Here is a 72,089-nt window from a genome sequence, read left to right on the forward strand (position 1 = left end):
ACCTGCGTGGACGATTCATCCGTTGCTGCCTCAAGCATTCCAATCTAGTTGGATGGCCAGCAAGACTGAAAGAGTTCAGGGAGAGCTCAATAGAGGCATTCTTGAAGCAAACCAAAACAGGCCTCTGAAAAGGGTAAACAGGAAAGGCACCTGCGTGGACGGTTTATCCATTGCTGCCTCAAGCATTCCAATCTAGTTGGCTGAAAAGCAAGACTGAACGAGCTCAAGGGGAGCTGAATATCTCTACATAAAAGGCCCCTCTCCCCCTTCCCAAACAACTCAAATGTGATTTCCACACCCTGCACCCCACAGCTCCTGTAACCAAACATTCCACTCTTCCAGTTTACACTCCAATGACTCCTCCACTTGCGAGAACAACTTTGAGAAACTTACTTTCGGCCTGTTATGGCTGCTGCAATTAAAATCGCTTCCATTAAACAGAAAAAGGGGATCATTGAGTATGGTTCAACTCGTGTTTAAACCCGTGATGATCGTGACATCTGCAGTAGGCTCCACCTGGCCACTTACCCCTCTTCCTTAGAGTTCCCTCTCATTTTTACAGTTTTGGGCACCCCTTATGGAGGCTGCAGAGACAAAGGTGAGGCAAAATTACAAGAAGCCCTTGCATCATATCACATGCTTCTTGCATAAAATTTAACAGACGTAAAATAAGCAAAGCCCAGGCTTTATGGAGCCACACCAGCTAGTGGTATAATCGAACAAACCAAATGCTAAGAACTTCTTCAGGTCCCAAATGACACTATGATACAGTCCGCCCGTAACAAACAGATGCAATATAGAGATTTCTGGACCACTTTTCCTGTGAAAACCAGAAAAATACTGCATCAGGAACAGTGAGAAGCTGGGCAAATTTAAAGCATGTTTCAAGAGCTACAATCATAATCAACCTTGACATGTGTGCTTGGAAATGCTGAGGTTCGCAAAGTTTCCTGAGTTTCATCGGTCAATTTCTTTCGTGGTACACTAAGCACAAAGGCAGCCTGGTCTGACGTAGCAGCAGTAGCAGTGATGCGGTAGCCAGTATCCCAACGGCGATGTATGCCCTCACTTGGATACAAAAAATCAAGTTCCACAACCTTGGCAGGGCAATGTCACAAAACACATCAATACACATGGATTTGAGAGAGATTTTAAGACAATTTTCGATATTTTGATCAGACGAGACCACCTTTTTTAAGAACATAGAACTAACCTGATCTGTAAAGCCTGCATTACGGGACATCACAACACCCCACCGGCTTCCAGCCGTAGCCATTGACGTAACATGGAATCCTTCCCGCCATTTCTTGCTTATCCATTTAAAAGGAAAAGAGTCGCTCACTTTATAGGATTGTTGGGTGAATGGTGTCCCTACAATACATGCCACAAAGATTATGTCCTAAATCCGCTTGTGTGAAAACCACTCTCTTAACAACAGGCCATGCATTTGATTCTCTGTTTCAAGTAGATGTCACAGTCGCTGGTCGGAAACATTCCAGTCAAAATTCACTGGGACTACATTCTGACGCATACTGACATGTTGAGAACTGAACCACCGCCTCCAACAGAGCTATTCCAGCCTTGCTGATGCGGAAGCCTCCCCACACCTATTACATTAGAAAATCGACATGCAACAATCCCCCCATTCCTGCCAGCATTCTGCTGGCTATGCCAGTCAACAGCACGGACAGTGATTGGCGTCCCAGCATGCCCATTCTCTTCCTCATTATGATAACTTAAGCTAACATTTAGAACAAGAAATCAAACCTTTTGACATGACCACCAAAGCACTCCCATTGTCAGAACCAGCAACAGCACTGATATAGTACTTCTGCTCCCATTGTTCCATGATCCATTCCTGCGGTTGTATATATCATCAGTTACTACTTGCATTCGGTAAGAAAACGTCATTTCTTTCGAACTGATAAGAAACTCGACAGTGTAAGCCGTACCAACCTTATGAAGAAACAAGTGAGATAATTCAAATACTTGTCCTGAAAACCCCGTCCCAGCATCCATGATAAGAGCCCAAAGATTTGCACTGGAAGCCACACTGCTGATATAAAGACCATCTTCATAACCCTTGTGGACATACTGATATATGCGTGCATCTGCAACATTGAAATGGTACCTGCTCAATGACAACAAGCACCACACAGAGCTTAGGACTCCATCAGTAACTGCATCAAATATAGCGCATACATTTTAGGTTAATTCATGGACATTCTACACAGGAAACATTTTACATATTTAGACCACTCCTGTAAACACTAAATGGAGAATCTCCCTTAGTAAAAGAAAGTCTTCAATTAATATGACACATCTTGCATACACTGCATGGCAAAAGAGGTAAAGAGTACTGAAGCAAGATCCTGCCAGGTCAGACCGAACAATACAAGATGCAGCAACAAAGGCACCTGTTGGGCCAAGAGAGTGTAGGAAATGAGCTTTAAAAAAACCATTGGCTAAACATGGTGTACATGGACTCGAAAAAAATCTTTGTATAAAGTAAATGGCTGGGTCAAGATCTAAGAGCTCAAACAAGGGGATCTAGGAATCTCTTTATTAGTAAGTACTACTACCAATAAACCACACCTAATAAAAGAGGATTTCCTTCTGCAGTTTTTCATTTGGGCACTCCTAATAGCAGCAAGGAGCAAAAAGCTTGTGCAATGTCCAGCTAGGTTCTAGAGTCCAAACTGCTGGTGCTGTGAACTCCTTACTCAAGCCAATCCAATTTCCAGCTTGAGCAGGCGAGGTTGTACTCATTCTATTGAAGGAATTAACAAACTAAGTTGGGTGTTTACCCCAAACCTGTTTACTCTGGACACTGTTTGGGGCACGTGAGGTGTAGGTGTGTCACATTCTCCCGAACCTGTTTACTCTGGACACATGAGTGTCACATTCTCCCTGCACTTGCGCTCAGCTGCATTGCTTCCAAAGGTGCACTCAAAAAAAGAATGACAAACTCAAATCGGCTCTTATATAAGGTACTGGATTAGAGTACAAATGCTCTGACTCCCTCTTAGTAGCTTACATTGTACCCTCATCTTGTCAACATGAGTACCTATAACTCTTATCTCCTCACAAAGCATCTGATCAAGGCTCAAGCACCTCCTAAAGAAGTCCCTTCCACTGATGCCAAATCTCTTGTACAAGTTGGGAGACCTCTTGCAAAAAAGAACTCTACTGATAGACTCTATTCCAAAGTCACTAAAGCATACCCATCCACCACTGCGCCTACACAGATGGATCTCCAACTCTCTATGAAAATCCAAAGCAGTAAGACGGATGAAGATGCCACAAATAAAGAGGCTGCAAAGCAGAAACTTTGACAAGAACCTGTATCCACCTATACTCACTTGTCTATGCATGCTCAGACCAACATCCGGCAACTTCGTATTTATATTACGCAACCAGCCCTTGCTATGGACACACTCCTGAGGAACATACTCAAGGGAGGGAACACTGATTTACGTAAGAAAAATTGGAGCTATTGCCTTGACAGATTCTGCAATGAACTCTGCTTTCGTATGTGGTGAAGGTACGTGTCCTACTGTCCCTGCATTGAAAATTCCTTCAAACATACATGACTGAAAACCTTCTCGCCCTACTACTGCTTTCTAGGGTTTCCCCAATCGAGAAACTCCCAAAGCTCTGCCCACCCATGCATAAACTCTATGTCTAGCATGTGCTTCAATTGTGGATTGTTTACCTGGCTGTTGAACTCTCACATGAATCTCAAGAAACACACGTCAGCATGATGTAATCCTGCAATCTTTCGATCTGCATTAACCCCAGAAGTAAAGAGAGCCGAGACAGAGGCATCTCCTCTATGACCATCCTCTTCCTGCCCTGCATCACCCTCCTCTGCCTCTTCTATTACAACCCCATGGATCTCCTAGCTCACCTCCCAACTGTACGTTCTATGCTTCGAACCACCCAATACGTGCTTTGCCAGATGCGTAGCCAAAGACTTGGTCGAACTCTGACCAATAGTGAGGTTATGACATTAATAACCCATGTTTCACTTATATAGTGACCACTACTGCTATAAATAACGATCGTGTTACAAATAGCCAGTACACATGGATTTATTAATAATAACCTTAGCCGCCTGTATTATCCTACTTTCTCCTAATCCCAAAGCTCCCCTAACCCTCCCGGATTAGGCCACTAACCCCTAAGATTAGTACTAGGTACATAACATACTTCCCCTCCTTGAACATTTCCACTCTTGGAAAAAAAATGTCTAAGAAAGAAAACTGGGAAACCTATGCTATAAACTAGCCACTGTCTCTCAAGTCAAAGACATTTCAAGCCTTGGAAATAAACAAGAGAAACTTAAACTACATCTAACAACTAACTCCATAATCTGGTTCACCATTCATGCATTTTCCGCTCACAACTCTGCTATAAGAACCCACTAAATATATGGCCATTGTTCCTACAACTATCTCAATGGAACTAAGAACAGGCCAACTAGAACCACAGTCATGAGGAACACAACAATCCCTTACATACGCCAAGATCCATCAGAACCGTCTCTAAGAAGCTGGAAAAGATTCACCTCACATCTGGCAAAGCATAATTGCTCTAACCAAAACATATAGACCCAAACATAGTTGCAAATACCAAACAACAACATAACACTCTTCGAGCATTTGCAATCCACAGACTCATTTTTCCTTCCTTCCTATAATTGATTTCTCAAATTTGCCACTCTCTCAGTCCAAAAATCCACATATAGATGTATCCAAAAACCCTAGATGTAGTGGATCCTAGCACCCCATACCACCAAGATACACTCCATACAAGACCCCCTTTAGACATAAGATTAAGTCGAGAGTGATCAATTCCTTCCCGATCCGGCCTTGACACAACCAAACTCCCACCTAAAGGACACTAACTTTCAAGTTAGCCCACCTAATATGTTATGTACCTGGTACTAACCCTCGAGATTAGTAGCCTAATCCGACAAGGTTAGGAAAGCCCTCGGATTAGAAGAAAGAAGGCTAATACAAGCGGCTAAGATTATTATTGATAAATCCATGTGTACTGGCTATTTATAACAAGATGGTTATTTAAAGCAGCAATGGACACTACATACGTGAAACATGGGTTATTGTTGTCATAACCTCACTATTGGTCAGAGTTCGAGCAAGACTCCGACTACGCATGTGGCAGAGCATAGATCGGCAGGCCGAAAGATTGGCATCGGTCTATGGGGGTCAAACCTTAGTGGCTAGCCCCTAGCTCGATCCAAAACTTCTAAAAACAATCATCCCACTTGAATCCTTTCTTTTAGACTCGTGCACCTCGAGATATAAGTCTTGATCATCTACTCCAATCTCTCAAGTCTTTTACTTGTCCTAGAAAAAGTCTCGAAATCTCCTTTTATGCCTTCCATGAAGAAAAAAGTAAACTTGTCGACTACTACTAGACCTAGACTTGCCTAGACTCTCCCTAGCAGTTATGGTTCACAACCTAAGCTACATGCATGCATGACTCCCTCTAGAAAAGAGCTATGCCCTGATACTAAAACGATTCCCTAGAAAAGAGTTATGCCCTGAAACCAATTGCTAAGCGGAAGCGTGGTTGATTATGTCCTAATTATACCTTGTTAAAGGCTAATTAATGCTAATCACATCATGCTACCAATCAATAAGAATACCATAAAATGGACCGATCGACTATATATTGCCAAAACATGAATGATGGCTTCATTCAAAAGCCTAGCTATCTATACCAACACATATCACATGCTACACAAATAGCAATCAGAGAGATCATGCTAGCTATTGTTGATCTAAGATCTACACATTGGGGCTATTTCTTGTTGCACATGACTTTGACTTTGCGAAATTGGCACTAAATACTCTCATATGTCCCTTACCCACCTCTTATATATTAGAAAACGTAGTCAATGGAAGAGAAGAGGAGAGAGAGAGACATACACTTGATTACATGAACACACACTCTTGCACAAGAGAGACAGAGAGAGAACAAGGGAACTTGCTTCGGGTTGATTGCAATTGTCAATAATGTTACATGAGGGTCCTTTATATAGGCATTGGACCTAGCCTCAAAGTGCGTGCAGTGTGCACTAAAGTGTATTCATACTAACATTACACTTAATCAAGAGACTATTCACATGCCCATAAATATAACACTATACGTATGCACTCCAATGTCCCCTCAAGGAGGCTCCCAAGTGGAGATGCACCGTAAACCCTACATCCAACTCTCCCTCTCATCTCCGCGCCCAATGATGCCGTATAAGTGAAAAACTTTTCCCTCTACTCCAGAGTTCATACCTCATTGCACATCATCTCCCAGATGAGCTATCCAAATCTGACCTGCTGCCTTAGATCATGATAAACAACTCCAATCCTCCAAAGAAGACAATGACCGGTCCTTTGGGAGCGGCCCATGACCAATCCAGGTGTTGCGACCCTAGATCTCCTCAGCACCAGTGTGCACGCTGATGTTGCCGATGAAGACCCCATCCACATAACATGGGAGAATCAATCTCCATCTTCCTTCCACATCTCCCTCTGGATCCAAAGAGATGTAAAAGGCCAACTCAAGACTAGAGAGACCAATCAACATCGACACATGTCATTGCATCCGTCGAAGCCAACACGATAGCTGCTACCGCATTAGCAACCACCTCTAAGGCCTTGTTGTCATCATCTCATGAAGAACTAGATGCTACCGCATTAGCAACCACCTCTAAGGCCTTGTTGTCATCATCTCATGAAGAACTAGATGCTGCCTTCGTTGCTTTACGTTGGGTCTTGTCCTTTTTCTTCACCTCACAGACCTTCATGGTGTGGCCCTTGTAACAGGCCTTCGTAAGAGCTATGCAACGGGTACTTAGCTTATCTTTAAGAAAACAACAAATTCACGCATAAAACCTTGAGAAAATCTGAAAATAAACAAAAGAGGGAGTAGAGAGAGAAGACACCACACTAGGGGTGGTAATAGCCTTGGGCTGACCCCCCCCTCCCCCCCTTCCAAGTCATATTAGATAAAACCTGTTGGAGGACTCTTGAGTATGAGAGCTAGGAGCTCTCTTTAAACAATGATAGAATAGCTGAATTTATAGTTCTTGCCCAAAAGCACTTGAGAAAAGCACTTTATAACTCACTTATAGATTAATAATAAAAGCTCCTTTTTTTAGTATTTGAAAATCTTTTAATATTTTGCTTTCCAAAAGCTGGTCGCATCATTCCAAACCTAAGGTTGCCATGTGCTACTATCCTGCCACGTAGCAGTGCCACATCATCAACAACACGTTACTTTTTTCCCAAAAAAAAATTTTGGGTGGAGACGTTGTGTTGCGTTTTTGCATGTCAACAACCTGTATTGTGATGCTTTTGTGATATCCCCCAACTTATTAAAGAGTTATCCTTGACTGATCAATCTAGCTTTGTCTTAGCTTTTCCTTGCTTTTCTCTTGTTGTGGACCTAGCTCTTCTCTCTCTCGCTCTTGAAACATTGTTCTTCATGTGGAATGTCCTCTTCTCTTGTGATTGGCTTCAAGGAGCATCTTGCCCTCACAGTTTTTACCCTTCACACAATGTGACCTTGGGGTTGACCTCTCTGACAAATACTCTCACCCCTTGCACCTCTAGATTTGTCTTCAAGAGAGAGTTTCCCAGCATGATTCTCTTCCTGTCAAGATCAACATGCACCCATTATGTGTCGGAAGACACAAACACCTGCACACATGCTAGTCCTTGGATTTAACGGAGTGTCCCCAACCCTTGACACGGCACATACACATATGCTCACAAGCATGAATCAAATGAACAATTCCTTGGTTTTGACACCAATTTCTTGGTTTTTACACCAGTTACTACTATAGTCCAACTACCCATGTCAGTGTCTGACTATGTTGGACTTCATATCCATGTACTCAATTCCAATTTCCTTCATTGATAAACAGTGCCTCCATGAGATGGCTAGTCCCACGACTCTTATACAAAAGATTTAGTGTTGTTCAATCTCAAAGTTGCTCCTTTGGGATATAACTTGGACAACAACCCTCCAGTTTTGGAATACTCAATTCCTTGCAACAATGGAATATAAACCTTTAGCGTTCTCCTTTGTTCATGGTTCCTTGGATGTCAAAATACAAAGGCCGGTGACACCCTCCTTATCACAATACCAACACTTCACCTTTGACTTTGACTTATCCTTCTCTCCTTTCTTTGTGCAAAATGGTGCAACAAAAGCTTGCTCCTCACCTTTACCTCCCTACTCAAACCTTTAGTTCCTCATCTCTGCTTCAAGTACCAGTACTGAGACGTCCTCAAAATCAAGAGGCTTTATCCCTATGCCCAATTGCCAAAGAAGCGACAAAACTATAATAAGGAAGAGGCAACTTGCTCAAGAGCGTACGTGCCAATCAACTTTGGAGTCAAAGGCCACCAACTTGTCCCGAAAGTCCTTCACCTCAGTAATGTAAGAAACGACAAACTACAGTCACCTTCATTAAGAGACAAACCATGTAGCTGACTTTCCAAGTTGATAACATTGGTGAGGCTCTTCATCTCAAACTATCCTTGCAAAATTCTCCACGCCTCTGCATATGACTCTTGCATTTGAATGAGTGGAATCAGGGAATCCGACATGGTCATGATAATCAAGGCAAAGACTTGAGCATCACACTCCTCCCAATCTGCAATCAACTGTGGGCCAACTACTTCTCCTTCATCAATAGCATCTTTGTCGTCCTCAATGATAAGTCTACTTCTCGACCTAGATGTGAGACTCTTCTCTGGCCCTCCTTCCACAGCTTGCGAGCAACAACTCCAGATCTTTACTTTTCACAATGGATGTGCGTTTGCAGTGGCACGAGATGAATAGAAGTCGATTCTTCGTGTTAAAGAGCAACAACACACACCAAGACAGCTCAAAGCCAAAGCTCTGACACCATATTAGAAAATGCACACTAAAGAGAGAAAAGAAGAGAGAGAAACACTTGATTACATGAACACACACTCTTGCACGAGAGAGAGAGAGAGAGAGAGAGAGAGAGAGAGCTCAAGGGAACTTGCTTTAGCTTGACAACACTTGTAAATAATGTTACATGAGGGTCCTTTATATAGGCTCTGGACCTAGCCTAAAAGTACGTGCACTAGAGTGTATTCACACTAACCTTACACTTAATTAAGAGACTGTTCACATGCCCATAAATATAACACTCTACAAATGTCCCCTCAAGGAGGCTCACAAGTGGAGATGCACCCTAAACCCTACATCCAACGTTATATGCACCTGTAGGGTTGGTAGGTGGTCTAGGACTTGTTGGTTGAGTGTCTTGTTCTGTCGGCCATCCAGCACAGCCCCATAAAGATACTTTTCAACTGGCCACCTACCAATTGTGTGCCAACTGTGTCAAGTGGCTCCACACTTAGACACCCACCTTGTGCACCTTTTTGGCTGCCTGATCTCCCCCAAACTCACCCTTAATCCGGTTGATTGTTGGGACCATGTCCACATGGCATGCACATAGGTGATGCATGTGACATCTTTGGTCCTAAGCGACAGCTTCCTAAAAAAGCAAAGTGGTAGGTCATCAGCTTGCCCATGACAAGGTTCCCAAACATAGCCAAACGAGACTTGTGCGTGTCAATGTTGTCTAGACAATATAAAACTAGAATGTCTCCAAACCACCTGCTACAATGAGGGCGGCTGACATCTCCCTAGCCAATCAGTGGTTATCTCACCATCCATCTTCCCATTGAAATCGGGCAGCTTCAACATTTTCAACATCTAGGCCTACTCCCTTTTGAACATAGATTTCAAATGTTCATGCCCATGAGACGGGCTAGATAATTGAGAGTTGGGAATAGAACCATATGATCTATAAGAGGAATATGGAACCTGAGAATGGGGAAGGTATCCATGTTTCCCATGGAAACTCCATGGGTGACGTTCACAACAGCCAGAGCATCATTGCTCATGTTGGCTCGAATGAGGACACTCTAAGTGACTCACAAGACCATGAACAAGTTACAATGCTCAAAGTTCCACTCATCCTCTTCACCACAAAACTGCAGCCTGTGATAGTCCTAATCCCGATCCTGGAAGCCAATTAGTCAACCAGCCAAGTAGACTGATCCTCCACACATACACATGCTCTTAAATATCTTTTGCTGAAGCAACAAAGTGGTGCTCCACAGCAGGAATAAATAAACTAGGCTGAAAAAGAAACCTTTTTAAAATAGTACTCCCTTGACGTTAAAGGCTAACACTAATCAGGTAACCATAACTAAAGTAGTAGCTAGAAAAGAAAAAAAATTAGAGAAACTAAGCTCTAATGGTGAATGTGAGGCTGATGTGTTGAAGTGCAAATGATTAGCACATAGAAAAGATGCAATGGAAGAATTTTATTGATTCAAAAGCACTCATAGACATTCAAACTATTGTATGCTCTATTACTACTGTGAGCAAATGCTCCGAGCACAAGCATGCTAGAGAATGGCTGTGGGCCACTAACAAAGGTTCCTCTTATGCCTTGATGACACACCTCACCTGTAGGTACACGTAGCTGGCCTGTAGGAGTCGGGCAACAGGTGCATGAGCAAGTGGGCCGGCACAGCCATCGCAGATGCCATGCAGCAGTCAGTCAGTGGACAAAAGGTCGGCCAGGTGGAAACAAGTCGTGGGCAGTCCTCAGAACAGGCTGCCCAGCATTAACAGGTGCTATTTATACATGCATGGGAGAATCATCATTATCATGTGCTTTCTCTTACCGTTAAAGCCTACAAAGAAACTCTTTCATGCAAGGGCTGGCCAAGGGAAAGGCAGGCACAGCCACCACAGATGCCATGCGGCAGTCAGTCAGTGGACAAAAGGTCAGCCAGGTGTAAACAAGTCGTGCGCAGTCCTCAGAACAGGCCGCCCAGCACTAGCGGGTCATGCATGGGAAAATCATCATTATCATGTGCATTCTCTCAGAGTTAAAGCCTACAAAGAAACTCTTTGGTGCAACGGCTGGCCAAGCGCTAGACTGTGAATTGTTGTCAACATTCACAATCTTCTCTTGTACTTGAAATTCAGATGTAATACCTTTTCTTCTACGTAATACAATTCAGTAGTTTCGGACTATTGGCTGCTTTAGGACAAGCTTTTTTGCTCAAAATTTCCCAAACACTAAGGCTGAGCATTAGTGCGTAGCGCCCCACCCCCGGGGTTCATGTCTGATGCCGAGCCCCCCCCCCCTCCCCGCGGGAACTGTCCAACCTGCCTACTACGCCAGCACTGTCCGACCTGACTTGCCCGCCCCTGCACCTGTCAACAGCTTGCTCCTTGTGCAGCCCGTCCTGGAAGGAAGCTGCCCGCCTCTGAAACTTGCCTTTCTCTGAACACTCTGTGGGGCAAGGTGTGTCACAAGGTGCTTCTTCCTTTTGTGCAAATAGCTTTACATGAGATATCATAGCCAGAAACTGCCTATAACCAAACTTTCAATCACCGATTGCTACACGTAGCTTGAAGTCCTTAAGCAATGCTAGACCAGAAGTTCACAATATCTTGATACTGAGAACCACCCTCAATCTGAGTTAGTTAGCAGCAGCCTCCTTTCCGATAAGCACGAAAATTGATCAAAACATAAAATACAACTGCAACAGCACTTCATAAAATCATACATATAGAACCATTAAAATATGAAAATGTAAACAGACGAGTGGATTAAAACCTCAGCTTCAAGAGCAGTTGGAGCTCCCCCGTTAAGCAGCAACATGCCACTCCCCTTGTGTCCTCTTCCTCCACACACCACCCCTCCCCCCACTTCCAGCATGCTCCCTCTCCTCTCCCTTCCTGCCTTGCACAGCACCCCCACCCCTGGGCATCCGTTTCGTGTATGCCATCCTCTTCCCCACCTAAGCCCTCTTCCTTGCTGCCTTAACCTCTCATGTCCACTCCTAGTTCCAGTGGGGGAATGAGTCATGAAGACTCCATGGCAATCGTCAACCTACCTCGACCGAGCCTGCCCTCAAATACCAATTTTTGGATGCGGACTGCCATCTGGTCATCTTCGGTAACATCCTTGGAGGTCACCATGCTCGCCGGAAGCAAGCCTGGGATCTCCTGAAGCTGTTCTAATTGGCAAAAAGGGCTGGATCACCATATCCAGTTATAATCACATCTGGATAGAGTTGAATGCATCGCCTTGGCAAAGAGAGTTTCACAAAAAGGACTGGATCACCATATCCAGTTATAATTACATCTGGATAGAGTTGAATGCAGTCGCCTTGGCAAAGAGAGTTTCACAAAGAAGCCCCGCCGCGGTGCACACGTACTTTCCTCAATAAAAACTATTATTCTTGCCATGTCCTGATTTGTTAGCTGCTGTGACCGGCTTCCAAGAACTTGTTTCACATAACTTCCCAAGGAATACCATGGGCTTTTGCCGGTGATTGGGTGAGGTGCTTGAGACCCCTCAGACAGCAGCAGCAACTGTAGCCCAAGCAACTGGTCTCCTGTCCCTTCATGTGCTCATCTCCCCCCGCAGAGCCATACGTTACACCTCTTGATCTCTCGTTTGGATGGTTCACTTTTTGTGCACAGGGTCGAGTTCTCACACATCCTGTTAACATGCAAAAGAACTGCCTGTCTTAAGAACTGTGCACAACGCAAAGATGATCAGAGAGAAGAGAGAGAGATGTTGTTAAAACAGTGTTTTCTGTATATATGTATCAAGATGTACATAGATCCTAGCCAACATGGCCTCCAAAAGAAAAACACCTAAGCCTAAGACCACTCCCACCTACCACGATCAAATGGATACAATAAGAACTAAACTTGCCTATTTATAGGCTCCTAAATACCCCATATGCTGCAGTCAACCAAGTCCTTTGACAAATAAATACCAAAAAACCAGTAAAATGCCAAACTACCAGCTTGTTCTTACTGCCTTGGGTAAAATACCTACCTTTAACCCTAGTTGGGTACTGCCCCAAAAAAGGTGCCTAAAAACAGCCTAGAACTGGGGATTAAGCATGTCCACATGTTGTGCATGTGGCATCCCCTCGTACTAAGCTTGATGACGGGAATCCAATTGACAGCCGGCGTCCAATTAATGTTGGCCCAATTAGAATGCAAAGAATAAATCGCAAACTGGCTAGCAGCCCCCTCGCTCGCAGCCATCCGCTCGACAGATTGCAACCGTTGGAAATAAGCAACAGTTGGAAATTCAAAAGTTTAATAATATCCTTAGTAATTCTAAGGTTTTCTTATTATGCCTCACAGAAAATTAATGAACAAACATTTTTCACTCGTTATCCGCCCCTATTGTTCAAGGAAGATTGCCTTCATCATCTTACCCATCAACGCCTCGCCTTTTGAGGACTTACATCATCCCTTTATTGCATGTGGGCTCCATCCTTGGCATCCTATTTCCAAAACTCGAGGCACTCTTGACCACTTGGATATTGTCTTGGAAACCTTCTACTGCAACCTTGGATTGCTCCAATCTCTAATGCTATGTTCCGCATTGAGAAATCTGCACCTCTTCTTCGTGTCCCCTCCTTGGGCTGAAAACTTGTACCTTTCTTGGGCAAAGCTTGGAAACCTACAATCCCTTGTTCCTCTCCACACCATGGATGACAAGCTAAGCATCTAGGGGATTCATATATGTATCAAGATGTACATAGATCCTAGCCAACATGGCCTCCAAAAGAAAAGCAGGGATCAGATGAATACAACAAGAACTGAACTTGCCTACTTACAGGCTCTTAAATACCCCTATGCTATAGTCGGCTAGATGGACTGATGTCAACCAGGTCCTTGGACAAATAAATGCCAAGATACCAGTAAAATGCCAAACTGCTAGCTTGTGTTCTCAAGCTTCTTCTAACTACCTTGGGTAAAATACCTACCTTTAACCCTAGCTGTTTACTGCCCCAAAAAGGTGCCTAATCACGACCTAAAACTAGGGACTAAGCATGTCCACATGATCATCCCCTACTGCTAAGCTTGATGACAAGAATTCAACTGACCTTGGATGTCTTGAAAACCTTATGCTACAACCTTGGATTGCTCCAACCTCTAATGCTCTGTTCCGCATTGAGAAAATGTGCACCTGTTCTATTGTCCCCTCCTTGGGCTGAAAACTTGTACCTTTCTTGGGCTGAGAGCTAGATCCCTTCTTGGAAACCTACAACCCCTTGTTCCTCCCCTCATCCTTGTACCATGGTGGATGCCAAGCTAAGCATCTAGGGGCTTCATACCCCATGATACCCACCTAGGGGCTGTATACCGCATGGCTGCCCTCATTCTGGCACCATCGAGATACATGATGTTGGAGAACCAATTGGGTGCGTTTTTCCATCCAGACCAAAAACAACCACCTTTGTACTGTGTGTTTTCCAAATCTGCACTAAATCAGCACCTCTAGGACTTCGATCAGGCTCTGATACCAATGTAACATGTGGAAAACCTGCCTGTCTTAAGAACTGTGCAAAACGCAAAGATGATCAGAGAAGAGAGAGAGATGCTGCTGAAACAGTGTTTTCTCTATGCATGTATCAAGATGTACATACTATCATCACTATAAAATGCAGGCATGAGTGGTTGCACATGGCTGAATTTGCATGCAATAGTACTCACCATGTGTTTCTCGGAGTATTTTTGGTGGACTCTTTGCAACTGTCGAGCCCCTTTCTCTCAATTTTGAGAGGGGGCTGTTTGATACTCGTGCCTTGTTCTGTTGGAGAAGTGCTGGCGATTGGTGGAGTGCTGAGATCATCGATGGCACAAAGGCTTGCTTGCGGAGGTTTGCTATTGTCATGGATATGGATCCCCTCTTGGAGGAGGAATCTGTCCTTGTTTCTCCGGGGAAGATAATGTTCCCTCCTAGTAGACAAGATCAGGCACTTGTTACAGTGCAAAAGACAAGACGGAGTCGTAGCTACTCTTGTGGAAAGAAGGGTCACTTGGCCAAGGATTGCAAGACCAAAGGTAAACCAAGGCTAGTGCCAAGTTTTCAAAGAAGGGCAATGATCATATACAAGATGATGACTCACATAATTCTAGTGATACTTCTAGTGCCCCCAAGGCTACAAAAGCCAGGGATGACTTGGATGGTCAGCTTCTATAATTATAGAGATAGTTTCCCCCCGTGTGCTTCCAACCAAAGGAGGCTTGTGGGCAGGAGAGGGGACTGCATAGGACTAGTCTGTCGGAATTCCAAGCAGGTAAAATACCTGATCAGACAAGTTCATTTCAACAACCGGAGCTATGGACTGGGTGCATTCCAAGTCTATTGCTTGGTGTGACAGAGATTGTGGAGTGGATGAGTTCCAAGTTCATTGTTCAAAGTCTTTTGAGACGTGATGTGTTCACCTTCTACTATTGGGGGATGATGGGAGAGGTGTTTTCTACAGACTCATAATTCTATACCTGGAGCCAAGGGGATTTCTTTGTTGTTCACGGTAGCATTTTTTGTTTCGAGAAGTCAGGTTGGCCCACGGACATAGTTACCGCGGAACGGCGTTCCGCCTTCCTGGAACGCCGGAACGCCGCTCCGAAGCGCAAGGCGTGCCTGGAACGTGGAAACGGGAGCCGAAACGGCGCACTTGCCGGGGAACGTGGCGGAACGCGTGTCGGAACGCCGGAACGCTAGGGCGGAACGCACGTTCCAGGCGTTCCGGAAAAAGTGCACTTTCGCTAAGTCGCCGGCGGCTGTTTTTATCCAGCGTACGGCTCTTTTTCACTGCTGCGCCTGTTTCGTTAGCTGAGCCTGCTGCTTGAGTGCTCTCCCTACCACTCCACCCTTCCTCTTGGCTGCCCCACACTCTCCATTCCACCTACTACCTACCTTGAGCCTTGGCTGCCCCACAGTGCACACACTCCCTACCTCCGCTTGGCCCCTCCTCTAGGCTCTTGGGCCTTGGCAAGTTGGCCCCTTCTTTTGCTCGGGTGGCACTCGAGTCTTGCGCAGGTAAGATTTAAAATTTACGCAATGAACATTGGATTTTGGAGATTCTAGTTTGCTGCGTTTTTTTCCACTTTGTGGACACTTTACTTATGTCTCATGCAAGGGCATTTTGCATGTTTTTTTAATTTTCAGCCATTTATCAATTTCAATGGCACCTCCTCATGGCATAGATGCAAAAAACAGATCCCCTTGGTGGAATGAGGTGGATCTTGTGTCCAGATATGATAGTGCAAGAGGAGGAGGGTCACGCAAGTGGAAGTGCCACTTTTGTGGATCCATTAAGACTGGAGGCACGGATCATGTGCGAGCCCATTTGTTGGGGGTTAGAGGCAAAGGCATTTCTGTTTGCCCTACAGTGTCAGGAGCAGATATCATACGATTGCAGGCACTTGCAGATAGACTAGATGCAGCAGGGAGTCGGCCCTCTGTTCTTGATCCTCGAGGTACATCATCATCAGCTACACCTGCAGGCGTGGCATCTTCAGCGAGTGCAGGCACTTGCAGATAGACTTGATGCAGCAGGGAGTCGGCCCTCTGTTCTTGATCCTCAAGGTACATCATCATCAGCTACACCTGCAGGCGTGGCATCTTCAGCGAGTGCATCTACCCCATTATTTGGGGCTGCTCCACAGCCATCCGCACATGGAACAAATGCTTCCCAAACCCAAGCTTCACGAGGTCCAGTGCAGGCTAGTCTTGTGGCATCATGGCACCCTGGGAGGAGGGCACAAGTAGATGCATCAGTGGCACGGTTTTTTTATGCTGCAGATGTTCCTTTGGTAAAGTCCCGCAACCCAGACTTTGCAGATATGGTGAAGGAGATTGCTTCTTTCGGACCTGGCTATGCTCCACCCTCATCCGAGGCATTGCGCACTACACTTCTAGCCACAGAGAGGACGGCCATAGAGGATGCCTTGGGACCCATTCAGGATGTATGGGGTAGATGTGGCGTCACTATCATGGGTGATGGTTGGAGTGACACTAGGAGCCGCTCCATTCAAGGTATCCTTGCGTACTCCAGAGGATGTAGCTTTTTTATTAAAGCTATTGACAATTCAGAGGCGGGCAAAACTGCAGAGAGATTAGCAAATATTTGGAGTGAAGCCATTGATTACGTGGGTCCCAATAATGTCATCCAGTTTGTTTCTGATGGAGAGAACTCAAACAGGGCAGCAGGGAGGATCATTGAGGATAGGTACCCACATATTTGCTTCACTCCTTGCATGTCACATGGGCTCAACAATCTCCTCAAAGATATTGGTAAGATGCAGTGGGTGGAGCCTTCTATTGAAATGGGCAATCACATTGTTTCATTTATCACTCGCCACCACTACATTTTGGCTGTATTTCGACAGAGATCCCCAAAGGATCTCTTAAAGTATTCAGATACACGCTTTGCATATAATTTCCTTATGCTAAAGCGTCTTTTTGAAGTGAAGAATCATTTGAGGCAGCTTGTAGTTTGTGAGGAGTGGGATGCATGGCGAGAGCGTACCTCAGTGGCAGGTATTCGATGCAGGTCCATTGTTCTTGATGACACTTTTTGGGACACTGTTGAGGTATTGTTGCAGGTTGTGCGGCCAATCATTCTTATGTTGAGGCTTCTTGATGGAGATGAGCCTTGCATTAGCAAGGTGTATGAGGAGATGGACAGGATGATTGAGAGAATCCTATCTCTACAGACTTTGGATGGGGGTAGGAGACAGGAGCTATCTCGTCTTGCGACAGGCAGGTGGACAGAGTATCACTCTGCATTAGAGGCTGCTGCATTTGTGGTGGATCCAGAATTTCAAGGAAAAGGACAAGAGACAGATGCAGAGGTTGTGCAGGGTTGGGAGGATATCTTGAGGAAGCTTGTACCCAGTGCAGATGATAGGAGGAGGGTTCGTGAAGACCTTTCCTTCTATCGACAAAAGAGAGGCCTCTTCGCTTTGCAGGATGCATAGAATGATAGGTTTAAGATATCCAGTGCACGGTGGTGGGAGGATTATGGGGCAGATATACCATTGCTGCAAAGATTGGCCATTCGAGTGCTTAGCCAGGGTGCTAGCTCCTCGCCATGTGAGCGCTTATGGAGCAGTTTTGGGAACATTGCAAGCAAGAAGAGGAACAGGCTTGGTGTCCAGAAGGCAAATGACCTTGTATTTGTTAATGCAAACTTGCGTTTGCTTAACAAGTTTAGGGCTGAGTGTACTCCAGAGCCATTTATTGGATTTTGCCTTGATCTTGATGACAATGATGGAGAGGATCAGCCAGAGGGAGAGGATGATGTGGAGCAGCATGAGGATGAGCAGATTGAGGGACAGCCTGGACAGGAGGATGAGATCCCACTTGCTGATGACTAGTCTTTGACTCGCCAGTTACCTTGGCCCTTGAGGCTAGTTTTGTACTTGTCATGCGATGTACTTTCTTTTTCAGTTTCTATATATCCACATGCGATGTACTTTCTTTTCAGTTTCTATTTGGATATCGCTGGATGCTTCTCCATCGTTTTGAACATTGACAGTCGGTTGTATTCGCAGGTACTGCCACGTGCTACTGATTCTCCTCCACGCCGCCCCGAGGGTGCAACCTACCTTTAATGTTTAAGACTTTAAAGTTTAATCTTGGATATTTTAAATGTTTTGTCATTTTATGTCATATGCTGACATGTCATATGACGTGGCGTTCCGCGACGTTCCCGATCCGCTCCCGTTCCCGTTCCTGCTCCTGTTCCAACATCCGATGTTCCCGGAATGTTCCCGTTCCGTGGTAACTATGCCCACGGACCCTTTCCAACCTGTATCTGGTATCTGCAATACTGGAGTGTCCATGGTTACATGTCATGTGCACGCCCATGCCATGGCTAATCTTCAACATGAACTAGCTTAATCCTTGATTAGTTGGCAGTCAAGTAGCATCAAATAAGCATTCTCATCAACATGAGTAGCATCAACAGCATTACCATCAGCAGCATAAGCATCAAGACCATCACCTTGGTCTATAGCATCATCAACATAGACAGCACATCATCAAAAGAATCATCTACATCGTCATGACAGCCCATGAAGGAGGTTATGGGGCCTGTCGACTGGCAGCAGGGGCGTCATACAGGCTTACAGCAGTCGGCTGAGTGGCCAGCAGGTGTGGACAGGGCAGAAGGTACAAACGCAGCATGTATGACGTGTGTGTCCAACAGAAGTGGCCAACGGCATTATATGCTGGCCAACTGCAGCCTCAGTAGAATATATAAGCATTGCATCAGTTTCAGCATTCCACAAGCCATAGTTTCATCATCATTCATTCATGGCAGTAGTAGAGCATAAGTAGAAGGGCTAAGGGCCAGCCCATAGGCTGACCACAAGCCTGATTCATGTACAAGCATCAGTTACCTTTTTGTACCATATGAATAAAGAAAACCTGACACCTAATCTCTCTCTCCTCTGTGCCTTAATCTCATGTTAATTAGCATCAATGTTCTTAAGTATGCTTAGGGATGTGGATCAGTACAACAAGGCTTCCACTCTGATACCAATGTTGCATGCGCGGAAGCCTTGCTGTCCTGACCCACAGTCCTAAGCATACTTAAGAACATTGATGCTAGTTAACATGAGATTAAGACACAGAGGAGAGAGAAGAAGAGAGAGATTAGGTGTCAGGTTTTCTTTATTCATATGGTACAAAAAGGTAACTGATGCTTGTACATGAATCAAGCTTGTGGTCAGCCTATGGGCTGACCCTTAGCCCTTCTACTTATGCCCTACTACTGCCATGAATGAATGATGATGAAACTATTACTTGTGGAATGTTGAAACTGATGCAATGCTTATATATTCTGTTGAGGCTGCAGTCGGCCAGCATATAATGATGTCGGACACGTCATAAATGTTGTGTTGTACCTTCTGCCTGTCCACACCTGCTGGCCACTCAGCCGACTGCTATATGGAGCCCCTGCTGCCAGCCGGCAGTCCCCATAACCTCCTTCATAGGCTGTCATGCTGATGATGATGTAGATGATTCTTCTGATGATGTGCTGCCTATGCTGATGATGCTATAGACCAAGGTGATGGTCCTAATGCTTATGCTACTTGACCAAGGTGATGGTCCTGCAGATGGTAATGCGTCTGATGCTACTTGACTGCTAACTAATTAGGGATTAAGCTAGTTCATGCTGAAGATTAGCCATGGTATGGGCGTGCATGTGACATTACATCTTCATCAACTTATCTTCTTCAAACTTTTGCACACTATGAGCTGCAAAGGGTGTGTTCAAATATGTGCATCTCATGTGTTGAATGGGAACTTGACCTTGTATTGAGTTGGACATTTATCTCATGTTTTATATTGATTTATGCTAGTCGTGGGGCAGTCAGCCAGCTTCATGATGCTAGTCAGCCAGCTACATAGCTCCTTTATAAATGCCTCCACTCCTCACTTGTAATCATCCAATTCACAAGCACTTGTTCTTTACCCATCTGCCGGCTGGTATTGCCACTCTCTCTCTCTCTCTCTCTCTCTCTCTCTCTCTCTCTCTACCACTCTCCCCCTCTGCTATGTTTTTCTTCCGCATTGTGCAACTTTATCAAGCTCATCCTCTGTTCCCTCCAGCCAAGATAGGGCCCACAACACCCCACCCCACAAAAAAAGAATAAGACTTTGTAAGTGAGCCAATGCTGCTTGCTTTGGGGCGGTAGACCCCGATTCCAAGTGATGCAACCCTGAATGTGCTACCCATACTCACTATTTAGGTGATTTATCATCATTTCTCCCTATTTCTAAGATTCAAAAACTACAACTTTATCTCACAACGAGACATTTTGGCATAACTGCTTACGACTATGGATGTTGGAAATCAATGCTCCACCCTCGTCATGACTGACTACACATGTAGTAACTAGATCCACATTGTAAGGCCCCCATTTATGAGAAGCCGCTTTGTTGTAGAGTAGCACGGACGCCCGACTGAACACGTTGGGACACCCAAGGGAGGTCTTGTAGAAGCCTCTTGCTACATAATAAAGATGTTAACTTTCTGATCTCTCTCTCTTATGTGGCCGGATGGTTAAGAGACAGCTTAGTTAGGTTTGGGTTCATGCCAGACACATTACGGGATGATATGCATGTATTGGACCACACTAAGGGTAGAGGCAAATCTTCCTGGGACATGCCACCCTTGGGTTGCACACCCCAAACAAGCACCCCAAATAACCTTGGATGGGTTTGGGAGCTGCGCCTAGACTGTAGGTGTATTATTAGTCCCTAGTTGGATCCTGTGGAAAGGTGCTTGAGAAAGCACGTGGATTGCTTAGCTACAGAGGTTGTTTGAGACATAGCTTCTTTGAGGCAGACATGGGTCCCCCCCCCTGCACGAACAAGGAGGACAAGCTCAATGGTACAAACTATGATCACTGGAAGCTACAGATGAAGGTCTGGTTCACACACGAGGGTCTCTGGGAGATTGTTCAGGGCCACGAACGAAAGCCCGAACGCCCTACCAGCTCTAAGAAGTGGACTCAAGACCAGGAGGATGCCTCTCTCACCGAACTTGCAGCTTGGGAGAATCAAGACTCAAAAGCTCACTCTACACTTGTACGAGCCATCTCACCAGAGATCTCCCCTGCCGTGCAAACATTGGATTGTGCTCCTTCTGTTTGGAGAAAGCTCACAGACCTATATGCACGGGACTCTACAATGGGGTCTGTCAACCTATTGGGTCAGCTCTTTTCTCTGGAGTTTACAGCAGGGACTTCCATGCGGTCATTTGTGATAAAGGTTAAGGTAATTCATGACCAATTAGTGGCAATGGATACTGCCCTGACCTCTTCTCACTTAGTTGCTCTCCTCCTCATCGAGCTTCTTGCAGATTATGACATGGTTTCCCGAGCTTTGCGGGTTCAAATCACAACACGTTCCCTCGAGTTTGATGATCTGTGTACTCTCCTCTTGGAAGAGGAATCCATCCTAGTTTCTCAACGGAAATTGAAAGTTTCATTGCCTATTGGACCTGATCAGGCACTCTCGACAACGTAGAAGAAAGTTCGGAGTCGGTGGGCAAGTCTTCCAAGAAGGGCAAAGACAAGTCACATGACACTGACACTGACTCATCTAGTGATAACCCCAGCTCTCCCAAGGCCTTACAGTCTAGAGAGAACATGACTGGTGTCCTGCTCTGATCCTAAGGGCATCCCCCGCGTGTTGTCTTCCAGAAACAGCTTGTGGGCGCGTGAGGGAGCTTTTAAAAGCTCTCTTATAAATCTGGAGCATGGGACCCGTGTCAGAGTTCCAAGTATAAAGACAAGCAAGTTCACTTGATGGTCCGAATGAGTTCCAGGATCAACCAAGTTTCCTTCATGGTTCGGATGAGTTCCATAACTATTGGTTAGCAAAGACTATGGACAGGATGTGTTCCATGTTCATTTGTTCAAGGTTATTAGATGTGATGTGGTTCACAGTTCTACTTTGAGTTTGGAGCCAAGCTGATTTTCTTTTGCTCTTTACAGTGGCATTATGTTTTCTAAAGACAACAAGCTGACATGTGCATTTTCCAAGGTGTACTCAGTACTAGCCATGCTAAGGTGTCCATGGTCGCACCTTCGTCATCAGCTTTCTTCTGACTTTTTTGCACACTTCAAGATGCAGAGGGGGTGTTAAAATATTACATCTTTTCTGGTGTCGTGGAGCTGTCAGCCTGTTTTCCTACAGCCGACTGCTTCCTTCACTAGTATATAAGAGTTGCTCCCTTATTCATTCCAACGTATCATTTCTGCCCTATTTACTGGCTCTTGTACTCTGTAACCTCAAGCTAATAAAGCTCAGTTCTTGCTTGCAATCTTTCTCTCTCTCTCTCATGTTCATTGTTTCCGCTTGTGCACATTCTTTCATTTTCCATGCGCGTTTTCCAGGGGCAGTTCCCTGCATGTTTCTCGACGGTATAAGTACCAGTTGGCCAGTGATAGTGCGCCTGTGAAATCCCCGTGTGCTCTTTGGTGTCCTTGGGCCCTGTGGAGGTCTTCGAGGGGTAATTTTCTTTTGTACTTTATGTACGTTTTCTCTGTAGAGCTCACAAAGAAGCACACTTTTTACTCTGTGCTCAATATTTCTTGCATATCTTCCTCCCCTTGCTCTATTGAGTGGAACGGTTTTTACAAGGGCAGCTTGATTGGGTAAGCCATGTATTTTCAGTTGCATCTAACATGGTGAACTTTGTGTGGTCGCTTATAAGTTATGTCATAGGGCTAAATATATTTTTTTTGGTATATTCCAAGTTAAAAATATACATATTTTTTCTATCTCCTTGACTTTCACAATCGTATGAGAGAGTCCTTATCCTTTTTACGACCCTTACTAGTACATACTAGAATAGCATGGACACATTGACAAAGTGTGGGACACGTTGGGAAAGCATGGAACAAACCGGTAGTGCATGGGACCCAATGGCGGTACCAATATACGATTGCACATCGAGATAAACTGTGAACATGCAACGTTCATGGGTGACGGTTGTAGGCCAGTGGTGTGCACTACGGGGTGCCAACAAAGACACACGTGAGTATGGTGTATGCGGTAAAGATTCAAATCGGATCCCCGGGGTCACCGGTATACATAATGGTTGGGTAGTTAAACTAAGCATGCCATGCTAGGGTCTTCATCTTTTCGGAGAGGTCCCTTTATCTTCTTCCTCTTCATCACATTTTTGGGTCTTCATCTTTTCGGAGAGGTCCCTTTATCTTCTTCCTCTTCATCACATTTTTGCATGAATGCTGATTTCTAGTGTTAGGGTTTTGTCTCAAGAGGTCCTTACATTGGTATCAGAGCTTCCGGATTCTTTCTTTGGTGAGGAAGAGCTTTGGCCATAGTTCCTACTTAGGCCGGCCATGTTGAAAGTACACTCACTGGAGGAGAAACAGCTTTGCGTTGTAGAGCCATGCATGCTTTTCATGGAGATATTTAGAGCAAAGGGATCTCCCACACAGCAGGTATACAGAGCACTAGGGTTGCCTATGTCACCAGCCTCAACAATTCCCTAGATTTCATGTGGTCCTGCCGTGCAGAACACCAAGACACCCAGGACAATGAAAGATCTACAAGCTTGGGAATGGGGGATTATCCACAACAAAGAGCCAAGCACCCAGAGCTTGGTCTAGGTGCCTGAGACAGTTCCCTGGACACAAAGATGGCCACTTGAGCTTAGGTGTCACAGCGTCGGAAGCACGCCTAGCAGACACCTGAAGATCTAGGAAGGCTTTAGCGCAGGACTTTCTTCCCCCCAACTCTAGATGAGGGAATGAGCCTCCCTTCTTGCTTCTAAAAGGAGTATGCCTCATTGATGCCAAGTGCATCTGGGATAATAGGGAGTCTCTAGGGTTGAGCCACATGGCATGTGGAGGTGAATTTTGTGGTTTTCCTTTGGCTCAGGGGCTGGCGGGAAAGTCAGCCTCCGTATGCAGCCCTGCAGTTCACAAAGCTTAGCAGGCCCTTCACACCAATTTCTTGCCTTTGCCTTGAACATGCTGAGGTCTTCACATCCCCAATCACATGTCAGCATTTGGGCTCCACACCAGTGAAATAAATACTCTGCAAAGGGGGGTGATGCCCCCAGCTGACTTGTCACAATGTAGCATCCAAAAGTACATGCAGACAATCAACTATGCCGATGATCTCACTGGGGACCACATCAGAAAGTCAAGATACCGTTGCTTCATTGTCTTGCGGAAGTTGTAAACAGTAATCCACTGAGTTGCTGGCATTCCAAGGCGAATCTTCTTTCTTGGTTGGTCATCCTCAGTTGCATCCACAGACATCCTGGACCGCTTTTGACCAGCCTGGAAATAAAAGCTTGCTTATGTTAAAAGCGCGCAAAAAATCACAGCCAGATATGACATAGCCTAGTCAACACTACACACCTTCTGGGCACCATCAGTAAGTATGGGTCTGACAGCAGGGTTTGGGCTAAGAACCGCATCAAAGATACTGATCAATTTCGCGTAATCAGGTTCCTCATCGAACTTCATGTTGACCACAGTGTCTAGGAACTGCTTAAAAGGAGCAGGACACAGGCAACAGAGAGCATCTGAAGATGTGCCCATCTTCTTCTTGCAGACCTGAAACCCCTTGTTCTCTCCCTGAAACAAGGAAATGTTCAGCTAAGTCCTGACTGTTTAAAGCTCTTTGACTCGGGCAAAGCTGTACATCAAAGAGAGATGCCACTCAGAGCAGAAAATTTCAAACCTGAAACCCCTGCCAGGGAAGGCGCCCACGAAGCAAAAAAACCAGTGTGTAGGCCAGAGATTCTAGGTCGTCTCTCCTGCTTCCAGTGCGGCCAAGATGGGCATGGACGCTCGCATATCTCACAGTTCCCCTGCAATGACAAAGGGGTATCACATACAAACTTGTGGCTTAGAAATACAAAATCCAATCAGAACACATGTTGCTGCTGTAAACTTTTTGCCATCACATACAAATAGGAACTCAAAGCTACCTGAAAACATCCGGTCTCTGATCATATTCGATGTGTCGTCCAGTGGCAACATCCCTCCATTTTGAAGCTGTCAAAAAAAATCAGTAGACACAGTTAAAAAAAAGTAAAATACTATACAGAGCAGGGCTTGAGGGGGTACTGTATGCAATTAGAACTAGCAGAAGATTAAAAAAAGCATCCTTACCAAGACCAAGGTCTACAAGAAACAGCTTCTTTTCATCTACTGAGCCAGGGTGCCCAAGCAAAAAATTCTCAGGCTTCACGTCTCCATGTACATATCTGCAAGAGACGTGCTTTTTAGACTGCTGATCATGCTTTTGGAATGCTAATCAAAAATTTGAAACAAAATTACAGCATTACCCCTTTGCATGCATTTTCTCCAAAATAGAGAGGGCTTCAACCGCAATGCACGCCACCATCTCTGTAGACATCCTGCTCAGAGCGAACCCCATGCCATGTCAGACTGCAAACCTGAAAATGTAAGAAAACTTTGGGAATGCCCAGGCACTTACGACTGGTTTGAGGAATTCCACACGTCCCACAAACTGGGTCCTAGCATATCCATGACCTGCACATGAATCCAACGGATATTCTCTTACTCATACAATGCAATGCCAGCAGTGTCCACAAGTTACTAATAAACTTCGACCTTACCATTATATAGAAGTCACCTTGACGGCCTTTGAAATGCACATGAGGGACACCATAGCAGCCATTAAGTGCACTGCATTAGAACACAGATTTAAACGGGATTACACACAGCACAAATTTTGCTAAACTATACAGAACAATGATGCAAAAGAAGGGATTCAAAAGGTAAATACTTGTAAACTTGCCACTCGTACGGCGGACCGCTGTTACAGCCTTTGCTGTTACGGTGCTCAAATTTCAGAGCAACCTGGCACAAGTTCGATATTCAATAAATGCCAATGAAGCATAAGAGTGCACACCTGTCTTCATGGCATGTACTCACATAGAGCACAAGATACATGCCACAACATAGCACAGATGCATGCCACAACATACATCAACAGAGAGAACACATTATGGGATACAACATCCCTATTCATATGTGTGTGTGTGTGTGTGTGTGTGGTGTGTGTGTGTGTGTGTGTGTGTGTGTATCCACATGCCTATGGAGAGATGCAGGCAAGGCCTCCATGGCATGCCAAAAGTCACAACCACAATGAAAGGCATGGAGCATAAGAAACCAAAGAAAAAAATGTTTGTGTTGAGCATTCTCACCTCCGCTGCATGAGGACCAGACCGCTCCGTTACATTGCGTATTCGACGGCCTACATAAACTTGACCAAAACCCCCTTTTCCGAGCTTCCGATCGATTCTGTACACAGGCGAGTTACCTACTTGAACCTGAAAAGGATAGCCAAACATGAGGGTCAAGGGCAACACAAAAAAGGGGGTACATGGCATGGCATGCGGATGTGCTTTCCATGCCATGGCTACCATGCTATTTTTGAGAAAGAAGCGTGATCAAAGAAAGGAAGTGGGATGTTAAAGTTACCCTTTCTGGGATGGGGGCAGAACTGCCTTCGTCTTCCCCTGCAGGTCTCCTATCAGCATTATTGTTTCCTGCACTCTCTTCTTCCATGTTGCTGTGTCCAACTGATGATGATGATGCTGAGAAACTCTAGCCTCAAAAAAGGATGTATTTTGAGGGAGAAGTGGCCTTCTTTATTTCTGCACAAACCCTAGCAGGGCATAGCAGGGAGGCAAATCCTAGCAGAGGGCAAATCCTGGTAGAGTAGGGCAAGACGCTATGGTTGCAATCATGGATGGCATATAATATAAGGTGGGTGAGAGTAAAAGGTTATGTATCAGAACACAATGCAACGGCAAAGGACAGCAGCAATGGCAGCAGTGCAGAAACAGCTATGGAGGGGATACCTAATCTGATCACAAGCAGGGTTAGGGTTTTGATCAGGAGCGGTTTGATCTTGCAGAAAAACAGAGCAGAAGGCGATCTGGGAGGGCAGGAAAAGGGATCTTAACAAGGTGGAGATGGCGCTGAAGGGTTTGTACCTGACAGAGAAGGCGATGGCGATGGCGATGTTGTTGATGATGATGATGATGATGTTGATGATGGAGGTTCTCCTTAACAAACCTGTGTGCCACCATAGCCAGGGTCGAATCCAAGCTCTGCAGAGAATCGGCAATGGCGGGGATGTAATGCGGAATCGTAGAGGGTTACTGCATTTTACCAACACCCAAAGCAGATTGAAGAGGTGAAGATGTAGAACAGTATATATGTGAGCAAAGCAACACACACATACACACCCATACAACGCACATTTTCCTTTTCACCATCTTTCTTTTTTTCCCCCATTATTTATTTATTTATTTTCACCCTTTTTCTCCATTAATTACTTATTTTCTCTTTTTCACCCTCTTTCTAATTTCCAATTATTTAATTATTACCCTCTTTTGCATTTTTTTATTCCAAATATCACACTTCTATTTATTTATTTCAATTATCACCCTCTTTTTTGCATTATTTCCCAACTATAGAAGAGTACATATTTTCTTAACACCATCTAAATATTAACCTCAAAAAGAAAGAGGGTAAGAATAAATAAACAATCATTGATAAATAAATAAATAAAAAGGGTAAGAGTATATAATAATTGAGAAGGGGGTGAAAAGGTAGTCAAACATATTATGCTAGAGAAATACTAAATGAGAAAGACTCTTCAAATATTTGAAAAATAAATATTATAAAATTGAAAGCGGGTGAAGAGAAAAAGAGGTTGTAGTAGGAAAAAAAACAGAGAAAATGAAGAATCAACACACAAAAGAAAAGAACTAAAAATAAAACAAATATGGTGAAAAGAGAAGAAAACAATAATAATAAGAATGAAAAGATAAATAATAGATATTGTGAAAACTATAAAAAAATAATGCAAACATGGAATAGTATGGAAATTTAAATAAATTAGATGTTCAAAAATGAAATAGTGTGAAAGGAAAAGAAAAGAAGTCATCAAAAAAATAGTGCCCAAAAAAGTGTGAAAAAATGAAATACATAAATAATGCGATAAAAGAAAAGGATTGAAAAGAGAATTTAAAAAATATTGCTAAAACAAGAAAGAGGGTGTGCTAACAAGTAAGAAAAAACTCATTTTACAAAAAAGACATAATTTAGTGATCAAAAAAAGAGGGTGAAATAAATAATCTTGCAAATTGGAGAAATTGATTCAATCAATAATACAAAAAAGGAGGTAAATTTTGAAATAAATACTTTTCATTGCATGTGTTTGGTTTCACTTCGACCTTTTTTTGGCAGTATGTTGAAACTCTGACAAGAAGAGAATAAACCACCGAAACTCCTATGATTTGAAGACACGCCTCCATTCAAGGCCCCGCCCATCCACAAAGGTTTGTAAACACCTAAATTTTAAAATGCCTTTTCTTGTTTTTTCCTTAATTTGCATCATGGTTAAATTTAACATACCAATATTATTGTTGCTATTAATTTAACATACCAAGATTATTGTTGCTATTATTTTGTCTTTTCTCGAATTTACTATTCCCCTATTCTATTTTGCGCATGAAAGTATGTTTGTAGTTTAGGACTAATTTCAGCCTCTCCCACACAACACTTGAAAATCTTCTCTCATAGAATGGATAAATCTAAATTTACCCTATCCTATTTTGTGCATGGAAATCTTTTTGTGGTTTAGGACTTATTTCAATCTCTCCCACACAACACTTGAAATTCTTCTCATAAAATGGATAAATTTAAAATCATAACCTAGAACCTCAACCTTCCAGAATTGATAATATGAGATAATAAATTAAAAAAAGAGGGCTTATATATATGGTTTATGTTTTGAAGTAATAAGTAAAAATAGTCATCACATCATTAGTGTGTTATTATTTGGACTCCCTTTAGTTTTGAAGCAAGAAGTAAAATGGTCATCACATTATTTGGACTTTCCCTATTTTTGGGACACTACAAACTAGCCTAATTATTTTATCGTAAGCATCCCTCATCTTTTCTCTTGTAGTTTGTTGATATAGCAAAACATTTACTTCAAATCAAATCAAACATTATTAACACAATTCACCATTATTTTAGTTTCAATAGATAAGCTTTGTCAACAAAGCCATCTAATATGATGAGATCATTTGATTTGATCTAAACTCCAATAGTTTTTACTTCACATTATTAGAAGCTTCTAGTTAGTATACCATCACTTATGTCATAGCTCCCTAATACAATCATCAAAACTCCAAAAAAATAGAGATAAATCAATCTATCACCTCACATGGCAAAACATCAAGTTCTCAGTAAAAAATATTTGTGGGTTACTCGATAAAACTTTGAGCAAGCAAAAATGAAAGGCACACTCACACCAAATAAGATTTGTATGCTTGAGAAAACATGAAGGTAGCATAATTCATGCTTTCCAAATCAATATAACTAATGAAATGAACTTAATGTCCTTCCTCTTACCAACCCATAAAAAGAAACAAGAAGAAATAAAATAGTAAACTCAAGATGGCCATATCATATACACTTTTTTTAAACCTTCTGCTACCTACATCTACTCTTACATCTTCCACCTACAACTTATGGCATAGACAACTCCTAAAGTTTACAAGTGAAACCTCCATGTGAAGCTTTATGCAAACTCTCTATTTGCATGTTTTATTCACAAATGAACCCATGGTAAGATCTCAACAAAAAGCATATGTCGTTGTTTTGAAGCAGGCAACAAAAAGAATAAACACACTTCAAACTACATCTATTATTATGACATGTACTTGACATACCTAATGGGTTAACATGACAAATTTTACCATCTTGTTTATGATAGTAAAAGTTGAATTTGTGCATCGAGGCAATACTGATGCTCATATGCACACATGTCCAAGTCCTCTCCTTCACTGCATGCTTGCATAATGATGATTATCCTTTATAGATTGTGTTTAGTAGTTCATACATTATAGGATTCCAAAAAATGAATTGAGATAGCATCAAAATTCACTTCCATAATTAACCCGTGCCTTTAATTTCTGGAAAAAATTGCCCAAGAATGCCATGCATTAAACTAATGAAATGAAAATGGCAAGTAACTCATTATACTATTGTCATGCATTAAACTAATGAAATGAAAATGGCAAGTAACTCATTATACTATTGTCATGCAATGACCTCTCTCTCTCTCTCTCTCTCTCTCTCTCTCTCTCTCTCTCTCTCTCTCTCTCTCTCTCTCTCTCTCTCTCTCTCTAAATCATGTAACCACACCTCATTATCTACGTATGCATTGCCACCATTTAATCAAAAGAATCTTTGGAAGCCCCCTCTTTATTTTTTTTTCATTTTATGTGTGTCTATTTCTAATTCAATAAGCTTTTGTTTTGACAAAGGCTTGGAAGATCTAATAACACTATCTTTTAGGATAAGTCCACATGTTTATTGTATATATGATCACAAGTTTTACTTACTCATTTGCTTTCGTGCCTTCTAAAAACTTCAAGTTTATATAATCGTAATTTTTATGGCAAGACTTGTGAATTTGCTCATAGGTAAGTCTTTTCAATTATTTGACCTATGCTCTAGATTTTTCTTTCATGATCTCTTTATTTCAATAGACCATAAAATGCACAGGCTTCCTTTTACTTAATGGCATTGAGATAATGGCACACTCTAAACACTCCAATGTTTCTTCTTATAATTTTTCTCTCATATAAGGGATGCTTTTGCTAAGTATCATGTGATTTGTAGAGGGCATTGATGCTCCAATTCTCAAAAAAAAAAACTTAGTTATAAAGATTGAAACTATACAATGTTGTGCTTGAAGTTCTAGTAGATCTCAAAAAGACTCAAGTTAGGTATGTTTATCTTTCTTGATTATGGAAAGGTGTAGTGCACTCACACTCGTGGTAAATTATCAAGGTCACTCTTCAAACATTTTGAGTGATATAACATGTTAGAACTTAAAAAGTATTGTGGATGTGTACCTCCAAAAGTCTTGTAGCATGTTGATGGCTTTGAAAACACAAACACTAATGATAGGTGTAGCCAACTCTATCTCAACCCAAAAAAAACTCAATTTACGGTCTTTGATACAACCTCAATGCTTGAATAACTTGGTGCCAAGGTGAAGGCTTGATGCCTAGTGTGGGAGTGAGGTAGAGGGGCACATGCACATAGTTCACAAAGGAAAGGCTTGTGGAAATAAAGATAAATTGCATGCCCCTAAATTGGAGAACAATTGATGTTTATGAAAAGTATTAAGGAGCTTTAGCTTACTTCTGCCAGTTTGATAACCTTTCACTCATGTTCCCACTTTTGCACTCTAAAGAGAACAAGCACAACAAAAGAGTTTCTCATAGGAGCTCACCCTTGCCAAGACTCCAAGTCTAAGCCTAGTTACATAGTCCAATTGCTTTAGATTCATCTAATGAATGCCTTTCTACCCTCTGTGCTTATTTCCTATGTGGCATCTTGCACCTTTTAAGTTCCTACCCAGTAAAGTATTATAAACTTTAATTTGAAGAAAAATCATAGCTTCCAAGAAAAGCACAGTCCAAGTTTTTCAAATTTGTAATCACTTTGATCCCATATCCATAGATTAATCCTTGAAGTCAATCTCATTCTTTGATCCCATATCCATAGATTAAAGCCATAGATTAGAGAATCCTTAAAGTCAATCTCATTCTTTGATCCCATATCCATAGATTAAAGCCATAGATTAGAGAGTCCTTAAAGTCAATCTCATTCTTGCTTGAACCTATAAATTTGCAATCACTTTGATCCCATTCCATAGATTAGAGAATCCTTGGAGTCAATTTCATTCTTGCTTGAACTCATTTTTTAGGCGAGAAAATTTTTGGTGAGTGAATTTCAAAAGCAAAATTTCAAACCAACTCCTCTCTCTCTCTCTCTCTCTCTCTCTCTCTCTCTCTCTCTCTCTCTCTCTCTCTCTCTCTCTCTCTCTCTCTCTCTCTCTCTTGTCATTAATACGCATGGGAATACATGTTGATCAAAGCACAACCAGAGATACTTACCTTATAATGAATCCTATTTGACTCAACAACTCAAAAAGATTAAGCTCTTAAAAATTAAAGTGTGGTGTATAGATGTAGTCTTGCAATTTGATTACATTGCCTTGGCCCACAAACCCATATAAATGTAGTCTTACATTGACTTAAGCATTCAAACTATGGCATATAGATGTTGTGTTGCAATTTTCTTGCATTGCCTTGGCCTGCTATTTACCACTTTATAGGTTAACATGGTTTCACTTGCCTGACGTACCATAAGGTGCTTTACCATCTTACCTGCTCGAACAGGCACTTATTTTTTGCAAGGTGGCACTAGCACATATAAAGCAGCCTTACCTTGAGCCTTGATGTCAAATGGGAAAATTCTAAGGACATCGCGTGTATATATTTACTCAAGACTAGTAATAAAGGCCGGATCAATGTTAAGTTTTTCTGGCCTAGTGTGAAAACTAGTAAGTTTGGTCATAGCATTTTAAAGTTTGGTCGGCCTAGTGTGAAGACTAGTCACTTGTATTTGGTCGTTTTTTTCACTAAGCAGTACATAATTATACCCTTGTAATATAATACTAGTGAGCTCTCCTTCTTTTCTATTCTTACTTGCTTTGTGAACCACTCCATACATTAACATGGTTTCACCTTCCTAATTTACTAGTAAGGCATGTTGCCAGCTGCATGGCCACACCGAGGCTTGCCACAATGTTTTGTTTTAGTATATATGGACCTCGTTAGGTCACCTTCCCCTCACGCCATTTGTATCAACCGTTATCACGGTAAATAATTCCCAATCCATGACTTGTTGATTGTTTTGAAGTGCATAAGAAAGGAATCTAGGGAGAGAGAATGAGAGCTACACTCATTGACTGGAGTACACGTAGCTTGCACTTATAAGTATAGAGTATGCACATGTGCATGGGATTAGCCACCATGAAAGCATGGGCCATGAGCTCCAAGAAAGTAATGTGTATTACATGTAAAATGATAAAAACCGTATCAAAAGGTATATGAAAGTACATAGGCCATGTGCCTTTTATAGTGCTAAGGCCACATGTTTCCAAAACCCAAGATACCCTAAGCTCCATGTACACATGCACCCTAAAATTCCTTCATTATAAACCATCCCCTCCTATAATGATTTCATCCATGCACAAACAAACATATACAAGAGGCTATATATAAAAGCCAAAATCGACCCATAACTAGGTATAAATGCCGAGGGCAAATAGAAGACCAAATGCCAGAATATGAGTCACACTAAAGTTGGAATCAAAGGAAAAGGATAATGGAATGCCATCAATCATGAAGCTAACCATGCTCCCACTTGGATCAAAGGGAAATCCAAACAAGCCATACAAATGCATAGGTAATGGCTCAGCTCTCCAACCACCTAGATCAAATAGTAGAAATAGGGCGCCAATGTTGACAAAGCTAGCTATATATCCACCAAGACCAAATGGATAGCCATGGTAGGGAACCAACGTCGATGATGAAGTTAATTGTATATCCACCAAGGTAATGAATGGCCTCCAACCACCTAGATCAAATGGTAGATGTAGGGAACCAATGTTGATGATGAAGTTAGCCATATATCCACCAAGATCAAATGGATAGCCATGGTATACATCAAAGACCCCTGAAATCGATATAATAATAGCTACTAGGCCAAAGGGAAAGCTTGCAAGCCCATCCATGTGACTATAGTGTGAATCCAACATCCAAGGTATCCCATAACTTATGGTTTAAATGTTAGATAGTCATGGCATAAAAGAATCACCATCGTATAGGCCCAAACCAAGATGTGCATCCACGAGATATGACATATAATCAAGTACCATACGTCCCAAGTGGCATATAATGCATCTAAAAACAAATGTCTCGACCCGAAGAATATAGGATCATGTCGACATCCATGGGAGCCAAAAGAACACAACTCATAGTAGGCATCATGTTAAATCCAATGTGAATCAATGTTATTAATCCATGTAACATCACTTTCACCATCCAAGACATGGTCCACTGTAACAATACATGTATAGGCATGATCCATACCATCCAACATATCCTCACATGCAAAATCATCTACATGTATGTGATCCCTCAAAACGAAAGCATGATCAATAGGATCATCGTAATCATCATTGAATATTGAGAATGAATCCACACATGAGAGATAAGTGGTATCATCTAAGTCACCATCCATGGCATCCTCAGGGTCTCTAAGGTTGTCCCCATAGGCATAGTTTATCTCCATCAATGGTGCCCCTATATGACCTATATCCCATGATAAATTAATCTCAATCAAAATAGAATCTCAGAAGATGCCTAGCTTAAATACAAATCTCTCAAGATCAAAATTATACGATCTAATAAGAATGTGTTTATGTACATAATCTTGCCTCTCCTACGAGGAATCAAATACTCTCAATCCTATGATAGACTCTCATAAACATGTCTAATGCATCTAAATGAAAACCCTCATGATACTCTAATGCAACCAAACTCGCATGATTGTCTAATGTATCCCAATCGAATGGTACAAACGTTGAAAATGTGTAAATCTAAGCTTTTAAACAAAAGAACGATTATCTAGAGTAGGCCTATGAATGGTGCAAACGTAGTAAATTTTAGCAAGTGTAACTCTAAGCTCAGACAAAAGAATAACTATCGGGAGTAGGCCTACGAATGGTGCATTGTGAGTTCCTCTCTTACATGTAAATTAGCACATTAGTGTTTCACAATCAACAGTAGGGTTTCCGAGCCAAATGAATGCATCATAGCCATCATAGGGCTTGTGAAGCTCTAAGCTCATTAGCACTTAAAAAAAAAGGCAGTACCCCTGCAAGTGAAGGAAGTGACCTACTTGATTGCTTAGAATAAGCACCACCCACCAACATGAGCAAGATAAACGCTTCATCGTTTAGGGCAGGAGGAGGAGAGAAAAAAATTTTGCTTGAGAATAAAAATAAGGGGCACCTATTTCCATTAAATATTAGGGTTTGCTTTGCTCTTCTCACACTTCTCTACCCTTTGTTCATTTACACACTTACCCATACACCCATTTCTTTGGTTTGCCCACACTTTAGGCTATTGTTCACACGCTTTGGATGTTTTATGAGGTGTGTTCCCACAGTTTGTGTTTTGTGGTGATTTCGGTTTGGATTTGGTATGCTCTTGTACATGGTGGCCATGCATGTGGACATGGAGGCTTTTTTGACATCAATTTCTGTCATTATGAATTTTGTTAGTGTGTTGAGAGATTTGACAAAGACCCAAGATTTTGTGCATCATGGAGTTGTTCTAGGATGTGGGTGATTTTTCCACATGCATTCACCCCCACAAGCATGAACTATTAGGAGTTTCAAGATAGTTGGATGATGCATGGTCATCATTTTGGTGTTGATGATACAAATGGCTACACGGCAGATGATGATCATGATGGTCATTTGTTGGGAGCATTCCACGAGTCATGGTGTGATATGATTAGATCCTTAGAGGGAGCATGCTTACACACATGCTGCTATCACAAAGGTGTGTTTGCATGAATCTCGATAGCCTCGTCTACAATATCTACTAGTCATCATCCTAGTGATTCCCATTAACCTATACCAATTTATTCATTGTATTATGATGCACATGATGATGATGTATTACACACACATGCACATGATGATATTGATGATACACATGCACATGATGATAGTGATACATGTGCATATGATGATATTGCTACACATGTACATGGTGATGATACACATATGCACATGATACACATGATGATGATGTATGTGATATGATGTGTGTGAGCTAGATCATGTGGACATGATCTCAAAGGCAAGCATGGCATTGAGCATCATTGTGGGTGATGATTTGTTGGCGTCGAACATTATGCCTACCTACCTTCCTAGGGAATGATTGGGATGAATTAGACAATTATGAGAGTTTGGATGCTTTAGAATATCACAAGGGTTTTCATTTGGATGCATTAGAATATCATGAGGGTTTTCATTCGGGATGCATTAGACACGTTTGTGAGAGTCTATTAGAGGATTGAGAGTATTTGATTCCTCGTAGGAGAGGCAAGATTATGCACATGGATCACATTCTTATTATATCATATAATGTTGATCTTGAGAGATTTGTATTTAAGTTAGGCATCTTCTGAGATTCTGTTTTGATCACATCAACATTATATCATATAATGTTGATCTTGAGAGATTTGTATTTAAGTTAGGCATCTTCTAAGATTCTGTTTTGATGGAGATTAATTTATCATTGGATATAGGTCATATAGGGGAACCATTGATTGAGATAGACTATGCCTATGGGGACCACTTATCTCTCATGTGTGGATTCATTCTCAGTATTCAATGATGGTTACGATGATCCTATTGATCATGCTTTCATTTTGAAGGATTACATACATGTAGATGATTTTGCATGTGAGGATATGTTGGATGGTATGGATCATGCCTATTCATGTATTGTTATAGTGGACCATGTCTTGGATGGTGCAAGTGATGTTACGTGGGTTAACAACATTGGTTCACATTGGCTTTGACATGATGCCTACTATGAGTTGTGTTCTTTTGGCTCCCATGGATGTTGACATGATCCTACGTTCTTCGGGTCGAGACATTTGTTTTTAGATGCATTATATGCCACTTGGGACGTATGGTACTTGATTATATGTCATATCTTGTGGGTGCACATCTTGGTTTGGTCCTATATGATGGTGATTCTTTTGTGCCAAGACTACCTAACATTCCGGCCATGCATTATGGGATACCTTGGACGTTGGATTCACAATATAGTTACATGGATGGGCTTGCGAGCTTTCCCTTTGACCTAGGAGCTATTATTACATTGATTTCAGGGGTCTTTGATGTATACCATGGCTATCCATTTGATCTTGGTGGATATATGGCTAACTTCATCAGCATTCGTTCCCTACATCTACCATTTGATACAGGTGGTTGGAGGCCATTACCTTGGTGGATATATAACTAACTTCATCATCAATGTTGGTTCCCTACCATGGCTATCCATTTGGTCTTGGTGGATATATAGCTAGCTTCATCGTCAACATTGGTGCCCTATTTCTACCATTTGATCTAGGTGGTTGGAGAGCCAAGCCATTACCTATGTATTTACATGGCTTGGATTTCCCTTTGATCCAAGTGGGAGCATGATTAGCTTCATGATCAATGGCATTCCATTATCCTTTCCCTTTGATTCTAGCTCTGGTGCGACTCATATTTTGGCAGGGGTACTACCCCAAAAAATAAAATAATAATGTGCTGATGAGCTTAGAGCTTCACAAGCTCTATGGTGGCTATGATGCATTCACTTGGCTCGAAAACCCCAGCTTTGATTGTGAAACACTAATGTGCTGATTCGCCTGTAAGAGAGGAACTCACAATGCACCATTCGTAGGCCTACTCCCAATAGTTGTTCTTTTGTATGAGCTTAGAGTTACACTTGCTAACATTCACTACGTTTACACCATTCATAGGCCTACTCTAGATAATCGTTCTTTTGTTGTTGAGCTTAGATTTACACTTGCTAACATTTTCTACGTTTGTACCATATTCGTATGCTACACCTAAAGTGATTTGAAATGTAAATCGTTTGCTGCACTTACAAATCTAGAGGTTGGGTTGCAAGCCTTTTTGCCTCTGTGGATCCTCTCACCCGCCTTCTCTATATGGGTAGGCACATACATTAGTCATCAATTTCACTCAAGCGCTCATGCAAACCTCTAGTGCAACAAAGCTCTATGCAGTTTGTTTCTCATCGTGTGATAGTAGCTAAGTTTAGGTCCATCATTATGAGAAAAGTGCATGAATCACTTGTAAAGTTAGGGTCTCGCAAAATTAGACACATATATGCACCAAGATGTATAGAATTGACAGTAGAAGCATGATGATTATTTAAAAAATATAGGCAAGGAAGTTCGTGAATGGCATGGCTTTGCAGTCTTATAGTCCTTCTGCTGGCTGCAATGCAAGGGGGTTGACTCAAATTCTTCTGAGAAGTAGAAATGGCTTGGTCAATGTGAAGTAACCAGGGTTTATATCACGATTATTGTACCAACATTGGCTTGTTAATGTAAATACCCATTTCATGTCCACCCTTTAGGTGGACATGAAATGTAACTACCCATTTCATGTCCACCCTTTAGGTGGACATGAAATGTAGCTACCCATTTCATGTCCACCCTTTAGGTGGTCCTTATCCCATGATCTCACCAATACTTGGAATTTGTGTTGAACCCTTTTGTGCAGAATCAGATTGAGACCCTGTTAAGATTTCCTTGAAATTATCATGACTGCCTATGTGATGTTTTAACAATGTATAATGTAGTGTGTACATGAACTGCTATATGAGACGAAGCTACAATTGGAAAGCTAGCATTGGCCCTTGTTAGGAGGTTTATCTGTTGCTAATTTTTGGCCTCTAGGCTACATTATTCAACTCCTTGTTGAAGACTAAGACCTACCATTTAGAGCCTCCCTCGAGGTAACGTTCTCCTTTTTTGTAACTTTAGGCTTATCTACTACTAGATTTTTGGCCTCAAGGCTACATTATTCATCTCCTTGTTGAAGACCAAGACCTGCCATTTAGAGCCCCCTCAAGGTGACTTTCTCCTTTGTCAACCTTTGTAGCTACCCTAAGAGCTCATGCGTAGTCTAGTCCAAGTAAGCGGCCTACTCTTTCCACCACCATCACTTGATTTTAGTAAGGCTTTACTCTTTTCCAACCATTCTCATAGAAGAGGTAGCTATCAACAGTCATGCTATTGGAGCAGTGCCAAATGTTGCTACACTTCAAATCCATGTAACTCCATTAATCCATTCTAATATATGCCTTAGACAATCTACACTATTTCTTCAATGTTTTTTGAAGAAATTTCAAGATCCAAGTATTTTTGTTAATTTCCACATGTTTGTGCCTCTATCCCAGTCTTTCTTGGCAATCTTTCTTTTACAAGAATGACTTCTTTGCAAGAAAATGGAAAAGAATTACCAAGAGATGAAAGATTAAGCACTTACACCATGTTTGCAATCTAAATCTTTTGTAAACTTTATTTAAACAACTACTCCCCCAAGATTTGCACAGCATCCATTTTCTTGATTTTTCACTGCCAAGATTTGTTATAAAACATAAAATGTTGATAGATCTCTTAGTGAATAGAAAATCTCTTAAGATTTTGCAATGAAACGATGAATCTAGGGTGGCTGTGGTACTATGCAAAAATTAGGGTTTCTATGGATTGATCATAATAAACTCAAATCAAAGTGATATAATCATGAAACTTTTATAAATGACATTGAAAAATCTATCAAAACCTTAATTTAAAAATGATCAATTTCTAATCACTCCCTAAACGAGGAATCTAAACAAATCTCTAATACCACTAGAATCTAGGGAGAGAGAATGAGAGTTGCACTCATTACTAAACTACACATAACTTGCACACATTAGTATCGAGTACACACGTGCTGCTCATGGGAGTAGCTACCACTATGAAAACTTGGGCCATAAGCTCTAAGAAAGTAATGTGTATTACATGTAAAATGATAAAAAGGTATATGAAAGTACATAGGCCATATGCCTTTTATAGTTCCAAGGCCATGTGTGCCCAAATCCCACAGGTATAAAGATACCCTAAGCCCCATGTGCCTAGCTAGAGGCCCATGCCCCATGTGCATGTGTACCTTAAAATTCCTTCATTTACAAAGCGGAGTTTTGTATTGGATCCAAACGTATGTTCTATAAGTTTTATGTGAACCCTATGTAGGTACAATGAGAGAGAGCGCCATGCTTAGAAGTTGGTGAAGAAGGACCGCAATGCTCAAACCTATGTTCTGTAAGTTTTATGTGAACCCTCTCCCCCTGTGTAGGTACAATGAGAGAGAGCACCATGCTTAGAAGTTGGTGAAGAAGGACCACAATGCTTAAGCTCCCCTACGAAATGGTTATCGTACCCTTGGTGGATGAGAGCACCCCAAACCAATTAACATCCCAAGCCTCATCCTTCACTTACAAGCCATCACCTCATGTAACCTCTAACACTACACAACACTCTTGCCTCGCCATGGTCGGTGACCCCTTCACAACATCAACTAGCCAACTAGAAGGCCAAAGTTCCCATGACAGCCTCATGTGTCATGCCACAACATCAACTAACCAACTGGAAGGCCAAAGTTCACATAAGTGCACCAACAAAGCCAATGGCATTGGCATTCCAAGCTTTTGTAGAGTGGATGGGCAAGCGATTCTCTGCCCTTGCACACAGTCGCATCACTGAGTGTGTGCACAGTAAGCCTTAAACCCTAAGCCATGTTGTATATATGTTATGTAGAATGTTGCTTAAGTGTACAGTTACTAGCTTAATCGTGAATGATCAAAAACATAAAAACCCCAAAACATATCTAGAAATGTAAAAGAATAACATGTATGTGCACACACATTTACATGCACGTGCACACACTCTTACACATACATGTGCACCCACACATCTTCATTGTGCACACATTCACACACAAATGTGTGCACACATTCACATTTGTACCTTGTGCATGCACATGCACATGCACATGCACATTCACATTCACATTCACGTGTACATGTACACACATTCGCACATGCATTGTGTTCACACATTCATGCATTTACACCTCATGTACTTACACTTACACATGCACACCCATTTACACCTCGTACACACATATTGTGCATGCACACTTGCACATGCACACACGTTTGCACACGCACATGCATACGCACACATATTTATACCTCATGTACCCCACACCCTTGCACATTCTCTTGCAAAACATGCACAAAGACACCTCTCTATAAAAAACCCACCCCTTTCCCTCTCTTTTTGTTTAATACCCCTTTTTAACCAACCCCTCATAATTAATAATTAATTAATTAATATTAAGAGATTATTATTAAAAATCATGGCCTTCCCACTTTGGCCAGTGTGCCCCCATGCCTCCTCCTTGGCCTTTGTGCTATCGTGATGCCTCGTCCTCTTCAACACAGCATTGAACCTTGGCCCCCCTCCACTCTCATCTCTATTGCCTACACTTCCCTCTCCAGTTGCATGCCCATTGGCTACCACGACCCTAACCCCACCACCTTCTTCATGTTGATCTACCCACCCTCAAGATCCTAACCCCACCACCTTCTTCGTGTTGATCTACCTACCCTTAAGATCCTCTGCACACAAGCTGCCCATCTGCCGTGCCGCCATCTGCCATTTAAAGAGGCTGAGGAGAAGCTAGCCATCAAGAACATAGATGTTGATGATTCAAATGCCGATCTCAAAAGTGATTCCAAAGAAATTCATGATGATGAGGACTACACATTAGCACACCTTGGGCCCCTCCACTCTCATCTATGTTACCTACACTTCCCTCTCCACCCAGTTGCATGCCCATTGGCCACCCACGACCCTAACCCCACCACCTTCTTCATGTTGATCTACCCACCCTCAAGATCTTAGCCCCACCACCTTCTTCATGTTGATCTACCCGCCCTTAAGATCCTCTGCACACAAGCTACCCATATGTCTCGCCGCTATCTGCAATTTAAAGAGGCTGAGGAGAAGCTAGCCATCAAAGAACGTAGATGTTGATGATTCAAATATCGATCTCAAGAGTGATTCCAAAGAAAGTGATGTTGATGAGTACTACACATTTTCTTTGCTTATTGAGTTGGAGCAGATAAACAAGGAGAGAGATGTAGAAAATTTGAGAAAGGAGAGGCAAAAGTAAGAATAGGAGCTCAAGGCCAAAGAAGTTGAGCTTGTTTTAGGGAAAACCCCTTGCTAAATCCAAATGATGTGGTGTTCAAAAACCAAAAATGGGGAGAGCCCAAGGTGACAAAGTGATTCCCCATTTTGGGACACCATCATGAATGACTTCCATTCCAAGTTTTTGAGTAAGTACATGAAATGAGAGGTCATTATAGCTTGCCATGAGAAGTGTAGTGTTACTTTCATGGAACATAAAAGTATGACTATTGTAGGTTTCCTTTTGCTTTTCAAGCTATGAGAAGTAGTCAACCCTATTGTGTAATCAAGAGACTATTGCTTAAGTAAGAAACATATTATTTGGTAGTCTAGCCCTCTTGTGTAGACCAAACATGTTAGTGCTTTGAGCAGGTTCTCCAACAAGCCCTAGGAGAATCATTGGAAAGTAGGTATACAGGTGTTATAATACAGCCAAGATGTATTATAACAAGCCCCAAGATAATCATTGGAAAGTAGGTATACGGGTGTTATAATATATTTAAGATGCTCGCATTACTGATATGTGTATGTGATAGCCTTCCTTTATGGGATATGTAGTGTGATACTGTTAACTTGGTGAGATGTGATGAATCCATGTGTATAATACTCGAGTGGAGGTACAATCTTTCTATATGGGTAAAAGAGAGTAAAAGAACTTGCATATATTGAGTTGCCTTGTAACAAAACATTTGAAGATATCTTGCATTTGCTACCTCTGTAAACAAGAGTTGCCAAATGCTGAAAAAAGCATCCTCTGGAAAGGTCGGTATCACAAGATTCTTCTCTTGGTTCACAATACATTTATTAGATCAGTAAGAAATAACACAATTGTACTCTCATTAATAGAGACTGAGTATAAGGCTACATACTTTGTATCATGTGAGGCATTGTGGTGGCTGAGGAGGATTCTACACGATATGGGAGTGGTGTAGAAGTAGTCTACAAGACTACATTGTGATGAAACTAGAGTTGCATGGCCATTTAGAATCATGTGTTTCATGCTTGCACAAAACACATTGAGATAGAGCACAAAGGTAGTTCACCTTCGGCGGGTGGACATCAAGGGGGTGTGTGGATATCAATGCTCCACCCTCATATTGTATTATCTAGGCACTAGCTAGCTAATGTTTGTACATGTCCCGTTATTAGGAGTATCCATGGTTAATCAGCTCGATTACTCGACATCCTTGTGTTCACACGAGGAGGTAGCCTATGAGGCCAGATGGTTTAGATATAGTTTGGATTAGATTTGGCACACTGCCAAATAGGCTACATGCTATACTAGACTGTTGTCTCATAACGGTCTACACATGGAGTAGGTAGACTTTACTCTTGTGGACACTTACTCTTGTGGACACTCTATGTATTGACATTGCGAGGCCCAATGAACATGGCTCAAGATGAGCCTGAATGGCCATGGGAGGTGGGTAGCTACTATGTAGTTTTACTAGCATATCTTTATGGGGGTTGAGTCTACATCACAGTGGCACTGACTATGACCACAAACCTACGCGGTTATGTTAGGATTGCTCTACATATATAGGCCTATATAGATACATGACCAACCCCTTCTCCACATATATAAGATCACTCTACGTGGTTATGTTAGGATTGCTCTACATATATAGGCCTATATAGATACATGACCAACCCCTTCTCCACATATATAAGATCGCTCTACATATATAGGCCTTTATAGATACATGGCCAACCCCTTCTCCACACAATTCATACGCCATCACTTTGAGTATACTCCCTAGCCTCTAACCTCCAGTTTAGTAGATTGCTCTACATATATAGGCCTTTATAGATACATGGCCAACCCCTTCTCCACACAATTCATATGTCATCACTATGAGTATACTCCCTAGCTTCTAACCTCCATTTAGTAGTTCCATATCAACCACCACCATCAAAGATCCCTTCACAAGAGCACATGGGTGTGGGGACTTGCCATTTATTGTATCACTTTAGTAACACATTATTCTTCTCTATATGTGTTATTATGCAATTTAAGTTTTTAAAGTTTTATGTTCTGAAAGATCCTACTTCTTGTGAGTTTTCTCTTGTATACACCACACGTTGTATTTTCTTACAGTGATGTAACAAATGCCCAACCCATAAGAATATGTCTTCCTTCTAGAGCAAGCGCACTCCAAAAGTGCGGGTGGACACTTTGCAGACATTACCGCTGAACTCCTAGAGTACTGGTATATGGATACCCAATGATGAATTCAGGCTTCATAGCTCCTAGGGCACCAACCTATGGTTACGCGCAGGACTATCATATATCCAGATACCTCCCATAGTTAAACCTAGGAACATGGCTGCAATGGCTCACGACCCAACAATAGAACTAATTAAAACAAGAGCCAAATCTCATGTATCCCATAAAATAAGGAGAATTGAAGATATCATTCCAGTAGTTGTTAGACCCATAAGGGGGATGAGAGAGAAAATGGAGTATAGACATCCTAGGATAAGACCCTCTCTCATAGCCAAGCTAATTTCTAGTTTTGATGGAATGGGATATCCCTATAGCCATTTTCTTCTTTTAAGCAAGTTTATTGATCCTTAAACAAAGATAGATGCTTTTGGTTTAAACTTGGAAAGCAACGCTTTGCTCTGGTTTTAAATGCCAAAAGATTCTCAAAGAGAAACCATGAAAGAATTGGAGCTAGTGTTTATAATAGGATTCTCCAAGACATATGTCAAGCATAACTATATAATATGATTATATCAATTCAAATAGCTTGAACATGAAACCATGAGAGACTACATCAATCACCTCAAGAACTTGAACATTTAATAGCCCATGGAACCCCCTTGAGTATACTTGAATAACATGATTCATTCTAATGTATACCTAGGTGCTTCTATACTACATAGACACATGCATTAAGCACCTTGAAATTGTTGTTGGGATCCAGGCACTGACACCTTATCTAAGGCCAAAAAAAACCAAAAATAAAAAGAGAAAACTAGTTTTGCCATGTTTTGATTCATCGATCCGAATCCACACCAACGATCCGATTTTCAGATTATCGTCGCCAATCCTAAGTCTTGAATTGTTAGCTTTTTGGATCACTGATTTACTTTAAAAAAAATAGAGAAAATCAAATTTGCAATGTTTCAGATCATTGATCCAAAATCTTGATTGCCAATCTAAATCCATGCCAATGATTTAATTTTTAAATTGTCATCATTTATGGATCATCAATCCCAAGTCTCAAGTCGTTACACTCGTTGATCACCAATCCCAATTTCATATCATCACCACTATTTTGATTGCTAATCCAAAAATTATCACTTCAGATCGTCCAATTTTTGGATCACCCAAGTGTCATTGTCACCACATTATCGGATTGTCGATCCGAACCACTTGTCATGTCAACATCGATGCTTCAACTAGGATTTTCATAAAGACCAAAAAGTAGTTTGTGGGACTCATTTTGTCGACGATTTGAAGTGGAGATGTGCATTTGTGCTGCCAAATTCACTCTAGAGCATCCAGATCACCCTTAGCTTGTGAAAGCACATTTAGCATCATGCCCTCATCGATTTGTCACCAACAGTTTTGCACCGATATGCATCACCATTGAGATCATTTAAGGTATTCGGCCTTGCCTCTATTTGGTCGTCCAAAAAGTTAGCATGGTGGAAGAATGTGCCATGCATGCCTATGTCTTTGCAGCATGTGCCATGCATGCCTATGTCTTTGCAGCACAGGTGATATATGCTTGAAGGGAGGTTGCCAGAATGAAGCATCAGCCTCACAACCGAAACTCATCAAAATTTGTGAAAAAGGCTTGCAGGTATATAACTTCAGAATTGTTGCTTGCCAATTACATTGCCTGGTATATAGAAGGGTTGCCTGAAAGGAAATTAGGGTTTGAAACAAGAAGTTAAGATTTTCAGATAACCAAGCACCAACATTACATCCATATTGCATCGCAGCCATGTGTGCAGTAAGGCAGCATAGCCGAGTCTTGAAAGACCATCCTGAAAGATTGATAAATCCAAGCCCCTAATAACTAGGGAGCTAGTACCCCCTATATCCGTTGACAAGGTGGTACTTCTACACTAAAGAGTTGGAGCACATGGGGGACTACATGCACAAGTTTTATGTCAAAGGTGGCCACACATATAAACACTACTATGCAATGGTCCCATCTGCCAAGATAATGTAGAAGCCAATTGGCTACTCCAGTGGTGGATAAACACTACTATGCAATGGTCCCAACTATGCTGTGTCGAGTGGTGCTAGATGATGCAAAAGATAGTCAGCTACTCCAAAAAGTGAATTTTCAAGCTATAGCCATGGGGTGTGGAATACCTTCAATGTTTCCAAGCCTCATTTGATGATCAACACATATGATAAGACAATCAAATCCTTCTAGGTTGATCTAGGGATGGTAAAGAGTTGTCCTCAATATCAAATTTAGAAACCATGACTAAGTGGATTCCCTTGAGCACCGACTTTTGCTTTCGACTTTTGGCTCCAATGGGCCTTTCTGTGGTGGTTTTTGCAGGGTCTCTTCCTCTCTTGGTTTCTTCGAGGGTGGTGGAGTTGGCCTTGGTGAGTCTACATCTTTTTTGTTGGGCTTCTTAGGAGTTTGAGTGGACCCTTGGTCTTCGGCTACCTCTCTGTAAGCTCTAAAAGCTGTGGGATAGCTTTGAGACTAGAATAGATTATTCTTATAAGAAGTAGTCTTACACTAAGTTATTAGCCTTTGCATGTTAAGAGATTTTCTATTTCTTTGTATACATGATCTGTAAAGTTTTGCACTATTGCCTCGTTTTGCACTATTGCCTCCACATCTGACTCTCTATATGCCTTATAAAGCTTCACTAGCTCTCTAGAGTCCAATTCTGTGAATCTATTGGTCTTGTGAAAAGAGAAGAATGTACATCTTACTTTGCTAGGCTTAATTAGGTATTGAAGACACATATGTCTAGTATGGCTTTGTGATCTTTGCTTATCCAAGAATGTGGCTGCCCTTTCTACCTCCAAGATATTATGCTTCATCTAGGCATGGCCGACTCTTGGTAATTGGAGAGCATCTAGAATTTCTTCGATACTGACTTAGGCAAAACACCCTCACAAGAGCCACCACAATTGGGGAAGCACAAGGAGAAAGAATAAGTTGAGCATGTAGTTAAGCCTCACAGGAGTAGTAGCCAGCATGAAAAAGAGGCCAATGCTAAAGAGAAATAAATGCCAAGGTGCAAAGAGCCTATAAGTTTTGGCCCACTGCACCCCATGCCTCTAGTTACATATGTGGTGGCTCCATTTTCCCCAAATGCTAAGGAAACTTCCGAATGGATGGTCAAGGATGCATGTGCCAATAAAGTGGCTTATGAGAGCTAGCGCTTAATTTCCCGAGGATAACTAGACATCCATGTAGGGTGCATCAACTTGATCTAGCATTATGCTATACAACTATCCCATATGCATGTAATACAAGTCCAAATGGGTACATAGAATGCCCATCAAAGTGCCAATTCTATAAGAAATATTCAGGGAACTGAAGCCACATAATGTGAGCTTATGGGCTTGAGAGATGATTATATGCAATAATCAAGGAGATGGAAATAGCTCAGTCTCTGATATGAATCTCCACCATGCGGTCGATCTTGACATGCTGTCCTCCCAGCTCTTAGAAAACTAGTCCCTACTCATAAAGATAGATAAGGCCATAGGTACTTTATAAAGGGATAGGGATTCAACCTTCGGTTCTTTGTCTGAGCAACAAAAAAGGAGGTTGATAGACTTACACTAGTGGCCAAAGAAACCAATTCCTTGCATGTAGTCAAGTGTTATGGCTCACCCAAACCCCCGACAGCAAAACACATCCAATAAGAAGATTACCTGGCGAACCTTAACTGTCATGGGGATCTTTCCATTGGTCGAGCTCGTAATCCTTAAGGCCTCCAAGCTCCACAACTCCTTGAGAAGCAATTCCACCGACCTCCCGCGAGCGTTTGTCACACCACCACATTGCACTACATGTACTCGTCCCTCCTCTCACCTCACCCACTTCACTCACACACTCACTAGCATGGATTAGAGAGAGATTAGCAAGGGCAAGATTCTATTGCACAATATGAGAGTTTTTTATATTATGAGAGATTTTCACTTATATACATGGCCATAAGTATTCACACTCACTTAAACTGTGGCCGACCAGGCACTTTAGGCTTATAAGAGGCCTAATGCTATTACAATGACTACTCTCATAATATGTCCATGAAGTACATCACTTGAGACTTCATCCTAACTTGTTACCACACTCTCTTGAAGTAGAAATCGCCATAAGTATTTTGTCGGACCATTACAGGTGCCTGTCCAAGTTGTAGATTTGGACACTGTTGCTTCATATGACCTTTTGGTGTATCTACCTTGACTCCTTGATGTAAGATAGTGGCAGTAGCTCTTGTTAACCCTAGAAATGGGTTAACTTTCCCCCTTTCCTAATGCCAATCACGTCCTCATGATCGGGTTGAAGACCTTTGTGCGGGGAGAATTGACAAGCTTTGTTGATGGCTTTTGATGTTGAGTGACGTTCAATGATGGATTTTGATATTGAGTGATGTTCAATGTTCCTTTGGAAGGAATTACAAAGGCTAGTTATTAAATGAAAAGGTTAGAGATTACTGGGAATTCCTAATAGGATGGGGGTTTTTGCGAGTGATTGCATTTTTATATTTTTGTGAACATTTCTTTTTGTGGGGGTATATTTTTGCTCACTTTGTTTTTGGCAATCATAGGCAGAGTTACATGTTATTGGTGTTAATGGGTAATCTAAGAGATGTTAATAATGAGGGAGAAGAGAAGGAAGCATCTTGAGCAATGTAGACAAAATCATTAGAATGAGATTGTGATTCTCAGTTCCTCATCTGATTCATTGAATCGACATTCATCAGTTGAAGAATTTGGCCTTTGATGATGTCCCTTTTTGTGGTAGGATTCTTGTCAAATGTTGTTGAGTAGGATTTGTTCCTATATGCTCCTTCCCATGTGCTTTTTATGCTTTTATGTATATTTAAGCATTCTATGAAGCATATAAACATGAAGTACATTAAATGAGTCAAATAGACTCTTATTGAGCTGATATGTGTTAAAGTAACTACTTATTAGTGAGGCATGAAAGAATTACGTTGACTTGCGAGGCTAATATAGACATCTTCACTAAGGATTAAAGATCAATGTGTTGTGAAGACTTAAGTTTTCATTTGGAGAGAGGTTTGCAATTCGAAAGAAAATTCTAGGAGATGGTTTGTACCATTGACCAGGCTTTCGCCCACCATGGCCCCCCCATCCAGAGATGTACCTTGAAAGTTATCAATGATGAGGTTTTGGTGCAAATGTCCTCCACTGCATGAGTATGGATATGTACTCATGGACCATCTGCTACATTAATGTAGCCAAAGCAATAGTAAGCTATAAGCTTAACAAAAATGTATTGGCTATTGAAGATCGATGAGAGTTTCTTTTGTGATATTCTACCACTTTTAAGTAGTCCATCTGTGTGACTCCCTTGTGTTTTTGTCTTGTTTTTTGTTTTTTTGTTTTGTTACCACCTTGCAAGCGCAACAAGTTCTTGTGGCTACTCTCCTTTTTGAGAGAATAGGTTCTTATGTCTGCCATGTAGCTTTTGCACTTTTTGAGAGAATAGATTCTTATGTCTGCCATGTAGCTTCTGCACTTTTTGAGAGAATAGGTTCTTATGTCTGCCATGTAGCTTCTGCACTTATGCTTCTCATCCCTCCAGAGGGGTGAAAAGAGCATTGTGAGCTTGTCATTGATGTGCTCATAAGTCTCCGTTCAGACATGGGGATTGATTCTTAAATTTGTGGCTCAAGTTTTGTCAAGGTGGTAGGTATAGCTTCTAGCTGGTTGCCATTGGTGTTGACTGAACACACAAGCTCTTGTGTATGCATTGTATGCATGAGAGGGGCTGAGTGGCTTGCTTGGTGTTGCTTGGGCTTCTATTCTTATCAAACTTTAGGTGAAGTTCTTGGAATTAAAATTGGTGGGGTGAGGCTTTCTTCACTTTGTTCGACCTTAGAAACCATATGATGGGATTTCCATCATAATATCCTTATTCTTGAAGCACATGCACATGCACCTATAGTTTCATATTCCTATTCACTTTCACCTCTTCTTGGCTCTCAATTTTTTCAAGAGTGCCCAATGTGTACAATGGTACTATGGATCCACTGACCACTGTAACTGAGGTCTGTTTAGAAACTTGCGAATCCTTATAGTCGTATTCTATGTAGCTCTTGATATCTTTGTATAACTCATGGTTAGCCTTTAAAGGTGCAAGGGCTGAAGCTATGCTAGCTTTACCAAACGAGAGAAGAGCACTCTTCCAAATGAGGATTTAAGAGACTATTTTAATTTCTTAAGGGATTCATAGATTTCCTCATGTGCTTTTTCAACTGTATCATTTGTGCAATCTCCCTCTGATGGCTCTTCTTGGCTTGATGAGTTTATTTTGGTAGAGAGTATGTCTTCCTCTTGAAAGGGGAAGCGACATGCCTCTGGTTTTTGTATTTTGGTTACCTTTTTAGATTTGACATTATGAGATTCAATCACAAACAACCGGGGATTTTGTATGACACTCAACAATGCTAAGCATGCTCTCTTGAGCTTGCTTTTTGCGTTCTGCATATGTCACGGTTGGGCGGGTTCTAGTTTCTTGATTGGAATATGAGGTGCACTCAGTGACAAGTTAGAACTTTTTTCATCCTCCACTAAGTGACGTACTAGAACTTGTTTCATCTTTTGACTTTCCTTGGATTGATCAAGTTTTCATTATATTTGCTCATGCGACAAGAACAAACTTTCTTTCGGGATTTTGTATCATGTGTTGCACATGTGGGTTTTGTGGTTTGAGGGGTAGCCTTTCGCGATTTTGTATCATGTGTTGCACATGTGGGTTTTGTGGTTTGAGGGGTAGCCTTTGAGGTGTATGCATTCGCCTCATCTGTAGCTTTTGGCTCTTTTGGGGTTGGGTGTTTCACAGGCTTCATTTCCCCTATCTTGTATTTCAACTTTGGTTTCGATAGTTTATTGGCCCTTGTTCTTCTTGGGTTTAGAAGGCTTTGTTTCATCTTTTGGTTTCTGTTTGAAAACATGCTCCTCTACCTATTTCAAGGTGTGATCTTTTGCATTCTTTTTAACTATTTCTCGTGCCTTGGCTTGCAAGTGTATTAGCGCATTCAAAGGTACCGTGGACAATTTCCCGTTTTTCACACTTGTTAAGAGTTGTATTTTGTGAGACAGGTTGCATATTGAAGCAACTCGCCTTGGGCAATCTTGGAATATGTGATTGATGCCACATTGTTTACATATGGGGTGCAAAGTGTCAGTGATTGTGGGCATGGAAGTATTCCAAATTGTGCAGTCTGCCACTTTGTACGGTTAACGACCATAGAAACACTCAAGTGTTTACTTAACTACTTCTTGAGCAGTTTCTACCGTTTGGACTGTTTTTGTTTGGGGCATAGGAGGTTGAGGTTTTGAGGTAAATGTAGGTAAATAGGAACATTGGGATGTGTCATCATGACCCAAGGTTTTGCAATGTATGTAGTACAGAAAGATAGGCCTAGGATACGCACAGTGGGGATTGGGATGGACGTAGTGATGGCAACAATGAACACAAGGCATTTCGCCCATATCTTTGAGAGGCATTAATGATGTTTGGTTTCGAGGGAGCTCATCCTCTCTTCCTTGAAGATTCTGGTTTAAAGCTTTTAAGCAAGGCTATGTAGAATTCAAGGAATGTCAATTCTGAAATCAATTTTTCTTTAGCCCGTTGCTTCATATCTTGACGTTGCTAATTGCTCTTTAAACTGAGCAAGCGCACGCACATTTTTTATTTATTTTTTAACTTTTTAGGTTTTCTTATAGCCCGTTTACAGCCTCAGAAGGCATGGCATACCTTTCTTTGGGTCAAACGAGCGTCTATTTACCTTAATTTGCTCAGGTGCTAAGTGCACATGAACGACCTCTTAGAGATATTTTTCCGAAAAAAGTGTGTGCTAGTGGTGTCCTAGATAGAAGCCAAGAACTCAAAAGTGCATGTGAATGTCCTTAGGATAAACTTTTTAGAAAAAAGTGCATGCTATTAGCATCCCAGATGAAAGAGGAGGTCTCAAAACCTATTTTTCATCACTGTCTCGAGATGAAACTGCCAGCCTCAAGAAGCCTGGCACACCTTTCTCTAGGTCAAACGACTTAATTTGCTTAGGTGCTAAGCGCACATGAACGACCTCTTAGAGATATTTTTTTGAAAAAAGTGTGTGCTAGTGGTATCCTAGATGGAAGCCAAGGTCTCAAAAGTGCACGTGAATGTCCTTAGGATAAACTTTTTAGAAAAAAGTGCATGCGATTAGCATCCTAGATGGAAGAGGAGTCTCAAAACCTATTTTTCATCACTCTCAAGATGGGAAAAAATTTCAAAAAGATTTTTCATGTTTCGCAACCCGTTTTTGAATGTGTTCCAAAAGGAATTTGAAAAAATGTTGTATGGAAGAGTTATAGTATTTTTGGAGTACTACAACTTTCTGTCTCTAATTTTTTCGTGATTTTGTCCTTTAGACACTCAAAAAGTATCCCGAATATGTCTTTTTTCGAGCTATTTTGGGCGATTTTTAGTGTTACTAGGCCTGTTTTTTGCCTCAATTTTTTGAGGCTACTAGTCGGAGGCCAAAACGATGGATTTTTCCCTCGGACACCATGACCAATTTTGAAGAACTCGATGCAGGCTTTCCGATGAGCACTAGAACACGTTCATCAGACTCACATTTTAGAAGATACGGGCCTCCAAACAATGCTATTTTTTATACTCTCTTTTTTTTTCCACAGACCTTTTTCACGCCGTGAAAGTCAAGGACCTTTCACGCCGCCATGAAATGCATCTCAAACGTGAAAGGTTTTTCATAGATTTTTATTTATTTATTTATTTATTTTTTTCACGCGGACTGTTTCACGACGTGAAAGTGTAGAGGGTCTCATACCATGACATAAGTATTTCACGGAAATTTTTTTTGGGAGTCGACAGAAATACCTGTTTTTCGCATGAGATGATTTTCCCAAAATGCATCTCACGTGTGAAAGATATTTCACGGATTTTTTTTTCACAAGGACCCTTTCATAACATGTAAGTGCAGAGGGTCTCACGTCGTGAAACAAGTATTGCACAGATTTTTGTCTTTTTTTTTTCACCGAACCTTTTCATGACGTAAAAGTACAGAGGGTCTCACACTGTGAAACAGGTATTTCATGGATTTTTTAAAATGGAATCTAGAGAGAAATTTGAGTTTTCTTGTGTGGTGGGAATATTTTTTTGAATTTTAAATTAAAGAGATATAGGCGTTTTTCCAAAAAGGTAAGTGGGAATTAAAAAAAGTCAACACTTTTATGACACCCCCTTACACCCTTCATAAATGACTCCCAAAAGTGGCCATTTGCCAACTAAGTAGCATCTTTTCATTAATGCTAATTAGCCACTAATAAGTTATGTAAAAATATGATTAAGAATTAATCAAAGATTAACTCTTTTACTAATCTTTACTCCTTTTGAATTAATCAAGAGTTTTTAATTAACCCTTAATCATCAATTCATCCACACCATTAAGCACATCATTAGATACATCCTTGGATTGGTAAGCTTTATGCTTAATCTAAAGTGTAAATTAACTCATTATTAGAGATTAATTAAGTCCTTAATTTTGGCTCTTTTCTTTATGCAAATTAGGCTAAAGAGAGCAAAAGTTCTCTAATTGGTGAAGAAATTGATGCAATTATATGTTTTGATGCATCTAGATATTTCCAAAACATGCAAAAACATTAATTTTGACACCCTACATGACCGATTTTGATCCTAAAATATATATATTTTCTAGTTTTTTTTGCCTCTTGAACTAGGTTAATCACCCCTTAATGACAAAAACCAATCAATTAAGAAAGATTAGTCAATTTCAAGAGTTTTTAAAAGTTTTTGTGAAAATTTTCAAATGATTAAGCTACCCCTAATACTTGCTAACACTCTAATGCATACAAATTAAACAAAAAAACACATAAATCAAATAAAAATTAATGATTTTATCTCTATGTTTAACCTAAAGAGAGCTATAAATCACAAAATTGCAATCCATTGCATTGTTTGATGCAATGGATATAAAAAACTGAACCTAACACACTCTATGTGCACACTTAACAAACACTAAACTAGATTAAAACTAACAAAACAACACATTTAAGCTAAAAAAACATTCTTTCAAAAGGCTAAAAAGATAGCTATTTCTCACAAAATCACACACAAATCTCTATCAAAACCACATCTTTTTCATGGGAAACCACTAATCAAGACAATGGGCAATGGGTAAGCATAGATTAGACAGCAAAGAGTAGAAAAAGCCAAGGGATGGCTCCCCACCAGCAAAACGGCGCCAAAAATGTTATGGCTCACCCAAACCCCCGTAAACACATCCAACGAGAAGACTACCTAGTGAATTGCAACTATCATGGGGATCTTTCCACTGGCTGAGCTCATAACCCTTGAGGTCTCCGAGCTCCACAACTCCTTGAGAAGCAATTCCACCATGCCTCCGTGAGCGTTGTCACACCACAGCGTTGCACTACGTCCCTCCTCTCACCTCACTTCACTCACTAGCATGGATTAGAGAGAAATTAGCAAGAGGATTAGCAAGACTCTATTGCACAATGGGAGAGTTTTTATATAGCCATAAGTGTTCAACTCACTTAAACTATGGCTGACCAGGCACTTTAGGCTCATAAGAGGCCTAATGCTATTAAAATACATCACTTGAGACTTCATCCTAACTTGCTACCACACACTCTTAAAGAGGAAATCACCATAAGTATTCCGTCGGACCATTACGCCCACTCATCCAAGTTATAGATTTGGACACCATTGCTTCATATCTTAAATGTATGATTTGGTGTATCTACCTTGACTCCTTGATGTAAGATAATGGTAGTAGCTCTTGTTAACCCTAGAAATGGGTTAACATCGATCTTAGAAGAAAGGATGGAGCAATAATTAAAGAGCTATGGCAAGAGCAAGAGGAGGAAAGGGCTCAATAGTAGCTAGTTAGTCCAGACTCTACATTGACAAGGGCAAATGCAAAAAAAGGAGCAGCTAATCTTAAAAAGTGGTGGTGAATTCGCTTACCTACTTCGGTGTTGAAGCACCACAATATAAACCCAGTATCTCCATTTAACACTCTAGGCAATACCACTAATGTTTATCTATCATTGATCTGCCTTGGACCAGCTTCTCACTCTACATCTATTTATTGAGTTATGTAGATAAGTAACCATATAGCACATGCCCATGGTGAACATTATGATTTTTAAAGGGGACACCAACTAATAGACATATACGTTCAAAAAGTGCATCTGATTGTATGAAACTTGGTACTCACTACTATTGTGAGCAACCCATGTGCAAAGGTAGACATTGAACATACAGTGTTGAATGCTGAGCCATTTGTAGAGCCAGTTGCTTTGGCAATAAGGTCATGGACCATGAAAAATAATGGATTAATGGAGACTTCCTTGCACTTATGCGGGCTACTTAAAGCAATGCAAGCTGGTCCCTTGGTTGCCACATATAACCCAATCAACGTAGTAGTTCTCTATCACACCAAATTGTGGCCCAACTTGAAGTGCGAAAGGTAGCCAATGCCTTATGTTTTACCACTCGACCATGTGTCATATCCCACTTTTGATATAATGGAAGGTGATGAAGCTATGGACTTTGTTGAGATGACTTAAACAAGAAAGGTGACTTTGAGAAGTTCCGCAAGTTGGGCGGCTAAGACCCCAAGGGCTTGGGCAAAGATGTTAAAAAGGGGTAGAGAAAGATACAAAAGAAGGGGATAGGAAGCCACCACCAAGAGATGCGAAATCATCCCAAAGGCCGGTATGAGATAAGCAAAGGGGCCCCATGATGTTGAATTCCTCAACCTTAACATTTATCCCTTTGTTGATGAGACACCACAACCACAAGAAGCTCAAAAGCTACTGGAAGAGGGTGAGGTCCCACTAACACCATATTAGAGAACCATGCCTCAGTGGGCGAAGGACCCCTTCCTAGGAACTTTTAGCCCACCTAACCCCTTTTTTGAAGCCAAATAAATACTGCCAAAGGAACTCCAATAGGAGCTTTCACATATGACCTCTTCTTTGAAGCTAAATAATAGGGGAATTTTGCTAGTGGTTATCTATGTTAATGACTTGATTGTTATAGGAGATAGTTATGATGACTCTCATGAGGTGAAAAATGATTAAGGAATGTTTGAAATGAGTTACCATATTTTCTAGATATAGATATTATTAGTTCACATGATGGGATTTTGATTTTAAGGAATGTTTGAAATGAGTTACCATATTTTCTAGATATAGATATTATTAGTTCACATGATGGATATATTGTCTAGGTATGGGGGATGGATAGGGTTTAAGCCAATCTTAGTACCATTGTCTACAAACAAAGGTGACCTCTTGGAGGACCCTACTATGTATAGGTGCATGGTAGGTAGTTTTATTTACGTGGTCCTATCACTAAGCCAGGCTTAAGCTATTCGATTGGATTGCTGAGTCAATTTATTCAGCCCTCAAGGAGGCCTCATTTACATCTGATTATGAAGATACTCGTGCACATAAAGTGCACAATACATTATGGAGGACCCTACTATGTACAGGTGCATAGTAGGTAGTTTGATTTACATAACTATCACCAAGCCATACTTGGGTTATTTGGTTGGATTGGTGAGTTAGCCACATTTAGATATGTTTATGAAGATACTCATTTATATAAAGTCCACGATACATTATGAAGACCCTACTATATGTACAAAAATATAGTAGGTAGTTTGAATTACATGACTATCACTAAGCCAGACTTGAGCTATTCGGTTGGATTGGTGAGTAAATTTATGTAGCCCTCGAGGAAGCCACATTTAGATGCATCTATGAGGATACACATGTACGAAAAGCCCATAATAATATATCATAGAGGACCTTACTATGTACACGTGAATACTAGGTGGATAAACTATCACCAAGCCAAACTTGAGCTATTGGGTTGAATTGCTAAGTCAATTTATGTAGCCCTTAAGGAAGTCACATTTAGATGTGGCTATGAGGATACTCATGTATATAAAGTCCATAATTCCTTATGGAAATCTCTATGAGGCTAGGATACATGTACAATACATGGGTACACAAATGTAGATTAGGTTGGTATTGTCTTTGACAAGAGATCTACTACTAATGGCTTTATGTTCTCTTTTGAGAGTATTGTTGTTCACTAGAGTAGCTTTGTCAAGTACATAGGTTGAGTATAGGGGTGCTATTATGGGTGACATGTGAGGTAGCTTGGTTGTGGAAGATATTTGTAGATATGGGTAAGCCTATGGGGAGCAGTTGTCATTTATTGGAACAACTGTTAGTATACACTCAATGCTTGTCTCTCAGCATATATCTCACATTGATGTTTCGTGCATAAAGGCCCCCATTATGAGGAGAAGCCATTAGTGCACATGTCTTTGGTGGGAACCCTAACTTAGATGATGATGGGGTCATTTTATAGCCGTTGATGGTTAAGAGATGGTGAAGGGTTCAAGCATTAGCTGTTCATTATTAGTGGGCGATGGTCAGTTGGCCACATTGACGATGGTGTGATGCCATGTAACTGCCTGTGGTGTATATGCCTTTACCACACTAGCTCAACACTATATATGGACATAGTTATCACAAGGTAAGGTATCCAATACTTATGAGTATCCACACCCTCTACACTTAGTACATCCTCCATCCATAGTCTATTGTCTAGATCATCATCTAAGCTCTATTTGAGAGGCCACGAATGAATAGTACCATCATATTGTACCTATCTCATAATTTTAACTACTCTCCATTCTCTATCTATTGCATTGTCTATTGCACTTTTTTTGCTATCTATCTTTCCACTCCGCTATATTCTTATAACCACATAAAAAGTATACATAAAGTTGATCAGTAACCTAGTGTATCATGCCAGGACAAATCACATTGAGGTGTACTATCATTTTGTGAGAGAGAAAGTTATAGTAGGTGGTGCTACAGATTCAATTTAAGTTAGCAAAGACGATCAAGTAGCTGACATCTTCAAAGCATTGGATATAAAGAAGCTTCGCATGTTTAGAAGATTACTTGGAGTGTTGAGATTTGAGCTCAACTAGTATCAATATGGATGCCATGCCAAGATGACACCTTGTACTTACTGTACAAAGAGCCAAAGCAATGTTGAGAACAAATGGTAGTGATCTAGGTATACATAGCTCTACTAGATTTGGATATTGGATAAGTTGAGATATAATGGATATTATATAACCCATCATTACACATATATGGTCAAAACTACTTCTAGCAGTAGTAGCAGAAAAGAGTCTAGATGTCTGCCTAGCTTCAATAGATTCTACTCAATGTAATATGCTAACTTGAATCTCACGAGTCCTTGAAATCTAACTCAATGCGGAATAGAATTGATCGCGGACTAGCCAACATTGAAGCTTTATCTTAGGGTTGGTGGTTGTAGGCTTAGTTGGCTTTTTGCACTTGGGTTTTAGAGATGGTTGTCTGGGGATCCATAGTTATGTGTAGCCATCGTGGAATCCCTAAGTGGCAAGAAGATTCTTGGGCACCCACCATTTTGATTCTCAGGATAAAGATATGAGGTTGGGGTGCTTGCAGTGTGGGTGGTTGAGGTTGTACAGTTGAGGGGCAATGTCGACAATGAGGCTTGATTGTCATTTGTGGATGGTGGCGACGTAGGCTGATCGATCGGTTTTGGTGATACATGGGGTATGGGAACAGGAGAGACCACCGGTGATGAGGATGGGAGACGTGAGGGGGAAGGGTAGTCGAGGGTGAGGGTTTGTGGATGATTTCCTCTTGGGGACACAAGAGAAAAGTGGCCTTTTGCCATTGATTTCCATGGTGGCTATTTTTTCACGCCAATTGATTTGGTAGCAGGCAGTGAGTGGCATTAATCCACTCTTTTCCAATGATAATCCGGCCTTGGAGTGCACCTGCATCTATGACATGAATTTGCACTCCAACTGGTTATTTCCAATAGAAATTTTAGGAATGGAAAACCCAACACTCGTTAAATGCATTTCATGTGAAATTTGAATATAAGTGTTTTCTTTTGTTAGTGTGGGTTTTCCAAGAGCTTTCCACGCCTCCAAGAATATAAGATTGGGGTGGACCATAGGATATATGTGGGCTTGCCACCATTGTAGACCATTATTGGTCGGGAGTCCAATCCATATTCTTGGTGGGTTGAGTTGTGGTGATAGTTCAGGGGCAGTGGAAGACTTACTAGTTATTATGGGGGGGTGAGGGAGTACCCTTTGTAGAAGTAGTTGGTAGGGACAGAGGATCAGAGTCGATGCACTCCCTATCCCAGAGGATCATTGTTACCTTGCCCTGGTAAGCTGTGTTGTTAGCAGAGTTGATTGTACTTGGAGCATTCTAGACCCAGCTTCCTCCAAGGATGACTGCTTCTTTTGTCTCACCTGTGGGAACCACATAGAACTTACAAGTCAATGGATTAGATACGGTTTGCATAGAAGACCCAAGGCTTTGTATGCATTGTCCACTAGGTAATGGCATGCATAGTTTTAAGAGAGGGTTTCCCTAGAGAGACCCATGTTTCCCATGGTAAAAGATTATGGCTAGTTGTGGGAGATAGCAAGGCATGTTTTCTTTGCATGTTTCTATCAAAGGGGAAATCTATCGAGACCTGAAGGGTGGTTGTTTCAGGTTGTAGAGCTATGCTTACACTCAGGGTGTTAAGCGATGCAATGGCTTTGTAGGGTTCATGAAGGGTATGGCCGTTGGGAGCACAAATTGTGTGCTGAGTTTGCGACTTGGGAGGGTGTTAAGTGTAGCAAGGAGTTTAAGCCAATCGTGGTTCACTTTGTCACTATTGACAGAAGTGGCCATGGATGGCACCCACGCGTCATCAAGGGCTTGATGACAAGCATCGTAAACCAGGAGATCATTGGTCTTGGTGGTGGTCACAAAGTCTTTAGCAAAACAAGGGGAGATTTGGCCATGGGATGTGAGTGCCAGGTATATAAATTGACCTTAAGCGTTTCAGAATGTTTACGGAGGTAGACATGATGCAGGTCCTAGACATGGATTAGTCGAGATTAGGGCCAACCTAAGATGGTATCATAGGTAGCATTACAAAAGTCCATAACCACAAATGTGAGGTGGAATGTCATGTCATAGACTTTGACCTTGAGGTCATGCACTAGGTCCATGGGTTTTGCAGAGTAAACTTGATCACCGATTTGGTGGGATCAAGGCATGGTTGGCCCCAGTTTTCCCAACATGTTTGTGTGAGGATGCTTACACCAAAACATCCATCCATGATACCTTTGACCACATGTCCATTATAGGAAATGGGCAATCACCTTCAAAGTATTGTCCCAATGCATTGATGTGAATTGTTAGTGCATCTTTGGGTCATGGGTGGTGGTGATGGAGTAAGTCTGGATGATGGGGCTTAGATTCATCCGAGGAATCTAGATCTTCCTCGTCCATATAAGCCTCTGTAGTTTATGTTCCATCCAATCCTGAAGGTCATTCTATAAATTTGGACTACCTTTTTTAACAAGATTCCAATGGGCATTTGGATTTGGGAGGAAAGGAAGGCAGAGAGGCCGGCCAAGTCGCGTTGATGAGTAGGGGCAGGGCCTTGATCATAGGGTGGACTAGCAATAGTATATAGAAGTTCAATTTGGTCCTTATTTAACAAGTGTGGAGGTAGTTGCAATAGGAGGATAAAATACCTCAGCAAATTTGGTGTGCAAACCTCGTGTCTTTGTCAATGTTCGCATCGAGTTGTTCAATGTGAACATGGGATTTACACTTGGCCTTTTGTGGAATAGGCATAGGAGGATGAGGAGGCGCATGAGGGGTAAAATCATCATTTGTCAACATCATGTTGGTGAACGGATCTTCCTCAGCCTGGAGCAATTATGGGAGCATCTACCTGGCATGGTGCAGAAGTTTAGGTTCAATGGGGGATGGCACGCACTCAAACACGAGATCAAAGGTTACGAAAACGGGTGGCATTTCAAGTTGAGCTTGGTATTGCTCTACCAGTGCTTGGGCCTCCTAAAGATGTTGCTTCTCAAGGATGGCATTGGGATATGTAGCCAACCGTTTTTCCTGTTTGGTGAGTTTTTGTTGGGTTGCATGGGAGAGTGGCAGTTCGGCACCATCATCACTTCCTAGAGGAGGAGGATGTGGTCTTTGTTGAGCCCGTGCAGATGCTAACCCGATTGTCACCATGGCCAATGTGCTTAGAGTGTTGTTTCTTTTGGGATGTGGCTTTCTTTAGCTTGGCCTACAACCGTGTGACAACATTTAATGGGATAGTGGAGATCTGCCTATTTTGAATGCTCAACACATTGAGGGATGACATCCCTTCGACTATGGAATGAGAAACTATTTGCAAAGGGAAATCCTTATAGTAATGGTCAATTCCACAACCATGACATTGTGGTTGCATTGGCAGACGTTTCTTTTTAGGGCAGTCTGCCACTCTATGGGGTTCATGGTAGAGGAAACACAGAAGAGGTGGTTTCCCTGCGGGTACACCTATAGTGTGCACAAGTGGTTTAGGGTTCATGTGAGGCACCGGCAAAAGGAGGTGAGGTGTTAGGGGTGCCTTGGGGATGGCAAAGCGCATGGGCTCCACAAATTTAGCAATGGAACTGGTTGGGATCTTTCCATAAGCAATGGGATTTGCCTGGAGAGGCAACTGTTGCCTAGAGAGGCAACAGTTGGGATGGAAAGATTAGTACTGAAAAGGGGCATGGTGGTGCATTATGTGAGTAGTTGGTTTGGGGCAGTGCCATCAGCCTCCTATCACCGGCAGTCTGTTTAGGGTTCCAAAATTAGTAGTGGCAACTAAACATGAGGGTTGCGCTTGTTGCAGGACTTAACCCAATACCTTACAACACGAGCTGACGACAGCCATGCACCACTTGTGTCCATGTTCCCAAAGGCACTCCTCTCTTTCAAGAGGATTCGCAGTATGTCAAGCCCTGGTAAGGTTCTTCGCAAGGCTTAGGGCCCAAGAGGAGAGGAAGGCAACGTTAAAAATGAGCTTTGGGTTGTTATTGACGTGGTGGCCAATTGCATGGAATAGCTTTCTCGCATGTTGTCATCGAGAAAGATCGCCCATTTGCAGGCCTGATCAAAGGTGGAGGGGTCCTTGACCAACATGTGGTCGTGCAGCCTTGGATTGTGCAAGCCCAAGAGGAAACGGTCCATTAATTTCTTATCACTCAATTTTTTCCTCTCTTCGCAAATGCAAATCAAGGTACTTGATGTGTGCGATGTAGTCGTGTAATGATTCTTTTGGTTTTTATTCCAATTGGAACAGTTAAATGATAACGCTCCATTTGGGCCCGTAGGGTGCAAATCCAAGAATGATGGCCTCTCTCATTACTTTGAAAGCACTTTTGTGCCAAGGATCCAAGGTGAGGCCGAAGGGCATAACCTTATATGCAAATGTCCCCCACATTGTATTGAAGGCTGTCTTATGCTAGTCCTCTAGTGCTATGGACACCTGATTGTAATCGGGGAGAATCCATCCAAAAAGTTGTAAGCTTCTTTTCCAGCCACTCTTTCCAAAACATGTTCCGTATATAGCGCTGGATATAATGGTCTTTCCTAGTAGCTGCATTGACCTTTTTAAGATCAACACATACCCTAAGTTTTCCATTCTTTTTTGACACAGCAAAATGAGCTTGTCTATTTCCTCCTTTACAATTGCCGCATACTTAGGATTCATCTAGTAAGGTTTTTTCCTGGTTGGTCTCGACCCTTCCATGATTGGAATCGTATGTTATCCTACCTCAAGTGGCACCCCCTTCATCTCCTTGTAATTCCAGGCAAAACAGTCCTTAAATTCCTTAAGGAGAGCAACAAGCTCATCTTCTTCAATCGAAGTCAAGTCCTTGGCAATGTATATGGGTCGAGCCAAGGTTGGATCAAAACGTACGTACGGATCCAATCCATACCGTATGGGGATCCGTACGTACGGATCGATCCGTACGCATTTTTTTTTGTTGCTTTGCTTGCCTGCAATATACGTTTCTCCTACGATAAATGTTTTTTTTGGGGTTTCGCTTGCGATAGCGTCTGGACTCCGTACGGCGCACACCTTCCGGTAAGGGCCTCTACAGTCGCACTCTCTCTCTCTCTCTCTCTCTCTCTCTCTCTCTCTCTCTCTCTCTCTCTCTCTCTCTCTCTCTCTCTCTCTCTCTCTCTCTCTCTCTCTCTCTCTCTCTCCTCTCTTCGCTATACTGTCACCGTCGCTACTGTCGCCGCCGCCTTCCTTTCGCTTCGCCTCCTTCCCGGCGCCTCGCTACCCTTGCTCATCTTCTGTGTTCGCCTGGTCTCGTCCCCTTTTTGCCACCCATCCTTGCTCAGGCCCCCAAGGCAGCAACATAACTCTCTCTCTCTCTCTCTCTCTCTCTCTCTCTCTCTCTCTCTCTCTCTCAGAGCCTTAGCCCACCCTTTGTGGACCGTGCATAGAGCTCTCAGCCTCTCTCTCCTTCAAGTCTCTCTTTGTCTCTCTCTCTCTCTCTCTCTCTCTCAGCTGAGCTGCCCACTAAATATTATGCATTGCATGATTGCTGAATCCTGATTGAAATTGTATGGCATTGTGCATTGAATTTGTCAGAGCAATCATGCATTGACTTGTGATTCTAATTTCTCACTTTTGAATTAGTAGGTTTTTGACCTTGTTGTGTCTCTATTTCGAAAGTTTTATATGTCAATGTGGACATGGACTGAAATACCGTGTAGGTGGCTGAAATTTCTGAGATTTTATGTATTTTTTACCAATGGTACGTATTTTTATGTACCTTAAATTTTTTTCCGTACCAAACAACGTACAGTACGTACGGATCCGTACAGTACATAACGTTTGGAACCACCTTGGGTCGAGCTTCCTCCCCTGGTCTCACAATATCCACTTCATTGACTTCTACTAAACCATTATATGATGTGGACAGCCCATCCTCCTTAACCCTTGTTGCCGTCAGTGGGACCACTTTCTGTTCGTCAACAGTATAGGTTTTGAAGTGGTCGAGTACTAAGAGCAAGTCTGGTTTATCCTCATTTTCACTTTTGGTTTTAGCCATGATCTTTCTAGCCTCACATTTTACTTCTACCAAGGCTTTATTGCGTTTTTGGCACTCAGCTTTTGTAAGCTTGGGTGTTTCTAGCTCTTGAAAGGTGACTTTCTCCTTGTGTCTTCCCTACAGCGATTCTTACTCAACTCCTCACCCCAATCCTTGGAGAACTCATTGTGTAACTTATTGGCCTCAAGGTATCTCAGCCACCACTGGGCATCCGTGGGTTTTCTTCGTAATAGGGCATTTCGTCGGGTTATATATCGTTTCTGTTTTCACCACCTTCTGAGGCATTGAGAATTGGTACGGCCTTGTGTTATGGTCCCATCTGTACTTGATGTCTCCTCTTTTGATGATTCATTAATGGTCTGCCAATTAACCATATAGATAGAGGTCATGGGGGACAGTTCTAGATTCCACATACTGGGTCCCCTTGGGTTGCATCACATCTATGGTGGACAACACATGCATCCAATTTTCACTGAAGTTTGGAGGAGGAAGTGACGCATACATTTCCATTTCCTCTTCTTCCTTGGAATTTTCCACTGAGAGCTAGCATATTTGTACAGAGGTGGTCCGTTCTGTTGTGATCGAATCATTACCAAACAATTACCCTTCCATGGGGCGTGCTTTCCATGTTCTCAAATCTATCTTTAAAATTTACGAATCCCTACGTACATACACGTGATCTAAGGCCCAATCATGCACCAATTTGAATTCCCTCAAGAAGGGTCTCCCCAATATTATGTTATATGAATCAGGTTGGTGCAAGAAGTCCATGACCACAAATGTATGATGGTATTGAAATGTAAAGAGTTTGAATTTCACATTCTCTAGAAGTCCAATGGGCCTCGAAGATGTTCCGTCAGCCATTTTAACGATCATATTTGCTTTTTTTAGATCAGGTTTTCCCCAATTTTTCCAACAATGTTTTGTGATGATGCTAACCCCCGCCCCACCATCCAAGATAGCCAATGCTTGGTACCCATTATGATGAATCGGGATTGTAGCATTTGTTTTGTCTCTTTCGTAAATAATGCCCCAGTTGATTAACTGTTATCTTAACGACTCAGGTTTTCCTTGTGTGTGTCTCAAGGTTCTTTCTGCTAGAGGTGGTAGAGCCTCATCTATAGTATCGGCTGGCTTTAGTCCGCCTTTTACCCATTCTTTTATATCTATCCATAGGGTTGGTGAATTGCATAACAGTTACCCTAATGGCATTTATATAGGCGTGGACAACACAGCCACGAGACTTCCTATGTCTCTGGGTTCTTTGGAGATAGAGGGTTCTCCTCATGTGTGTGACTAACATTCCTCCATAGGGAAGGAATGGATGGACTCCCCCAATGCATTTTCCTCAAACATTCTCTAGACAGTGTGTTTGCTTTGGGACCCTTCTTCTGTTTCTTTCAAAATTGGGATAGGTACATCCAATTCCCTTTCCATGGTTGACTCGTTTCGTGGATAAATTTTATCCATGACCCGGTTAGCCCTTAGCTTGGCTTCATGACACCGTTGGCATTCTTCGACTAAGGCGGCCCTGGTGTCTTCGAGCTTTCTTATTTCCTCATCGGCATTGTGGTATTCACCACGGACTCCTTTAGGAGTTGTTGGTTGCTCCCTTTGCTCTTCTAGGTCCGCCCCCTTATGATTGATCCTTTGATCCCCCTCTTCTCTCGATTGGGTGGATCCGGTGTCGATTGTATCTTCTTCGGATCCATCTTGGATTGTGACCCTTGTGTCAATAAAAGATAGGAAAAAGGAGCCTGCAGAGGACAAAGACCCAAAAGAGGACATATACACGAAAGAGCCAAAAGCTCTATAGGATGCAGAAGCATCCACATCAAATACCACCACACAAACCTCAACACCCATATGTACGACACAGGATATAAAAACCCAAAAGAAAATTCGATCTCATCACATGGGTAAACATAATGAAAAGCTAAAAAAACCAAAGAAAGTCAGAAAATGAAACAAGTTCTAGTTAGTACATCACTAAGTGAGGATGAAACAAGTTCTTACTCTTCGCTCAGTGCACTACATAGACCAATCAAGAAACTAGAACCCACCCAACCACCCCAAATGGATAATAATGATCGTATGACATACGCGGAATGCAAAAAGCAAGCTCAGGAGGAGAGCATGCTTAGCTTGGTTGAATGTCTTACAGGGTCACCAATTGTGATTGAACTTCATAATGCCAAACCTAAAACAGCAACCAAGATATAAAGCCTAGAGGAGTACCGCTTTCCCTTTCAAGAGGAAGACATACTCTCTATAGAAGAGTCATTTGAAATAGACTGTACGAACTATAGGCTTGAGAAAGTACGTGAGGAATTCGATAATTCCCTTACAAGATTAAAAGAGTCTCTCAAAACCTCATTCGGATGAATGCTCTTCTCTCATGAGATAAATCCATCGTCACATCAACACTTGCACCTTTAATGGCTCAACCTGAGTTATACAAGGACATAACGAACTACATAAAACATGAATGTCAGGATTTGTAAGTTTCCAAACACCCCTCATTAAGAATTGTCAAAGGGCCAAGTGTGCCGTTGTACGCATTGGGTACTCTTGAAAAAGCTGAGACGACCCAAACAGAGGATGAAAGTGAATGGGAATATGAAACAGACACACGATTTGAAGCTGAAACAAAAACCGAAACACCCATGGTTCCTTTGGAAGATTCTATCATGGTATGGTTGGATTTCCCTCTACAGGCAATGATGTTCAGTGCAAACGCGCATTGATTAGCCCTCGAGCAAGTCATAACATCATGTGACAATAGACACTTGGGTGTCATTGGGACAACCTAAACTCACCCCGACAAGCAATAGTCTTGCAAAAGGGACCAATGAATAAAACATTGAAGTTCCAGGTTACTTTAGATACACTACGATGGCGATATGGAATTTACATTTCATGTCACTCTAGATTCCCTTTGAGTATGATATCGTCTTTGGTGGACCTTGGATAAGTGAATCATTGTATTCACTAGATGAATCCATGCAAACAGTCACCTTGAACACTCTTGCATGCAATGTACAATTGCTATTACGGGAGGAAGAAACCTTGCAGGAGCTAGAACTTCCAACATATCTTACTAAAAAAATCCCTACAATTTTGGTTGGATTGGAAAAAATTTCAAATAAAATCACCATAGCTCAAGCACAGCTTTATCCAACACGAGAACACAATCTCATGACTCGAGCTATGGGATTTATTAGGTCAACCAACACTCACACGACGGCACATCTTGAAAGGATTACCTTTACACAAGACTTGAACATGCCATGTTTGGGGTACTTTGAACATACAATGTATATTGAAACTAATCCCCTCACTTGCAAGTTTTTTGTGGTTAAGTATGTAATGGAAGTAGATTTAATCTTGGGGCATAAATGGACTGTTGCTGCCCAAGCACCACTGTGCTTTGCTATAGCGATAGAGTCATCATGATGGTCAACGACAAAAAGCTGACAATACCATACTGCCAGCAGGAAGAGGATCCAACTTTAATGGATATGTATGATGCTGAACGCAAAAGAATACAAGTCTCTTCCATAAAAGCCCCTCTACACAATGACCTACCATATGCATCAACAACCAACTCCGATAAAGCCTCTACTCCTTCAACTCCATCCTCACCTATGAAGTTTGATGCCAAAACCTCGCAATCACAGCAGCTATTCCTGAAGAAGTTCCCAAAGCCCAACCATCTAACTCTAATAGGGAACTCAAAGGAAAGGCCCCGGCTCCTATGCATCTTATCAACAAACCTCACCAAAGGAGACAACCACATGCTCAAAGGCCTCATCTCATCGACAACCACTCCACAAGAGACTCTAACCTCATCATCAACAATGCCAATGAGTCTCAAACCTGCAGCCTCAGCACCAACCCAAATCATGGAGGGCCCCAAACCTTTCACAACAACCCAAAAGAAAACTCCACCAAGATTCCCACAATCACGATATCTTAATAGTATCAAAATGTGGGTGGAGAAGCAACTACTTGTAGCTCAAGGCTACTATGAAGGTGCCAATCAAATTTGGGTACCTCAATAGTCAAAACCTCTTCATTAACATAGCACTCGAAAGCCAAGGAAGAAGAAAAGTAATCCACAACACCATCCACAAAAGCCTATACGAGTTCCTCAAAGAACTCCCCAAATGCAACAAGTGTGGGTACCAAAAACACTGCTGCTGCAAGCACAAGGGTACTACCAAAGAAATACCAAAGCTTGGGTCTCCAAGCACATCACAAAGTCCCCTAAGCTTGCACAAAGAAGGAAGCCTCAGCACCAAGCATTTCGGCCACCAAATTATAGTGTTCATCAAAGATGGTTGCCTATGCATTTGCTTCAACAACAAAAATACTATGATGGTAATTCCATGATATGGTTGCCAAAATCAAACAATGTGAAGAAAACCTCACCACCGACTTCAACCCCAACAGCTTCACCTAAAGTTTGATAAAAATGGAGGCCCAAGCAATAGCAAGCAAATCACTCAACCACTCTTTGCATTCAACACCAACACAAGAGCTTGTCTATTCAAGCAAACGATCAGCAGTCTTCCCTACTGCCACAACATCATTTCAGCAACAAATTCAAGAATCAACACGGAGACTTAGGAGCACATCAAGAACAAAATAACAATGCTCTTGTCACCCCTTTGGAAGTAAGAAATGAGCACATAAGAAGCTGTTGCTTGCAAATCATGACCTAGAAGACCCAAAAAAACCTCCAGGTCAAAATTTGCAAATTCACAGAATTCCATATCACGGAATTTCAATTCACGGAGTTCCATCTCATGGCTTGAGAACCTGCACTTTCACGATTTAAGCTTCATCACGGATTAAGCCATATCACACAATAGCCACTATATATTTGTTAAGCTTCTTGCTTACTATGATTTTGGCTAAATTAATGTAGCAGTTGCTCCATGATTACGAATCCATACTCATGCATTGGAGAACATTTGCACCAAAGCCTCACCATCAACAACTTCTAGGTACATCTCTGGATGGGGGGGCCATGGTGGGCGAAAGCCTGGTCAATGGTACAACCCATTGTCTGGAATTTTCCTTCAAATTACAAACCTCTCCAAATGACGCCACAATCTTCACAACTCAATAATTTTCAATCCCTAGTGAAGATCTCTATATTAGCCTCGCAAGTCGATGTAATTCTTTCAATCCTCACTAACAAGTGGCTACTTCAACATAGAGCAGTTCAATAAGAGTCTATATGACTCAATTCTTGTACTTCATGAAAATATGCTTCTAAGAGCACTTAAATATGCATAAAAACATAAAAGCACATGGGTAGAAGAAGACGGGATTAGGTCCTACTCAACAACATTTGACAAGAATCCTGCCACACAAAGGGACATCATCACAAGCCAATTACTTCAAATGATGAATGTCGCTTCAATGAATCAAATGAGGAACTGAGAATCATCATCTCATTCTGATGATTAAGTCTACGTTCCTCCGGATCCTTCTCTCTCTTCTCTCCCATTATTAACATCTCTTAGTGTCCTCACTAACAAAAATCACTTGTAACTTTGCCGATGATTTCCAAAAACAAAGTGGGCCAAAAAAAAGGGCTCACACAAATATAAAAATGCAATCATTCGCAAAACCCTCCCACCTCGTTAGGAATTCCCAATACACAACTAACCTCTTAATTCATTAACTAACTTTTCATATTTCCTCTGGAGGAACAAAGACCATTGAACGCCATTCAACATCAATGCTATTGACAAGCTTGTTCATTCTCCCCACACAAAGGTCTTCTCAGCACGATCACGTAGACGCGATCGTCATTCAAGAAGGGAAGAATGTTAATCCAATTCTAGGATTAACAAGAACTAGCGCCATTATCTTCCATCAAGGAGTCACAATAAATACACTAAAGGGTCATACATTCATGATATGAAGCAATAGTGTCCATAGCTACAACTTGGACGGGCGCTCGTAATGGTGTGACGGAGTATTTATGGTGATTCCCGCTTCAAGAGCATGCTTCAAGAGCATGTGGTAGCAAGTTATGATGATGTCCTAAGTGATGTACTTCATGGATATATTATGAGAGTAGTCATTGTAATAGCATTAGGCCTCTTATGAGCCTAAAGTGCCCGGTCGGCCATAGTTTAAGTGAGTGTGAACACTTATGGCCATGTATATAAGTGAATTTCTTTCATAATACAACACTCTCCCATTGTGCAATTGAGTCTTGCTCTTGATAATCCTCTTGCTAATCTCTCTCCCTAATGCGCATGCTAGTGAGTGTGTGTGAGTGAAGTGAGGTGAGAGGAGGGGACGAGGACCCATAGTGCAACGCGACAGTGTGACAACGCTCCACAGGAGACACGATGGAATTGCTTCTCAAGGAGTTGTAGAGCTTGGAGACCTCAAGGGTTACAAGCTCGACCATTGGAAAGATCCTCACACGACAATTGCGGTTCACCAGTGGGTTAGGGTGAGCCATAACAGTGGGGGTAGAACTAGCGGTGGCAAAGGTGAAGCATCTTGTACCCAGAACATCCTCCTAGTAGGTAAGTAGGAAGAGTTGGGTTGTCCAGCAGTTAGCGGTAATCTATACATGTGGCACACAGGTAAAGCCAATGGAGCTCTAAGTGCTGGTAGCTGTACAACATTTAAAATATTGGATATCTGCACATTAAAGTGTCATGATTTCCTAATTTTACACAGTGGTGGGCACAATAGAGTAATGGCCTTGCTCTTAATTGTGGACATTCGGTGGTATTGTGATTCAATCTACACATAGAGCACCACACCAATTCCCTGCGAGGGTAGAGATGATTATGCCCATGCTCAGATGTTTCTCTTCCCTCCTTTACTTTCAATTTCTCTAATATGGCATTACTGAGCTCATCCACCATCATGTTTTTGACTTGCTTGCTCCGAGTTCTAATTTCTTGGTGACTCGAGACACGCGAAATCATAGTTGCTGAAGATGTTTTGACATCTTCCGGTTGTGGCAATTCAAGCACATTATCTTCATATTCAATTTCCAGTTTGCAACATGCATCAAGAGTAGCAGGTCAGGGTAGTACCAGGTAATCATGCATTTTGTGGTCTCTAACCCCTCTCTGGAAGCAAGGCAATAACTCATCAGTTAACCTCTCCCCTAGTTTGCACCTTGAATTTAAGTGCTTAAGATGAGACACATAGTCTCATCTCGACTTAACTTCCTTTTGTTTGATATTATGTAACTGTGCCACATGGCTCCATCTATCACCACTTTGAGGAAAGCTGAGCATAAAAACATTCTTGAGTCTTGTGAAGTTAACCTTATCCTCGGGCTTGAGGGTTCAGAACCACTGATGCGCTTTTCCTTCCAAGGTTAGTGAGAAGGCATGAATCATTGTCACATCACTGACAGGCCCGCAAGTTTTACATGTGGATTCAAAAATCTCTACATGTTGGATAGGATCTCCATCCACAGAAAATTTTTGGACGAGTTTGGAAATGATATGTGGCTTCATCTGGGAGGGTCAAGATTCTCGAGCAATGCCTAGTTCTCTAACCATTCCTTGGCCCCATCCTCGCCTGCC

General features: G+C 41.8%; 1 protein-coding gene across 4 annotated transcripts; it reads right to left on the reverse strand.

Annotated features, from left to right (window-relative positions):
* Nucleotides 1-379: 379 nt before the first annotated feature.
* On the reverse strand, nt 380-27,711 carry LOC147618710 (casein kinase 1-like protein HD16). 4 transcript variants are annotated; one of them, XR_015261947.1, is made up of 18 exons: nt 27,453-27,701; nt 26,935-27,322; nt 26,658-26,783; nt 26,237-26,310; nt 26,067-26,136; nt 25,925-25,980; nt 25,773-25,844; nt 25,597-25,691; nt 25,413-25,479; nt 25,163-25,292; nt 24,838-25,056; nt 24,626-24,756; nt 1,957-2,131; nt 1,768-1,858; nt 1,214-1,371; nt 909-1,097; nt 701-820; nt 380-584 (listed from the first exon to the last, which is right to left on the reverse strand). XR_015261947.1 is itself a non-coding variant. In XM_086773742.1 (17 exons), exons 2-17 carry the CDS (start codon nt 27,019-27,021, stop codon nt 761-763), a joined length of 1,800 nt encoding a protein of 599 aa, XP_086629868.1. In that variant the 5' UTR covers nt 27,022-27,322; nt 27,453-27,701; the 3' UTR covers nt 380-760. The 4 variants fall into 4 exon arrangements, 2 of the variants coding, with proteins under 2 accessions (XP_086629868.1, XP_086629867.1); XR_015261946.1 differs by having other exon boundaries at nt 26,935-27,711; XM_086773742.1 differs by having other exon boundaries at nt 380-820.
* Between the last annotated feature and the right edge of the window lie 44,378 nt (nt 27,712-72,089).

This window comes from Cibotium barometz, chromosome 34, assembly GCF_041138505.1.
Source record: "Cibotium barometz isolate CiBa-2024 chromosome 34, ASM4113850v1, whole genome shotgun sequence".
NCBI classification, from domain to species: Eukaryota; Viridiplantae; Streptophyta; class Polypodiopsida; order Cyatheales; family Cibotiaceae; genus Cibotium; species Cibotium barometz.

Excerpts from the sequence above, each read along its gene's own strand:
- LOC147618710 (XM_086773741.1), bottom strand. The coding sequence starts at position 27,021 with ATGGAAGAAGAGAGTGCAGGAAACAATAATGCTGATAGGAGACCTGCA. Across the intron at positions 26,311-26,657 it reads CTGGTCCTCATGCAGCGGAG|GTTGCTCTGAAATTTGAGCA; the intron begins GTGAGAATGCTC and ends AACTTGTGCCAG. Across the intron at positions 1,372-1,767 it reads TTTGGTGGTCATGTCAAAAG|GGACACCATTCACCCAACAA; the intron begins GTTTGATTTCTT and ends CATGTATTGTAG.